Source organism: Octopus sinensis, linkage group LG8 (assembly GCF_006345805.1).
Source record: "Octopus sinensis linkage group LG8, ASM634580v1, whole genome shotgun sequence".
NCBI classification, from domain to species: Eukaryota; Metazoa; Mollusca; class Cephalopoda; order Octopoda; family Octopodidae; genus Octopus; species Octopus sinensis.
Window position 1 is genome coordinate 29,337,345 of NC_043004.1, and position 72,089 is coordinate 29,409,433.

At 36.1% G+C, this 72,089-nt stretch overlaps 1 protein-coding gene across 1 annotated transcript; it reads left to right on the forward strand.

The window, feature by feature from the left end:
• The first annotated feature begins 19,979 nt into the window (after positions 1-19,979).
• On the forward strand, positions 19,980-54,276 carry LOC115215065 (retinol dehydrogenase 7). Its single transcript, XM_029784212.2, has 5 exons — positions 19,980-20,146; positions 46,830-47,175; positions 47,412-47,673; positions 48,000-48,163; positions 54,026-54,276. Exons 2-5 carry the CDS (start codon positions 46,839-46,841, stop codon positions 54,256-54,258), a joined length of 996 nt encoding a protein of 331 aa, XP_029640072.1. The 5' UTR covers positions 19,980-20,146; positions 46,830-46,838; the 3' UTR covers positions 54,259-54,276.
• The last annotated feature ends 17,813 nt before the right edge of the window (positions 54,277-72,089 follow it).

Sequence of the window (72,089 nt, forward strand, 5' to 3'; positions counted from 1 at the left end):
CAAAGTGCGTATTTTCCCATCTCAGATGACAAATGAAAAAGGTAATATTGCCATTAATAAAGAAAATAATAATTTATTCATACTCTTAGAAGATAATTCAATTCCCTTTATCAAATCAAAATAAAATATCTAACCATGTTCGACATTGGTGGGTAGGACAGTGTCAACTTGTTTATTAGATGGAACATTGAAATCTCATCTTGAAAATCGATCGACTGTGACGTCAAAACATTCTGCCATCGTTAGAAGAAGTATAGGTTCATCGTATTTACCAAAGTAGAACCACATGAATCTCTGATATACAGCATTTCACACGAGCCGACATACATAAAAATGTATGTATATATGCATGCTCGCTCGACCTGCTAGAAAAACTGTCAAATATTTGCCAAAGTATATTACACCGTCTTCAAAAAGCAACGCTACATAGTGCAATATAGTGTTAGATTTGCAATACGGAAGACGAAGACAGGGTTGTCATGGCTGGAACGATCATAATCAGCTGAGTTCATGCTGACTTAGGAATAAACATCAAGATTGTATACTTACTTGCGCAAAAAATGCGATTGTTAAGAAATTACAGACAGGTATTTATATATACGTATATACATACGAAAACATACATACATACATACATATATACATACATACATACCAGGTGTCAAAGTGCATCCTTTGACCAAGCTAATAACATCATAAGACTTGGAAGGGAGCTCCTTGAGCAACACTATTTGTCTGATAACCTAGAATGCATACCCAAAGAAGTCGAACGACTCTAACGCCACATATGATCAGATGAATGGATGAGCTTATATGAGCGGAAGGCTATTCATGGATATGTTAATAGAAAGCTCCGTGATGATAGTAACATCGATCATCAAAGCAGTCTATCATGGACGAATAGCGGAATTACAACCCACCACTTTGAAGGGTATGCGTTTGCAATCCAGAAACAGGAAATATCAACCAGGTACCTGATGCATGAAAGGGACAGTGATGCAGGAAAAGCCGTAAAATGTGACAACTGATGCAAACTTTGTGGAGTTCACATTGAAGATATTACCCACATCATAAGCAGTTGTCCGAAAATGTAATCACGGTATTATCTACAAATTAGACATGACGTTGTAGCTAGGACACTCTATAATGAAATCCGTCGGAAGTATAATCCCGAGGACAAAGAAATAAGAACCCACAATATGGTAGAAGCCATTGCTACTCATAATAAAAAGGAATACTAGTGGAATGTATCAGTGAAGACCACAATAAAATGTAAGTACAGCAGACCTGATATAATGATTTAGGACAGAGAAGAGAAACTGTGCACAGTTCTGGAAATTAACTGCCCAGCAGACGTTAACATAAAACTGAAGATCAGTGAAAAAGAGAACACCTACGCTGAACTATTGAGAAATCTGCTGTTGCTCTATCCAGATTACAAGTTCAGGTTTATACCTATAACTGATGGGGCCCTGTGATATGTAAAACACTGCTTGAATACCAATCTTGAGAAATTAGGCTTCTCAAAGCCAGAAAGGAGAAAGATAATTCCAATCCATCACTGAAACTGTAAAAATCTATAAAACTTTCCAGAAATTTATCATTTAAATATATATGAGCATGTCTAGATATGTAACTATATGCATGAGAATTCATACATAAAACATACAAATCTGCACATACATACATACATACATACATACATACATACATACATACATACATACATACCCTGTTTTTGATGTTGAAATTCCAATGAAGGAACCTTGTATCTAGGTTAGAAACCAGTTCTTTCTCTATTAGCTAGAAATTTTGAAATAAACTGAATAATGACATACATACATACATACATACATACATACATACATACATACATACATACATACATACATATGTATATATATATATCAAACATACAGACATGCGATTTTGCATTTGTTGGCTGTCTTCTCGATACCAAATATGGTCAGCTTTTGCGCTCCTTTCCTTTTATGGTGTAGTGCCTCAACGACATGCGATGACAAAATCGTACGCCTGTTTGGAGAAAAGTGCAACACTCCGTCTCTCTGACACTTGATCGGAAGAGACAGCTGCATTGCCCGATGGAGAACCGTAACTGCCTCCTCTTTATATTACACCTTCAATGTACATTCATGTGTGTAGAAACTAAGGAAATTGCGATATGTCACTGTCGCTGTGGTATGTGGCATCCCGATTGCCACAACGTGAAGTCTTACAATCTGTTTGTAGTTTCAAGAAGTTCGAGTCTTGAATCGTTCTGGAAACAAAGAAAAAGATACATTATTTACATAATTTACAATTGACAGATACAATTGACATCTTGTTTGTTGTTAGCAGAAGGTTTCGGCTGATATTCCCTCCAGCCTTCATCAGGTGTCTTGGGGAAATTTCGAACCTGGGTTTTCATTCCTAAGGTATTTATCGATGTTGTTGTTGTTGTTGTTGTTGTTGTTGTTATAGCAACATTGAAAAATACCTTAGGAATATGAACCCAGGTTTGAAATTTCCCCAAGACACCTGATGAAGCCTGGAGGGTATATCAGCCGAAACGTTGTGTTAACAACAAACAAGATGAGGGCAAATATCCGTCAATTGTAAATAATTTAAATAATGTACATAATTCCTCATCTCTTAAATATTGAACTGTATTAAAGAAAAAGATGCGATGCAAAACATGCCTGTACATGAAGCCTTCTGGTTGCAAGCGTTTGTAATGGATACACCAAGCAGTATGAAAAGAAAGCCTAGAGAGCAAATATCCACTATGCAAAATAATACAAATAAAACGCCTAACAACAGAATAACATAAACATTGAAGTAACAAACATACATCACGTCTGTGTACATGAAAGCTACAAATAAATGCATATACTTACACAGAAACAGAGAATGACAGCAAAATAAAAAAAAATTGCTTGTAGTAGTACGGAGGGCAGAGTCAACAAGGTTCAGTGTTAAAAAAAAAATGAATTTTGGGGGCTTTCACGGTATTGATTCTATGCTGTAAATTACATTTATTGGAGTTTTGCAATAAAACTAGGCTACAAACGCCGTCATACATATTCGCTTTTATAATCATTTTCCACGATGATGCTTTTAGTTGTAATCAATGAACAAACTTTACTAATGATAGCAAACTTAATCAATGATATAAGCAAACTTATAAACTTATTAATCAATTCCGGCAGGCATTTTTCACAGATAATCAAATCTGTCACTGGCTTTCTAATGTATAAGAACACGTAGGTATCATAATGACTTGACGGGTTACTAATCAATTAAGACAGCTGTGTGAAAACAACGGTAATAGGGTAGTAAAATGGTACAAAGTCGTGTCCATTTATTAATTTCAAATTCAATGAATGATATGGCTGAATGTTCCATAAAGTGAGTGATTCTGTAATGACCATCAACGACCACTTGGGTAATGGAACAAGATTGGCAGTGAATGAACGAGCGGAATATTTCAGTATTGCAGATACCATTTCAAGAATCAATAACTGGAAACGTGTTTTCTGACTCAGCTATTCATTCAGCACGGTGATCAATATTCACGCAAATGACCACAACTTCAGTGACTTGTAATGATATATCACAATCGTTTGATGTGAGTCAGCCGTTTGCTGTTGGAATTTTAACTTCAGCTTATCTTCACGGCTTTACGTTGCACCGACACACACAAAAGGTAACTAGGAGCCTGCTGCTTCGTCTCTTGACTGGAAAGAAACGCCAGCCAAATTTCTTTTACATCAAACTATATCGTCTTAAATAATAAATACTGAAGGATCATATGTTTTTCATATCTAGATACCCCTAACCGAACCGTAAGATCTGTAAGATCATGACTGGAATGTCTATGATCATAGCTCTACCAAATCAAGAGTGAGCTATAGCTAACCAACAGCAATATATAAAAGCTAAACAGATATCTGCCATCATACCACCATACCTCCACCATTCATAAATAATTTCATCTATTTAGGTATTTTCACATATTAAATCAGAAATAACATACATCGGCGCTTTAATTATAACTAGCAGGTCACGTGGAAATTCTGCGGTGTAAGTCGGCATGTTTGAAAACATTATGTTCAAATTTGTACTTTTAGATATCATTGAAATGAAAGTAGAGGTATTGCTTATTTACCTTCTCTTAATGTTTAACTGTTATGATGTGCTTATATCTTAAGGAAATGAAAGATGAATCTAACAGCTGAAATTTATTTGTATACGAAAAAAAAAAATACAACACCTTTCGCTGTCAAACGATCACTAAGGCTCAGCCTCACCAATCGAGATTATTTTCATTTCTTTTCAGTTCAGATACCTATTTATTTGTATGTCTCTTAACATATCCCATTTTAAGCATCTCTGTCTAGCTAGTTTCCCTTCTGCCGATGTATGTATCAGTCTACTCTCATAACACAGATAAGCACTTAAACCTAAAATTTTAGAAAATCAATAATTACGGTGCTTCAGCATAGCCACAGTGTTCGGTCTATAACACGTAAAAGGTAAAATTTTAACATCCACAACTATTTTCTAACTAAAATTATTTCACTTGGATTTAACTCTCTATCGGTGTATCTTTTCATGCGTTTAAAGATCTTCATCACATTGTTTCATTATGTTTTTTGTCCTATACTTTTACAAGTGTAATAACTTGTCCTGTACTTTTCCAGGTTTATAATCTTAAGAATATGACTATTCATGCTCATATTTTTCCATGTAATCCATGATTTTTCCAGGCATTGCTGTTATAAGATAATTAATAATGTGTCAATTAATAATTTAAGATTTTGCCTTATAAAATACTGAAAGATAATATTTCAATTTTTCCATGTAAGTGGTGATAATATTTCAATTTTCTTCATGTTCAAATTTAAATATATGTTGAGATTGAATTATTTGATATTACCCATCCACACCAAATTAATGGCAGGGATTTTTACCATGTTGTTGGTTGCACCATGGCTCACCAAAAGTTACAAATAACAAGACTCCAAAACCACCAGTAACCTAATTTTGCAATATTAGGAGGTCACAGGAATTCATTCAACGAAAAAAAATTTCCAATGATTCCGGGATTGCCCCCCCCCCACCACCACCACCACCACCTCATTTTTTCCGAACCAAAATAAGGGATTTGCGGTATTTTAGGAGGTCAGGGTGCTTGATTCCACGCAAAATTTTTTTTTTTTTTTCATAGTGAAAATCGTGGTCAATATAGAAATTGACCATAATGTTGTTATTTAGCCTCAAATCAACCTTGATACTGCAAACGTATCATCAAAGACATTCCAGCCTTCAGCAAACCGTCTTTTTAGGAATAATATAGGACATTACGTACAATGGGCGTGTGATTTATGAAGGGGGATACATTAGCTGCTATTTTTAGCGTGTCGAGAAACCAGGTAGAGGCTCCTTCATTGGTTCGATTGCGTGATGAGATTTTTTTACACATATATGTAATATGTATATATATATCATCGGCAGAAGTTAGAGAGTAAGTCATAACCTGAGAGTTTCGTGTATTGGCACTTATCAAACACAAATTTGTCCATTGTCACTCTGTAACTTGTGACGAAATAACTTCTAAAATACAAAATTTTGTCAAAAACTTTAAGAGTAAACCCTGTTCTATGTGACACATTCTACCAGTATCGGAAGTTTGAAAGTATTCAGTTTTAGAAAATTAATTAAATAATCTGTGCGTCTAATTCAATAGATCCGAAATGGATGAAAGGCAAATTTGAACTCAGAACGTAAAGACAGACGAAATACTGCTTCTAAAATACAAAATTTTGTCAAAAACGTTAAGAATAAATTCTGTTCTATGTGACATATTCTACCAGTATCAGAAGTTTGAAAGTGTTTAGTTTTTAAAAAAAAATAATTAAATAATCCGTATGTTCAAAGTCGAGCCCGGCGAAATTTGAACTTAAAATATAACGACAGACGAAATAACACTATGCATTTCACCCGGAGAGTTAACGATTCTGACATTAAATGTCGTAACATTTTACCTCATAACTCTTTTTCTATTAATTTTTGTTCAATGCGACTAACGATTCTGAATTCCTCGTGCATTTTTCTATCATTTAAGCTTAAAAAAAGTATATTTTTAATTTAAAATTTAAAAAATTATGTTGCAATTTAGTTGAGAACTGAATTAGTGGTGAAACTTGGAAGCTGCTGCGATCGACGAAATGGTGAACTTAAAAATATATTCAACCACGCTAGTGGTTGAATAATTGTCATTATTATTATTATTATTATTATTATTATTATTATTATTATTATTATCATCATCATCATCATCATCATCATAGACGTCGCACAGTATCTAATATCGTGAGGTTGTTGATTGAAGATATTGTATCTACCGGAGGTTTGAACTGTTTGTCAAGCCACATCAAGGGCCTCAGACAGTCAGTACTTTACGCAATATGCGTGCAGTTCCAAATAATGCCGACTTTTTCAATACATCTTAGATTGTAGGATATTTCTAAGGTTTTCAGATGTTCTTTCAGATAGCTCCGATGACAATAGGGATAAGCTTTACGTTCGACTCTCGTAGCTGCCACATCTTAGTAATCTCAATTCTCAGGTCTCCATATTTATCATCTTTTTCCTTTTCTTTCTTGCTGATATGTTAATCTCCTGGCACTGCTACGTCAATTATTAGGTACTCTTGTTTGTTCCGCCTAAAGGTTACCATATCCGGTCTTATGTGCTCTAACACCTTGAAATCAAAGTTCCAGAGGATTTTTTGCCTTCCCTTTTTCGTCCATTACCTTTTTCTGGCGTATGTTGTTACCAAGCACCCGTTACCTCATATCCATACTTACGGCATAGTAGTTAGTGGAGGTTTTGGGCTACCTTGTCGTGTCTACGCTTTTACTCTTTCTGCGCAAGACTTTCACAAGCATTAACAATGTGAGTCAAGCTTTCGACCCTCTCCCCACACATTCTGTAGATGTGTTTTGTTCTCGTGCGGTATATATTCCTTTTCACTGAGTTGGTATTCAATTCCTGGTCCTGGACCGCAATTATTAGACTTTTAGGTATTCTTTTTTAGGTCACTCTTGTTGAGCCACCTTAATGATGCTTACTGGTCTTTTAATTTGTTGGCTTCTCGGTGGAACTGACCATGTAATTCCATACGGAGTAGGGTTTCTTCTCTCTCGTTGGCTGTTCTTGATTGAAATTCATCAGCACTGTCAAGTCCATTTTTGCTAACTCTTTCTGCACTAGCTGCATATTGTAGCAGTTGTTGTTTGCTGTTCACCAAATATTCTGCCATGTTTCTTCTTTCAATGTTTATGCAGTTCCGCATGCTAATCAACCTACGTCTACCCTTATCTCTCTTCATGTAGAGCCTGTGTACATTTTCCTTAGGGTGGATGGCACCATGCATTGTCATTGTCTTTCGGATAGTGCAATCGAGTTGCTTCATCTCCACTTGTGTCCATTTCAGGGTGGGGATACTCTAGCGGACTACAACAGCTCATATGTAGACGGCAGTCACAACGTTCCTTGAGTTGGGCTTTGATTTCAAGAGAAGTTTGAGGCGCTTGAAATATGCAGTGATGAAATTGTCTTCCATTTCTTTGTGCAAGCTATTGTCCAGCAATAGGATCTCAAGATACTTGTACCCATTATCATCCGGGTTTTCCATTCTCTCTCCGTTTGGCAATTCTATACCCCTAGAATTTACTCTTTTCCCCCGCTTTAAAGTAAGCACCATACATTTGGAGATATTGAATTCCATCCCTGTATCCTTGCTGCACATTTGCACAGTCTCAACCAACCTCTCCATTTCAAGATCTGTTTTTGCGAATAGATTTAATCATCTATGAACAGCAGGTGGTTGAGACGAAGTCCATCCTTTCTCGGCTCATAATGCAAGCTAATTTGTTGTAGGACTACAGAAAGTGGGATCAAGGCTATAACAAATAACAGAGGTGAACAAGAGTCACCTTGGAAAATACCTCTTTTGATTGTTACCTCGACTAAGTGTTGGTTGTTTCAGGAAAGACTCGTTTTCCAACTCGGCGTAATCCATCATCATCATCACCATCATTATCATCATCATCATCATCGTCGTCGTCGTCGTGTTGTTGTTGTTATTGAGTGAGAGAGCAGTGCATGCCATCAAAGTGACACTGGAGTAATATATACGAAACCCAATATACCCATCATGTCTACCCGTCTGATAAGGGTACACTAGGCACATGCATCACAACCATATGTGTGCAACATGGTGACCTCATATCAAGATAAACAGTGCATGATGTTGCAGGTGGGGCCCAGTTAGAATTTTCTTCTGGTCGAGTAACACATCCCGCTCAGAAGATCCCTGAATAAGGGTTGTTTAAGGATGTTGAACGAAACACCCATGTTTCCAGAGGTGAATTATTCAAACCCCACAAAAATCCCTCTCAAAACATGGTTATGATGCTCCCCCACTACTTCTGCTCGGGATCAGAAATGCACATATCATCAGCCACTAAGGGACATGTTCAACTAGTTAAGGTCAAACAACTGACAAGCAAATCTGTGGTATTGAGCAGAATATTTGCTGTAGCCCATCTTTTATACCAAGACAAAACAATGTACATGATATCACTTCCAATCAGTTAAGATCAAAAGCCATGAGAGCCACTGCCTGGTACTGCATTAGGGCATTTATCATTATTATTATTATTATTATTATTACTTTTTTTTTCTTCTTTCAAATTTGCTTCCATTTCTTGCCGAGTGTCTTCCCGACTCCTAGGGCAAAGAAGCTCATAGTATACATTGGTAGGCCATTAAACCAAACTCAATAGTTCGTTCATTTTTTTTTTTAAGTTAAATTAAAATACATGAGCAGCAACAGTTCTCACATCGACAATGCTTTTCTCAATACGTGTGATGTACCAGTTAAGACAATCTTTTGCACTTCTTGCAGGGATGGTAAGCCAGGGATCATTCTCATATAATTTTCGGTTCCCTTCTTGATCATTCCTAGTGCTCCTACGATCACTGGTATTGTAACCGCCTTGAGATGCCACATTTTCTCAATTTCAATGAGTAGGTCTTTATATTTTCTGAGCTTGTCAAACTCTTTCGCTGAGATATTATGATCACAGGGGATGCTCATGTCGATCAATAAGCAAACTTTATTGTTTTGGTCTTTCACAACAATATCTAGTTTATTGGCCTTGATGGTTCGGTCTGTATGTACTGGAAAGTCCCACAGAATGGTTACATTTTCTCCTTCAGTTACAGCCTCAGGGTGGTGATTATACCACTTGTCGGCAGTTTTGATATTGTAATGCCGACTTATTAGCCAGTGGAGATATTGGCCAACTCTGTCATGTCTTACTGGTGCTAAGACTTTACATTCAGAGATTAGGTGGTCCACTGTTTCAATCATGTCGTTGCAGAATCGGCATTTTGGGTTCGCTCCATTTTTCATCACATTGGCCTGGTAGTTCCGGGTTAATAGGCTTTGATCTTGAGCAACCAGGATGAAACCTTCGCTCTCTGCTTTTAGCCCTGAGCTCCGTAGCCACTGATGGGTTTGCTTCTGGTCAACATCAGCTTGTTTGCTGCGGGTCACATATTTGCCGTGCAGAGGTTTCTCCTCCCACCTATCAGCCAATTGCTCGTGCGCTTTTTTCATTGCCATCATTTTCACCTTCTTTGCAACAATAGTTGCCGTACTTCCCTCGGGTTGTTCAGTTTGGGTATCCTGCACGAGATCAATAGCAAATTTTTTGCTTTCCTTTATGATAGAATGAAGCTTCTTTCGTCTCTCGTGATTTTCCACGAGCTTTAGCATCCAGTCATTCGATATTTCGAGATATTTGGCCAGTCCAATTGTGGTTGTTTTGTAAGCTAGTTCAAATTGGATCAGGCCTCGACCTCCTTGGGCTCTGGGAAGGTAAAGGCGATCTACGTCTGCCTTTGGGTGGTGCATCCTATTACAACTCAGCAGCTTGCGTATTTTCCTATCTATATTCTTTACTTCACTCATATTCCAGTTCAACACATTGTAGCTATATGTAACAACTGGAACTGCTAAGGAATTTATAGCTAACACCTTGTTACGTGCATTTAGTTCAGATTTCAGGACTGCACGAACTCTCCTATAACATTCCTTCCTGATCTTCTCTTTCTTGCTTGCATGCTGAATACCAGAGCCTTCATTTATCCCTAAATATTTGTATGTTTGTTCTTGCTCAAGCTCTCTTATAACTGTGTCAACATCTAACACGACTGAATTTGTGGTCTTCACTTTCCCTTTCTGGAAAGTGGCCTTGGCACACTTCTCAAGTCCAAACTCCATTCCGATGTCATCGCTGAATGCTTTCACGGTGCGCAATAGGCCTTCAAGTTCATTATTGTCTTTACCATAAAGTTTTAAGTCATCCATATAAAATAGATGGCTTATTTTTTTATTGGCAATTTTATACCCATACTCTGTTCTGTTTAATTCACTTGTGAGGGGTATTAGGGCTATGCAGAATATTAAAGGTGAAAGTGAGTCACCTTGAAAAATTCCACAGTTGATGTTTATATTTTCTGAGGCAAGTACTCCATTAGAGTGGTATAATTGGAGATTCGTATTCCACAACGACATATTATGCTTCAGGAAGTTTGAAATCACAGGGGAAATTTTGAAGATGTCCAGCGATCTCAAGATCCATGGATGCGGTATACTGTCGAAGGCCTTTTTATAGTCAATCCATGCGGTGCTGAGATTTCTGCGCTTGTTGTGACAGTTCTCAAGGATCATACGATTGATTAGCAGTTGATCTTCGCATCCGTAAGAGCCTCGGTGGCACCCTTTTTGTTCAATGGGGAAAATATTGTTCTTCTCCATGAATGCATATGTTTTCTCCGCCAGGATAGATGTTAGGATTTTATACCTGGTGGATAGACAGGTTATAGGCCGATAGTTTTTTGGAAGGTTGGTTTCGTTATTCTTTGGGAGTAGGTAAGTAATGCCACTTGCTAACCATTCAGGTGTTTTCTTTGGGTCTCTCATAATTCCATTGAGCAGCTGAACTAGCTTACCGTGTGCGCATGGGAGCGATGCGAGCCAGAAATTCGGCACCCTATCTTTACCGGGGGATTTCCAATTATGAGCCTTCGTGAGTGCCTTTCTTAGGTCTGCTATTGTGATGTCTTCCCATGCTTGTTGTTGTAAATTTTGGTAGGATCCTTCAGTTTGTATAATCCAGTCTGCATTTATGTTGTACGTCTTCTTGTCACTCCAAATCCTTTTCCAAAAGTTTTGAACTTCTTCCATGGGAGAGGGGTCTTTAACGGTTACTTTCTCCTTCCCTATTTCTCTGTAGAATTTTTTGGCATTGGATGTGAACAGCTTATTTTGCTTGTAAAACTTGTTTCTCTTCTCAAATCTTCGTATTCTTTGGGCTTTTGCTTGGACTTTTTGTTTCAGCGTTTCTTTTATTGATATCAGTTCTTCTCTTGGTGAGGATCCAAATTTTCTCTTCATCTTTCTTCCTGTTCTGGATCTTACATCATTTCCACATATTATTTCATTTAATATTGATATTTCCCCTCTCATAAATTCAATCTCTTTTTCAATTTTACTTCTCCAGGTTTGATTTCTTCCCAGGTTTGTTTTCTTTGTTTTTTCGGGGGCATACAGCTGGTTTCAATTGCCCTAGCAGAAGCGTAAATAATTTCATTTAACTCAGTAAAATCAGGTTTTAATTCTCGTATTATTTCATTAGTTACATAGTTGCCAATTTGGATTTGTTTTTTATTTTGGTTTGTATTTGAGAGTTTATGAAGTGGTTCTCTATCATTCATACTGGTATGTCTTACAACTTCAAGCGTATTCAGGATTTTCTGCCTCATTTCTGCCATAGACTCTCTGTGTTCTTCAGCAAATGCGAGATCTTCAGTTACTGTTGTTTTTTCGTTTTCCTGGCTATCTTTAACAGGTACAATAGAATTTCTTGTATCTTCAGGTCTTTGCGTACTTTGGTCAGATGGCAGTCTTTCAATTAAGCCTCGTGGCGGGATATACTGTTCATCTGATTCTTCATTTCCTTTGTGTCTTATATTTATGTCATTTTCCGTTGCGTGCTTGATCGCGCTTATTTCACTGTCTGTGAGTCTGTTATTTCTAAGGATATCCCTCCTCACATTTGCTAATTTGTTCTCGTCCAAATAGGGCCTACTGTCTTGATTCCGTGTTCTCCATATACTGTAAGAGTTTGCGGTGTGTCTCTCTTGAGATGGCCTACCTAATGCATAGTAATAAGCGTATATTACTTCTTTATACTCTTCTCGGGTCCATTTGTTCCGCTTACATTTTTCTTTCTGTGGTGGTTGTGGTGGTGAACTTGGAGGGCTCGAGTTGGGGGATTTCCCGTTCAAGTGACCATCCATGTCCGTATTCGGAGAAGAGTTTGTGCCAGTTGATGACTTTTCGATCCCAGGCTGGCTCTTCCCTGGGGGACGCGCTTCCAGATTAACCATAGGACAAGCGATTTGGTATACTGATTTAGTTTTCCTTTTAGTTTCCAAAAACATTTTGGTGCTACGATAATGTTATCATTTTTTAGCTTTGATTGGCTCGTGGGGAGGCGGCCATCATTGCCGTTACAATTATAATCGTACCATTATAGCAGCCGTAGTCGGCTTATTATTGTTATTATCATCACCATTATTATCACTATCATCATTATCACCACCATTACCATCATCATTATCATCATCACCATCACCATCACCACCATCATTATCAATGATATTGTTTTATGTGTAGTCACAGCAGTATCTTATTATTGTTATTTTTGTTTTGTTTTGTTTTTTTTATCATTATCACCATCACAGTAGTGTCTGTCTGTCTCGTTGGCTGGCTTGGTGGTTGGCTGGCTGACTGTCTTCAACGCCAGAGTTCTTGCCTGTCAAATAATACTTTCATATTTGGTTAACAGTAGAGTGTTGGTTGAACTCTTTGAGTGTGTGTGTGTGTGTAGATAGATAGATAGTTTATCAGCACTATTACTATCATTATTATCATCATCACCAAAAGTGATATTTAAAAAAATTTTTTTTTTTTTTTTTTTTTTTTTTTAGGTGGGGTCCTATCGGTCAAAAAAAGTTCAGATGTTTACTACTATTAGGCTTAAGAAAAATTAAGGAAGGGCTGTTCTGTATTGTTTGTGAATAGAGAAGTTGTGTTCGACCAGAGAGAATCTTAGCATCATCATTTTTTTTTTCCATGTGCGTTTGTGTTATTGCAATAAAAAGTGTTTGTATATTTCGTGTAAGGTAATATTGTGGAGGTTGAAGTTGACTTTTCTAGAGATGTTTGTATGTCCAGTTAGAAGAACGGGTGTGTTTTTACAATAAAAAGTATATGTTTACATTTATATTTGAATATTCAGGGAGGAAGCAAAGAAAAGTCAGATTTTCATAGAAAGTTTTAGGGTTTTGTAAGTCCACAAAAAGAAAAGCGTGATGTTTTTAGAGAGAAGAAAAAAAAAAGAAAAAAAAGGATGTCTACAGAGGCAATTGTGGGTATCAAAGTTTTTAAAGCTGGTCGAATGTATGATTGAAAACTGTAGATATGTAACTTTGTAAATTTTCTTAACTTATTTTGAAGGGCTGTTCTGTATTATTTGTGAATAGAGAAGCTGCGTTCGACCAGAGAGAATCTTAGCATCATTATTTTTTCCATGTGCGTTTGTGTTATTGCAATAAAAAGTGTTTGTATATTTCGTGCAAGGTAATATTGTGGAGGTTGAAGTTGACCCCTCTAGAGATGTTTGTATGTCCAGTTAGAAGAACAGGTGTGTTTTTGCAATAAAAAGTATATGTTTACATTTATATTTGAATATTCTGGGAGGAAGCAAAGAAAAGTCAAATTTTCATAGAAAGTTTTAGGGTTTTGCAAGTCCACAAAAAGAAAAGCGTGATGTTTTTAGAGAGAAGAAAAAAAAGGGTGCTTACAGAGGCAGTTGTGGGTATTAAAGTTTTTAAAGCCGATCGGATGTATGTTTGAAAGCTGCAGATATGTAAATTTGTAAATTTCTTAACCCACTTTGAAGAGAATTTCAAATACTCACGAGGTATTGTAGATGTTCCAGTCTTTGAGAGTTATTTTTCCCCGTTGCTAAACTGGCCCATATTAGTGTTTCTATGGCTTTCGGCCACCGAACTGTCAGAGCAGTGAGGAACACGTCCAGCCGCTGTCAAGGCTGGCGCTCTTATTCTTATTCTTATTCTTATTCTTATTATTATTATTATTATTATTATTATTATTATTATCATCATCATCATTATTATTACTACTATTGTTATTACTATAACCATTATTATATAGACGGCGAGCTGGCAGAATCATTACACGCTGGACGAAATGCTGAGCGGTGTTTTGCCCGTCGCTACGTTATGAGTTCAAATTCCACCGAGATCGACTTTTCCTTTCATCATTTTGGGGTCAATAAATTAAGTATCAGTGAAACACTGTGAACGATGTAATCAACTCGTCCCCTCCCCCAAAATGTCAGGCCTTGTGCCTTTAGTAGAAAAGATTATTATTGTTGTTGTTGTTGTTGTTGTTTCAATTTTATGTGCAAGTATGAGTGTATACACAAATACACCACGTTAATAATGGGACCCTTGAGCAGGGGACAAGGAAGCTCCAGCGTTGTATCATTACAGTGATTTGCTTTTGTTCCTCTTTGTTTAGAATTCGAAGTTTGCCTCATTGGCTTAGCTTTTCATTCTTAGAGGGCAGATAAAATAAGTGCCAGACATACATTGGGTTTGATTCAGTTGACTATATATCCACTATAGAATATTTTTTGTTTCTCACTCTGACGTAAGAACTGTGTTTGTGTATGTGTGCGGGCGCGCGTGCTCATAAAATACTCCTACTACATTCCAAGTAGATCTAACCCAACTCATATTATTCATTCTTCAACTTCCCACGCAGCTTTGCACCAATTTAAGATTTTTGTTTGAGTATGCAATATACATAGCTATTTTGGATTATCTCTAAGAAAGTTCAACGACAATGTACATCACATTGAATCACAATAAAATCCACTTAATCTCCTTCTCCAGATTGCAAATTCCATTACAGCCTAGTTAGTCTTATCTAGTTAATACGTTACATATTGCAACTGTTTTCCGTTCAGATTAAAAAATAGAATCTACTGTCAGTAAAATGTTTCTATTCATTGAAGTTAGTCACAAGATAAATATTAAGGTATAATGTTCATTGCCATACATGCTTCTTCTTGTGTCCAAATAATTTCCGATCATCTTGTTATTATTATCATCGATTCAAGGAAGGAAAAGAGAGAAAAGGAACAAACAAAGAGGAGGAGTACAGTACCTGTTGCACTGCAATTCCATAACTATAACCCGGGCTAGTCTTTCATTTATATTGCTTTCTTTGTTTCGGTTTAAAATTTCAAATTGATAAAACTAAAACATTTCAAACGAAATCTAATATTCAAAGGTAAAAATGAAATAAGTTTCAGGACTTTAGGTATTTTCATTTTTTTCTTCTTTTTTCCTTTTCGAAATTTCATTTTTAAGTTATTAAAATTGTGAGTACTGAAGTAAATAAACTATAGAATATTACATCCTTTACAAAAAAAAATCTGAAATATAGCGTGATATCCACCATGAGATCTCGATAAGTAGTCTTCACAACACATCACATCATCAGATTTAATGAAGTAACCTTTACAACACAATGATGTCACATAAGGTCTTCACACATACTTTTCACAACATCGCTATAAACAACAATTATAAGTACAAATTCTGTCAAATAACCAAAATATATCGAAATTTTTATACTTTTGTTGTATTTTATATTGAAGATATGTTACATAATACATAAGTTTTGCCGTTATCCCCTCTATCTGAAAAAGGGAAAGCAACAAAAATAAACACTGTCTGAAGACTAATCGCTCTAGGATAAAGAAGTGGAAAGGATTAAATTGCTTTGAAGAATAATCAAATATGTTTCTTTGCGCTACAAGATGGAAAATTATTAATCGATTATTTCGGAGGATGGAGGGATCCTATAAGTGAAAAAATCAGCATGAAAATAAATTTACTTTACATTTTTGTTGTATTTGCTTCCAGATTATAGTTATGAAAGATTCCATCACGAAATATCTTTGGATATATGAAATGGTAGCCTTTGATATAACTGTTCAAGTCAGTCTTAATGTATTCATCTCTTATTCTTAATAGAAACTACTTTTAGATCAAGTCACTTGATCTCCAATACAAATTTGAAATATCTCTTCCATAAAACGGATCAGACGAGAATTAAGCTGGAGTGGATATATACATACAGGCGCGCGCGCGTGCGTGTTGTATACATATATATATATATATTTAAATATGTGGAGTGATGAATAATGTTTTCTTTTGTTTAATTTCAGATTACGCAATTTAAGGTGGCAGAGATGGAATGTGAGCTTTCATGCCTTTCCCAGTGGCCCCAAAGGTGAGAGTGAAATACAGTCACCCCAAATGAAGATTAAAATCACGACGGTTACCTTTTACTTTATAATGTTCCCTGTGGGTGGTGGATAATGTAGTCAATATGAAAAATAACTGCTAATGTAAATATAAGTATAAACGCAAAGGAGGAGAATTATAGAATGAACTACCTTCAGAACATGTCGGATTCATTGATATCAGAGTAACGAAAGGCAATGTCAACCCCGGGCAGATTTCTATCATTATTTATTCCTCAGTAATATTTCAGTATGTGATTAGAGTTCAATGTTCAATATTTCGACTGGAGACTGATAACGTTGCACAGTGTATAAAAGTTAAATTATAATTAATAAAATATTTCATGCACCACCAGTGAACATGCTACGACAGCATCTAAGCTCTCAACCAGTTGAATCTATAAATTTGATCTCGATTCCTCGGTGTAGATATTTTACTGCACTTAGGCTACTGAAGCAATTCGGAAAGACATGAATGTCCCAATTTTCCATTTCTATTACCCATTCTAAAATTGAAATACTGCACCTATGAAAAAAACGTTATAACTAGATATAAAGATATAAATTATGTTGTCAGTATTCACTTACCGTCTTGACAACATGATTAAGACACGATAATCGATAAAGATAACGTGACGACAGAGGTACTTTATTAAGAAAATAACCATCTGAAACTATTTTTAGTGGCTTGAAACAAAATATTGTTTTCTTGAAATAAAAATCACTGGATTCAATCATTTCTCAATAATTCTATTTCCTTCACAGAGGAAGTTTAGACTAATGGCTCAAGCGCGAGAGACAATCAGAATTTAGATTAAGAATTCAACTCTTGAGGACTATCAGTTTAGATTGACAATTCAAGCAGGGAGGATTAGAAGAGTTTATATTAACAGTTCAAGCCCAGAAGGCAATCAGAATTTAAATAAATGGTTTAAGCCCGGAAGATTATCAGAGTTTAGACTAACAGCTCATGTTCAGAAGACTATCAGGGATAGTCAAAATGTTAGAATTCAGGAAACAATATGAAAATAGAATTTAATTTAAATCTTCCGAATGAAAATAACCTTGTTTTATCTTTGATTATATTTCCCTATGAGGCGTTATGGTAAGGTCCTTTGTGAAGCATTATCGTAAAATCCACCTCGTGTATTTGTCATTGCAGTTTACGATAATCAATACAAAGTATTTCGCTATAGAGCTTATTGTCATTTTCACCAGTTCTTTAGCAATAGGATTTGTGAAGCTAACTATAAATTTAATAACATTTTGTCATTCCAATTTAGGTAGCACAAATCCCTTGAAATAGTTGTTGAGCAACCTACGATCAGTCTGACTGAGTAGACGTCTGCTGATAGTAGATAGTCAGTCGATCAATAAACGTTGCCGGATGTCTAACACTTCATATGTATCATGCCATCACCTAGATGAGGACTATATTGCATATACTTAATGTGCAATGATTTATTACATGAGGCGATGAATCTTCACTAAGACATGTTGCATTTTGTACACTGTACAGTCTATTTTTGTATAACTCTTATGTACTGTTTGTAAATAGAGCAGATATGATATGAATTGTTATTCTCGTCGGCGAGAAATAGTTCATGATCCTCTGTATTTAACTCTGGTTTTGTGCAATCCTGACTGAATTTGAATTTAGTACTGTTGATGATACTGCTATTTTTGGTTTGTGGTTTGTGTTTTGTTATGTTAATACAGTTAAGTAGGGAAGAACAAGCTCTTGAGATGATGGTGGAACAGTATTCTGGAGTTACTTTGTTTCGAGTTATTTTGTTTCTAAATGACTAATATTTCATCTTTTATTTCCTTTAGTTTTCTATTAAAGTCGGTAAGGATTAATCAGATTGTTTTGTATGTTCTTTGAGCTCTCTTTGTTCCGTCATTTTAACTTCATAGATATTGACATCGGCGACAACTATGATTGTCACACGCTGACGAGAGGTCAATACCTCGAAACTCGAGTCCGTGTGTATCATAAGTTGAAGACGGGAAGGATGACTTCCCTTTGCAAATACTGACAGGACACAGATAGTGTGTCTATGGCCAGCTGGAGGAGTGTGTCCTCCTGGGGCTAAAAACTACAGTAGCATCCACCCTTAGGGGTTAGCCATATTGAAATGGCAAAAATACGTCACTATATATATATATATATATATATATATATATATAAAACCCTATATATATATATATATATATATATATATATGTATTACACTTCACCAATTGACAACTGGTATTGGTTTATGTCCCCATAACTAAGCGGCACGACAAAAGAACCGATACAATAAGTACCAGTAAAAAAAAAAGTCAGTACTGGGGTCTGGGGTTGATTTGTTCGACTAAACCCTTCGAGGAGGTGCTCCAGCATGGCTACATGTTCTCTGTATAAAAACAGAATTTTCGAACTCCAGTCAGAAGCAAAGCAGTTGCGACATGGCCCTACGTCTTTCTATCTTAATTAACTTTTTAAAATAAGATAAATCTGTGAAAACGGGTAGCCTTTAAAACTAAACCATCTAAAAGACTTCTAGTGCATTTTCAGCTTTTTTTTCTATATTTCTACTTATTTGGAATATAATAACTTTGTTTTGTGTTGTGTGTGTGTGTGTGTGTGTGTGTGTGTGTGTGTGTATGTGTGTGTGTGTGTGTGTGTGGTGTGTGTGTGTGTGTGTGTGTGTGTGTGTGCGTGTGTGTGTGCGCGTGTGTGTGTGTGTGTGTGTGTGTGTGTGTGTGTGTGTGTGTGTGTGTGTGTGTGTGTGTGTGCTGGCGAATGTTATCGCTAATTGGCTATTTCCATTACTTTGAGGCATTGAAATTAGTACTATTGGACGATAGTTGGTAGGGTCAGAGGAGTTCCTTTTATTGTTTATGGGATACACTAACATGTTTTCAAAACTAAGAATATATACCAAAGAGAGAGAGAGAGATAGAGGGAGAGGGAGAGAGAGTTAAAGAGAAAGGGGGAGAGAGAAGCATGTGATGTATTTGTTAAGTACAGGATATGCAATATTAGAGAACAAGTGTTTGTTAACTGGTTGTTGTTATATATTTATTATAAACACAACGCAATGTTTATGACGGAATTCGAACTGGTTGCCGTCTACTGCTGACACCTACAACTCTGTGATATGTCATTTTATCAGAGCATAATATTCACTCCCATTCATTTTCCATTTACTTTCTATCTTTTATTTTTTCTTACTTTTCGCTTTTGTTTTGCTTTTGTTTGTTTTTTGTTTGTTTGTTTGTTTTTTGTTTTTGTGGGGTGGGAGTATTTTGTTTTCTTTTGTTTTCTTTTGGCTTTTTACTAGTTACAATCGTTTAGAGGGAAGAAATAGGCCAGTTGTTTACAATATTAGATTACAAGTTTTAATGCCTAAATATAAATTTAAGTGACCTCAAACTGAAATGTAACAGAGAAATTGATAGTAGTAATAGCAGTAACAGCATTAAAAGCAGTAGTGTTTCTTCAGAGACGTAGTAATAGTAGTAATAGTAGTAAGAGCATTAAAAGCAGTAGTGTTTCTTCCATCAGAGACGGAGGTGTCATACTATTTACATCTGTTTTCTCTCTGGTAAGACCTAATATTTTTAAATCTTTCATTTCGATTTCTCCTTATTTTTTCCTTCCTATTGTCTTGTTATCTTTATACTCCGTGTTTTATAAATGCAGAACACCGAAAATCAGTGGAGTGGTGGAGATGTACTACTTTATTACATTGTTTTATGTTCTGACTTCAAATACCGACCAGATCCATTTTAACTTTTTCCTTACTGGGTTTTATTCTTACTACTTCTCTTTTTTAAACATCATTTAAGTACTGGGTTTCATTATATTAACTATACAGTTCCCCCAAAATGTGTGTCCTTGTGCCGATGTTACGAAACATCATCATCATCATCATCATCATCATCATCATCATCTTATTATTATTATTATTATTATTATTATTATTATTATTATTATTAAGGCAGTGACCTAGAAGAGTTGTTAGCACACCGGGCGAAATGCTTAGCGGCATTTCGCCCGTCCTTACGTTTCTGAATTCAAATGCCGGTTGACTTTGCCTTTTATCCTTTTGGAGTTGAATTAAGTGCCAGTTAGGAACTGGGGTCGATGCAATAGGAGAAAGTTTTATGTTGGCTTTCGTAGAGGGTTATAGGTGAGCAAAAAAGGAAAACACTGGATTTTCATGAAAATCAACAGACTGGTTTATTCTGGAGAACTTTCGCGTATTATCATTATTTATCTTGTTGAAACGCAGCAACTTCCCTGCAGAATGTCCACAATTGGTAGACTACGGTAACGCTTTTCATTCCGATTTTGATAACTCTGCGGAAGAATGGAACAGTTCCAAGCAACACTGTTTTCTGTAGATGTTTTGCATTCACATTTACTCCTATCTTTTTATTCCGATATTTGAGCTTGTTACTTATAATACCCATGGCTACAATAACAATAGAGATCACACCTACCTTTAATGGCTACAGTCTTTTTTCCCTCTTCAAGTCATCATATCTCACCTGTTTCTTTTCATTTTCTTTTTTGTCACTGTCATCACCAGGGCATACTTCTATGATTAAACAGATGTTTTTCCTCTTAATTAATTACCTCAATATCATTACATCTTGCAGTATCTTTATTTTCTCATTCGTGCCCATTCCACGTCTTTACTCTCTCTAATCCATACTTATCACACAACTCCTTGTAACTCATTCTTGCAACTTTATTGTATTTTCTTTTGTATTACTTTGTGCTAGCTTCGTATACACATTTACAATATGCCAAACAGTTTCACCTTCATCAACTCACAATCTGCATTTGTTACTTTCAATTGTATTATCAATCCTGCATTTGGCGTAATTTGCCCTTAAGTGTTTGTTCTTGCGCACCTTCCATCGGCGTCTCATTTCAGCTCACCCCTCTCGTAATCTACCCGTACATATTTTTCATTCCATTTTCTTTCATTTTCATTATTCCTTTTTTCTCTTTGTTTTTGTATTATTTTGTCCCCCAAACAAGAGTCAGCCCTGTCTATGGCAAATATAAACAACTTCCACAGCTGATTAGCCCTCGCCCACCTTTGTGTCTGATTCGATACAGCCTGTCAATGTAGCTCTTCAGGAATAATGTGCCGTGCATTGTGAGTAGTTTTCTAAATTTTCTGTCTAACGACTGTAATTCTGCTTTCCTCCAAATGTTAATACATTTCAATATATAATTCAATAATTCAATTTGCCCATGTATTGATTACTTGAAACTTATTTCTTCCATTCAGTTTTAACTGCTGCACCAGTCAAAGTCTTTGGAGAAACTTTTTGATTCGTTTCTTTTCCATCACTGCATCACCTCCAATATGCTCAGATATTTATACTCAGCATCAGCCATCCTTTTCATTATTTCTTCTAATGAAAGTGACGAACAGGCAGAATCGCTTGCACACCAGGCTAAATGCTTGGCAGAATTTCGTCTGCCTTTATGTTCTGGGTTCAAATTCCAATGAGGTCAATGAGGTCAACTTTGTCTTTCTTCCTTTCGAAATCGATTAAATAAGTACCAGTTGAATACTGAGGTTGATGTAATCGATTTACACCCATCTCCTTAAAATTTCAAGCCTTGAACCTATGGCAGAAATGATTATTTCCTCTGATGGTAGTATACGTCACGAATATTACTCCACATTTTTTAAAATCAAATTCCATTTCGATGTCCTTGCTAAAACAATGATTAACTAAAGAACTAACTTCGGCTCCGTCCTTATTATACAGCTTTGAAATTATCCATAAATAATAAATGGTTGATATTTCGCTGTTTTCCTTTAAGCTTATATCCAGATGTTACTTTTCTCAGTATCAATGATAAAGGAATTATTCATAAAACAAAAAGTAAAGTAGATAAACTATCTCCTTGAAAAATCTCTCTCTTCATTCTTAATGTTTCTAGGTTTTATCCACATGATGTGAGCTCAGATTTTCAACTATTATACTTTTTTTTCTTTCTTTTTTTTTGTTTGAAGTATCCTTAAAACAGTCCTGTTCACTCAATAGTTGTCCACTCAGGAATCTCCCAATTTTCGTTGACCAGTGTATTAAGCTCATCTGTTATTCTTTTACGATAACCTGTCAGCTTCACTGCTCAATACTTTTGAACACCATCAGATCCAGCTGCTTTCTAGTTACTCATCATCCTATTTGTCTCATATTTTCTTTTTCTGTTGTGAACAAGAAACAGACTCCTTTAAATTTTGGTCCGAAATCCAAGTGATTTGACCTGGACCTCCAAGTGGACAAGAACTGGTTGGGGCGGGAGTGTCGAGTATGGTAGCCAATCTCAACTAGAAATGGACAGAGAGGAAATTGTCCCTGAAGGATCAGACTGGGTGGCCAATGTGTACATCGCTTCTGTCATCTACTACCGCCTGACTGCCATCCCTTGTCCTGTTTAACGACTGACCAAGCTGGAGCACTTGTTCTTCTGCTTTCTGTGTAAGGGACGTGTTCCGTTCTTCAGTTGACCCATCTGCTGTCAACAGCTGTTGAGTGGAGTTCTGGGCATGCTGTGACTAATGATACGCAGACATGCGTTGAGGCTGCGGCTTTCGGCAGCTTGTCTCACTGACGGAGCACTATTCCTGAATCAAGTGTAGACTGAGAAAGGGCGCTTGATACCTGGAGTGTCAACAAGCGCTCATAGCGCTCTGCCAGTGGGACAATGCGGTCGGTAGAAGTTCCGCATTGGAATTCTATAGGAGATTAGTAGCGAGTAAGAGCGACGTTGTCCTCAGCGTAACTCTGGGAGAACATTCGGGCCAGAGCCTGTGGATAATTTCCGGAAATCCCTGGCCTGGCAGTGTTACCGAGGAGCTCTACCGGTTCGAGTCAAGTTGTACAGGCACAGAAGCGTTGTTAGACGAACATGTTCGAGATGTGCCCAGTGTCTGGGCATTGCTGACTTGTAGAGGTCTGTCGAACAGCTGTTGAAAGAACTGAAAACAGATACTTTCCTCTAAAATTTATTGTTCGAATTTATATTGTTCAATGTTATTGCTTTTTTACTCTATACACGCACTATATGTAAATCTCCACTGCCCTTCGCATTCTATCGTCCTCTGTTTTTGTGTACGGCTCTTGTGGCCAATCAAGAAATAATTACTGTCATCATCATTATCATCATTATCATCCTTCATTTGCACATTGATGATCTTGTTGACACTGGATCGCTTAATTTACTTCGTATCAAGTTGTGTTATCTCAAATAAACAGTACATTCCACAGGATACTTGCTGTGACCAAAAGTAGTCGTAATACCGGGTTAGAATGGGCCGAAGTTAGAAGGATGGCCAACTTCACCCAAAAATAGACTGAGAAGAAGCCACACCTAAAAGGCTGAGCCGACGTAAAGAATAACATTGTCTCAGTGATAATTTACCAACCAGCTGTCATGCCTAGTCCCAGTCTTTCTGTTGAGGGGTGTCTGTTTCACTGGCCAAGTGGTTCATATGTTGCCAGTACCTTTTACAAGACAGGTTCGACATGCTGTAGTAGCTGATACACAAAAATGCGCTGAGGCTGCTCCACTTGTAGAGATTTCTGAACGGTGAAGTGAATAAATATGGTCTCCCTTGAAAGGCGAAGCACCTTTTTCTGCAGCTCTTCTCTTTGACGGAGCTACAGTCCTGAAGGTCAAGAACAAGCAAAAATTGAACGCATAGCATCTGGAATATCGTCAAGCGCTCAACGCCCTCTACCAGCCGGGCAATGCGATCAGCGAAACTTTCAGCTTAGCAATATATAGGAGATTAGTGGTGGATAAGAGTGATGATGTCCTCGGGAATCTGTAGGTCGCGACCAGAACGAAATAGCTGGTCTGTTTCGGAAGACTTTCAAGTTGGTAACTACTGTGAAGTGCTTCTAGAAATCTTTGGCCTGGCATTACCGGTTCGGGAAAAACCCAGCCAGCTCGAAACTACTGCCACGTGGAACTGACTGAGATGCACGAAACTATAATGTACATACTCGTGCAGTGTGCAAATATTGCTGAGTTGAAGTGTAATGTTGATAAGATGTTGTCGCATGTAGGACGAAGCCAGGTGTCGGCTGAATCTATTGTGAAAATGTCTTTATCGCCTTCCATTAATAAGGCTAAGCAGCAGTGTTCCTTTCTGTGTTACCTATGGTGAAAGAGGTTATGTGGTGAAGAAGTTCGAAAGGATTGAAGATGAGTGCGGTCCTCTTCGGTCAAAGCCTCGTCGACATTTTCAAGTTCCTCTTGAAAAGGGAATTGAGAGTAGAGAGACAAAAGCTTTTCTTCAGTAGGTGACTGTGGCAAATGAATTGGACTACTTTAATAAATTTCTTAGGTTGGAAACGAATTGAGTGAAGGCTTGTATCCTTGGTGATCAGAGTGGTTTTAGACGTGTGGGCACAAAACTGATGCTCTTCTGTATCAAAAGAAATGTATCATCCATTTATTCATATATTTTGCATATGTATACTTTTCATCTCATTATTCCATCCCCCTTTTATCCTTCACTCGATGTTATGGAAATCCCTCTTACAAACTGTAACCTATCTATGTAATGTTTCCCTCACTAGACGCCCCTGTGGCATATAAAGGAAATCATTATTATCATCGTTATCATTATCATTGTCGTTATTATTTAAGGCGACGAGCTGGCAGAATCGTTAGCACGCCGGGCAAAATGTTTAGGACATTTCGTCTATCTTTACGTCCTGAGTTCGAATTCCACCGAGGTCAACTTTCCCTTTCAACCTTTCGGGGTCAATGAAATAAGTACCAGTTACGCACTAGAGTCTGTATAAGAGACTAGCCCCTCCTCGCAAATTTCAGGCCTTGTTCCTTTAATAGAAAGGATTGTCATTGTCGTTATTATCAACATTATATTTTTCAACTGTTTTATACGTATCTACCAGATACTGATATATGCACATTATTATCATTTGGGAATATACAACTGACTGTTTATTACTAGAGCAGTTTCGCTTTGACCTGGTTAGTAGTTTATTGTATCTGGTGTCTATGAGTTTATTGTACCTGGTGTTTTATTTCGTGAATAGAATATGCTCAGTGCAAGTCGCATTATTTTGTTAGACGATGGTGTGGTTCGTATGTCTTACGTGACAGGTGTTAATTATTTTAGTGTTTACGGACAAGTGGAGTATGTGATGCAAGGGTTGTCTTACATTGAATTTCTAGTATCAGTTTTTTATTGGGTGTTTTGTCGTGTTCTTTTATTTGGTTGTTGTCGACTATACAAAAGGGGTGGCGGACATAGGGTACGGCGCATATCTACTTCTCAATGTCTGGGTTTTGTATGTGCAGAATTTCTAATAGAGACATTTGTTACTGACACACCTTATCTATACACAGATATTTAACTAAATATTCATTAAAATGATATAACGTAGATTAATTTATAGTTACTGCACTATTTTCCTCTTCTTTATTTTACAAACGTGGATGCGTGCGTGCGTGCGTGCGTGCGTGCGTGCGTGCGTGCGTGCGTGCGTGTGTGCGTGCGTGTGTGTGTGTGTGTGTGTGTGTGTGTGTGTGTGTGTGTTTGTGTGTGGAGGGAGGGAGAGATAGAGTTTACTATGCAAAAAGAGTGGTTCAGTGTTCTGGTTAAATACCTGTAAATTTGGAAGTCTGGATAATGCGGATGACCGCTAGGTGGCTTTTGTAGGAAGACAAATTTAATTTGAAATCATGTGAGCGGTGTTGATATGCATGAGTTCCATTTTGCACACTGCTATGAAATGCCGTGAGAGGAGGAAATGAAATGGCTCTTGTATTTTATTGTTCATTGTTACTGTAAAATCATATTGCTCAACAAATATTCTTTACTTGTGGGACACGTGGATATTTCACGGAATTAATGGTAAACTTACGGGGATGTTACTGGAAACTTTATCCAAAAAACCTGAAAGCGTAACTTGTGTTTGTATCAAATGATAATTGATCATCCTTAGAATACGATGATTACTTAATGCACTTTATATATACACTTTATACACTTTATGCACAATTTTATGCACTTAATATGCAGCACTCTTCCTCTTTCTCTCTTACTCTTTGCCTTGCACTCTTTTTCTCTCTCCTTTTTCTTTTGTTCTTCGCCTTTCATTTCAACTAATTTCGTGAAAGCGTAACAGACGGGTTAAGTAACGGACAAAAAAACTTACTTCAAAAAGAAAATTATATATTTCACTCACCAGCATCTCTCCCTCCCAATACTCCCATCCCCCTTCAACTAATCACCTTGAAGCGTTACGGACGGGCTAAGTAACGGAGTGACAAGCAGAATTATTATAAGGTAATTTCATACATTAATACACTGAAATATAAAATTTACCACTAGAAATATCAGTTTATATTCGATTGTGTAACAACGCACAAAGAAAAAGAAACACGAAATACTGACGGAAAAAAATCATGCTGTTGCATGAACCGTAACCTTCTGCCAGTATGTAAAACCTGTCTGCCGTGAGGTTTGTTTCATTTGATGTGACAATTATTCTTCTATTGTTCTGTATCCCAATGAAGTCATCACCTTCCTATTAACACTCGATCATCCTATTATTGATGTACAAGCACGGCTGAGCAGAATCCGGTTCACAGTGCTTTGCAAAACCGGTTTATCTTTTATCTTTTACTTGTTTCAATCATTAGACTGCGATTATGTTGGGGCACCGCCTTGAAATTTTAGTCAAATAAATCGACCCCAATGCTTATTTTCTTTTTTAAACCTGGTATTTATTCTATCGGTTACTCTGCCGAACCGCTAAGTTATGGGCACCGGTTGTCAAGCGGTGATGGAGGACAAACACAGACACAAAGACACACATAGATATACATACATATATACGACGTGTTTCTTTCAGTTTACGTCAACCAAATCCATTCACAGGGCTTTGGTCGGCCCGAGGCTATAGTAGAAGACACTTGCCCAAGATGCCACGCAGTAGGACTGGACCCGGAACATTGTGGTTGGGAAGCAAGCTTCTTACCACACAGCCACTCCTGCGCCTGAAAATCCTTTTGTTAACTTTGGTGACAGGTATTTGTGATTTCGCTGTAGCAAAATTTGCCACATTTATTTCCGAGGTTAACACTTTTGCCATAATTTTTACGGAAAGTATTTACGCCGTAAACTTTTTTACTGTCGGGTATTTTAGTCACATTACTTAAAATGCACAAAAATGTACCATTTAAAAAAAAAAAACTTATACAGATTAAATACTTTTGTTCTTTAAACAGCTTTATCATGATTAGATATTTTTCTTGTTTTAATTCGAAGTCTGTTTGTGAGAAACAGTGGACTTTGTTTGTTTGTTTAAGAAAGAAATAACAATGATAACGCAGAATAGCTAATAATTTCTGTTAATAATTCAGTTAGATCAACCTTTTTCTACGTTTTGCTGCCTTTTGTCTTTACATTTGATGAACAAGCTTCTTTGTTTCTATCAATTTGTACGAGGCAGTGCTGAAACTTTTCTAGCTTTAAGAGTGATGCAAAAGGCCTGGTTGGAGGCTCAAACTTCCGAGTTCTTTTACAGGGCTTAGGGAAAAAAATGTGAAGGACCTCTGCAATAATTGTGCGAATCTGTGAGGGCAATATGCTGAATAAAATCATAATTAACTGACCTTCCTGAAATTTCTTTTAACCAAAGCCAGGGAATTTTCAGCAACCCTTCGTAATTTCAATAAGTAAGGTACTTTTTTAAATATTCAATAGTTTCTTTAATGTTTTAAAAGGTAAGTGTAGGAAATGTACGAGTACTTATATATAACTATCTATATATTAATACTTAGGCGTATGTGTGTGTGTGTGTGTGCGTGTGTGTGTGTGTGTGTGTGTGTGTGTGTGTGTGTGTGTGTGTGTGTGTGTGTATGTTCCCACTTCTCTTTCTCTCGCTTTGCGTTTGTCCCACGATACTTATATGCTATCGCCTCTGTATGTTTGTGACTCTTCGAAGTATTGATTTTGTCCACCTCTCTGTTTACCTCCTTTCACCCCACAATACTCACACTTATCATCGTAGCTATATTTATATACAGTTTAGTTCTTTGACGTATTGCCCCTATTCATCTCACAACTTCACTCCATCCTCGTAACTATATCTCTATATGTAGTAAATTAGAATATTGTGCCTATATACCTTCTACTCCAACTTTCTGATCTTTCTTCTTTCAGGCTTGCTTAGTTTCTTACTATCTGCCTCTATTCAACTTTCTTAGACAGATTTCTCTATTGACTCATTATTTTAATTGCATTTTTAAAATTTTCTTTCGTGTCCTCATTTTCACACGAGCAACAAGAGCGACAAGATACTATTTTCTCACTTCTCACACCAAATAAATTTTATTATTATTATTCTGAACTTTATATTTATTCAGTGATATTTACCGGCGCAGACTATGACCTACTTCTAAGAAATCCCAAATGCCGCTTGATAATTATTAACGTAATAGGTAATAATAACATGGAAAAATGCTCATTTTTTAAAGTGAAATTAGAGTAGAAGCACTGGTATTTATATTTCTTAATAATTCATTATTATCGAGGTTAAATTAATTAGACTTTCCGTAGTATTAGGCTTAATGTACAAGGTTAATTATAGTATTGCTTTCATAATTGGACACATTCATTCTTCACATACTTTTGCAATAATTTAGTAATTTCTTTCATTTAATAGCATATATCGTAATTATGACATGTATTCGACCCTAGATTGTAGGAATTTTGTCATTTCTGTTGACTGCCATGCATGCATTCAAACAACTGAGACGTTTTGACTTCAAGCCAATGAAAAGTTGAAGTGGATGCATGGTTCAGCAGAAGAGTTATTTAATTATTACACGGTGATGGTAGAACATTCAAAAATGTTATTATGCAATAACAATGTCTTCTTTATTTATATCATTGATTTGCTGCTCTTAAAACTATACACTCTATTTCTTTTTATTATATAAAACACTTTTGTTTTTGTATCAATTTATTTGCCTGTTTCCGTATAGATTATTTTAAAGTTTAATTTTAAATATATTAATTGCTATAAAGCAGTCCACACTTCATTATATATGTTTGTATCTTAACAACAACACAGCCAAGTCCATTCAATAAGGAAAATATACGATTCAATAACAAAAAAAATTTCGTAATTTATTTGATATACAACTTTCCTATATCGCCGACATTTTTGAATAGTTATCGATATTTTACTGCTGAATTGAGAAATTTTTTAATACAAAACTTTTGGTTAGGTTTAGGCACTTATCCAGCACTATGTATAAGTATGAAGTCTGTTAATTGTATGTTGTGAAGCTGTGAACACGTAAAGTGGGATTGCATACCGATAATGCAGAATTTGAAGATGCCTCGGGAAGAGAGAATGTAATATATGTGTCATTAATAATGGTAATAAACATGTGTTTTAAATGATAAATGAATTGCTGAGACTGCTGTATATTAAGCGAACATTAGCAATGATGATTGATATAGATTTTGGGTGAGAAAACCATTATAGAAATTTATCTTTGTAACAACATTGCCGAATGGTTTAATCTGAATATAGAGAACTATTTGTTTTAAAGCTCGCGACATGTAATTCACTGCAGGATAACTTCATAATTAACACACATAAAGACATCGATTCAAGCACTCGCACGTGTGCATGAAAGTCTTCCGTTTGCAGCTCAGAAGACATTCAAAGTACCCGCCTCCTCCTCGGTTCCACAAGCGAGTACTGAAGAAGTACTTATCCCAGCAACAGCTAAGAAGCACTACTCCCATTGTCTCATAAACTCTCACTACACTCTCTTCTGCTAGAAACTACACATATACTCCTGCCAGAGTACGCATACATTATTTTGTAAATATATTAGAGAATATATCTTCTTTGTTTTGACAAAGAACTATTCTTGAAATATAGAGCTTCTTTCTTTCGCTCACAATGTCACAAATGCGGTACTTTTGCTTTGCTGTTCTTTATTTTATTGCAATTCTATTTTATCGACCTTTGACACATACCTCACAAAGTAGCTGTTCGATACTATAGTTATTAGATAATGGTTTTTCAGTTTTTCATCTGAATTCGTACAAAATGTAAGTTTTAGGTAGTGGGTCCTAAATGCCGTTATAAATTTCTTTTCTTGTATTTAAGATCGCTTAATTACCAATTTAACAATAGTTAACTACTAGAACAGCAACTAACGTTAAATTACTTCCTCTCAGGCAAAAGTTTAGCATTCTCTTGATTCAATCTGTTCATTAGCTATTTTTCAAAGAAATGAAGGCGAACGTTGTCACTTCATTTTGCCTGCTTCTCTATTCTTTCATATTTTGTTTGCCTAAGTTCAATCTGTCGAAGGTTTTTCCATCAGCTCTGATTAATAATTAAAATGTAGTTGCTTCGTGATAGTTTCCACACACTCACCCCCTTCTTCTACTCGTCTTCCTTTTTCGCACTTGTGTTCGATAGCAAGATAATTAGGGCTTATTTCGATGTAAAGAAATTATGCATATGAAATTCAATATAGCATGGAATATTATCAAAATTTATTTTCATCAATTCTTTTAGTAATGCCTAACGTCCTCCCATACATCTTTTACAGTAAAGGTCCATGCTTCTTTATTTATCTTTTAGTAAGGTTACCTCATATATATATATATATATATATATATATATATATATATATATATATATATATATATGAGAGGAATATTATTCCAAACTTACAGCGAAAAATTCAATTTAGAAATACTAAATCAAATTTCTTTCACAAAATATAACATATATATATATATGTATATAACAAAATAGAATGAAAACTACAGAAGACTCGTATTATATGGTTAAAGAATATATTTAAATCATCATGTTAGGGAAATGTTATAAAATTTTGTAATGACATTGTTTTTGGAAAAATAACCCGTTTCATATTTTCTTTCCAAATTTCTTTTGATTTTATATGTTATGATATACAGGGTGCACCATAAAGAAATCCTGATTATTTAAATAAGTCATTAAAAATTTCAAGGCGACTGGAAAGGTGCAAGAAAATGGCAGAGGAGAATCAGAAAACTAGTGACAATGTCTTTGTCTATTCGGACGAAAAGATATTCACTGTGGAGGCCGTAGTGAACACCTTGAATGAGAGAATTTTGGCCACGAAGTCGGATGCTGTTTTCGAAGGCGTCCGTAAGGTATTTCGCTGAATGAAACCCACCGGAATGATGGTTTGGGCGGCAGTGTCATCCGACGGTGGAATATCTCCTTTGATGTTCATTAAAGAGGGGACGAAAGTCAATTCGGCAATTTACGTGAAAATGTTAGAGGATAATGTTTTGCTATGGGTGACCGAAGCATTTGGAGATAATTAGGTGCTCATGCAAGACGTCGCTCCTTTTCATACGTCCAAAGGGACACAGCAGTGGTGCAGGAGCTATTTCAGCAGATTCTAGGACAAAAATGTGTGCACCCTCTCCAGCTCAGACGTCAACCCTAAAGAGTTCGCTATTTGGTCCAGTCTAGAAAGTGGTGATTCAAGAGTTTCCTGCAAAAATATCACTACTCTGAAGAAAGCCTTAGTCGTGTCATGAGATTGTTTAAGTGAAGTCATCCAGAGTTCGTGTGCCTCTGTTCTCGACTGTTTTCGGGCGATTGTGAAGACTAAAGGCGGACATGTTGAATGAAACGTATCTTAATGTTACATGACCATATTTAATAAAATCTTAAAGAACTATGTTTTTACGTCCTTTACTAAACATTATGACTAAAAATCAACCGGGAATTCTTTACGGCGAACCCTGTACAGACTAAATCGCAAGGATAATAATACATCCCGTCCTTATTAAGAGAAGACGGGGCTGATAATTTGTATATAAAATTATAGAGTCGTTGATGGTCGTGTCAATGCCATTCGATGTCTCTATGGGAAAAATATTTCACGACAGCCCAGTCGATATAGCTTTGTATGAATATCCTTAAGAAATACAGATTATCACAGTCACTCCGAGTTATGAAAAACAGACATTGGCCTCTCGTTTTTGAACTGTAGTATAAAAGAATAGAGAAAATTCCATTTATCACCAAAATCATTTCTATAACCCTCCAAAACAGTTGGCTTTTAATATAGTATTTCAAGCTATATCAACAGCTAATATACAATTTTACCGTTAAAATCAATTTTAGCGAAAGGAATTAATATTGTATGAGCAAGTCTACATAGTTCCTGTGTTAGACAGAAAAAAAGTTTAATATAGAATTCGGTGTAGTTTTATGTTTATGCATATATTTGCGATAATGAAACAATCAATATATATTCTTCTATATACTTTGCAGCCACTATTTCTATAGAAATACTTTCTTTAGGAGATACTTGAGTTATCGTAGAACTTCTCTACATAATGTTGACTTCTGACAAAATGTGGGGAACAAATCAATAACGAAAAGGAATTTCGTAGCAACTAAATTAGATTGGCAGGTGCTATTACATAGACAGTAATTGATTACAAATTTATAACGGGGAAATAATTTGAATTATACGCATTGCAATATAACAATCGCTTGAACAAGGATTATGTTACGACAATCATTTCAATATAGCAATCATTACAATAAAACAATCATTACAATATAAATATCATTATAATATAACAGCCATTAGAAAATAACAATCATGGGAATATAAAAATCGCTGGAAAAAAACAATTGTTTAAATATAACAATCATTGCAATATAACAATCTTTAAAATTTAAATCACTCGAATATAACAATCAATATAACAATCATTATAATATAACCATCACTGGAATATAACAATTATGAGAATATAATAACCATTACAAATGGCAATCATCATAATATAACAATCATTACAATATAATAAACGTTGTAAGATGTAGATGTTTTAGCCTCAATTATGAATATACAACGTACCATTAAAAGTTAGTATTACACATAAATGGAGAGAGGGAGAGAGAGAGAGAGAGAGAGAGAGAGAGAGAGTAATTAGAACTTGAGTCAGTTCTGACGATGATAATCCTTGTTGCTTGATCACTGAATTATCTACTAATGGAATCATAGTGTGCGCGGTTGAGTATTCCACTGTTTCATGTGTATCGTGGAGAACCGGCATGATGCAATCTACGACAAAACTTGCTAACACATTCCAGATGGGTTTCTATACAGCTGCTGTCTGTTTTTATGTAGTATATCTGGGTTCATTTGTCAGATGAAGTCTAAATATGCATCAAATCAAACCTACTAAAACGCTTCAGCTTACCAATGCAAGTGAATTAATCACTTGCCATTTGTACCGCATGTTTTCATCAGTAAACTGTACCTCTTTGTAGAGCGTATTCACAGCTCAGTACCTATTTACTTTGAAATGTCCTATATCAAAGAGGTTGGGCATCTCAAAGCTCAATGAGATAGGCCGCCTATATTAAAAGTTCTCTTATAGACTTTGACTTCTGTACAAATGTTAAAATGTTAAAAATATGTCCGATAACATCTAATCGTATTACTGTTCCTTAAAGCTGACTTAATGGGTTATACAACTGTTCTTTAAAAGTAACTTAACGGAATATAATATATGATTGTTTCTTACAGATGAGTTAATACATTGTACTGTGTAAATATTCTTTACGGGTGCCCTAATCGACTGAACTGTTCCAGTTTCTTATAAATGTATAAATACTAACATTGTTCATACAAAGGACAATAAAGACGACTAAACAGTATATTTAGTATCGATATTCACTTTACTAGAAAATAAGGAATCTGATCCTTATAGTACAGGTAGCATCTTAGATGCAACAGTTAGCAAAACATTACAGAAAACTTGACACATCAAACATTTATTCATTATTCATGCAAATGTTCATTATACATTTAACAATTCAGATAACTACTCATTATGCAAAAGTTAACTATTAGGGCAGTTGTCCATATACTACTGCTAACTCAAACAGTTTTTCATTATACAGCTGTTATCAACTCAGACTGATGTTTATTATACTACTATATATAGTATATATGTGTGTGTGTCTATACATGCACAAACATATACACGTACATACACTTAAACAACACACGTATTTTCACGATATATTTATATATTGGTATTGGTATTGGCATCCTTTCTGTCTCGGGAGACAATGGAGTTGCGCATGAAGTAGTCTAGTCCGGCTTTTATATTTCATGTCCTGATACATTTCCTGCTGTGGCTGTGTAGTCCTATCCCGGACAAACACTCCCTCTGGCAGGTACCGCAAATGTAGCGAAGACTGTTCCTGGCTGGTTGTAGTGCCATAGTCTCTTGTTTACGTCTCTTCCTTTCTTTCCATTTCTCCTCTCTCTCTCTCTCTCTGTCACTCCTTTGTATTCCCTCTTTTACGGTACGTCGCCATTCTCCACGGTTGCCGGCAACTGCCTCCCAACCGCTAATATATATTTATAGAAAATATAGAAAATATTAAAAAACACAATAATTAAAACAAAATATAATTGAAATAAATACGTGAAAGTTTTTCTACTTAAGTTAATTTGGTTGCTCCACGATCCCGTTCCCTGAATCTTAACTGTGCAACCGAAACCGCAATTGAGAATTTTTTGAGATATTTGGTATTGTAAAATACAATCTTTTTGAGGATATTTCTTTTTAAACTCGATATAATATTTTAATTTTACTAGTAATCTATCTTTTACGTGTAATCTATGATCGGAACCTATTTGGTTTTGTGTCATCCTAACCTTTTGCGAGAGTCTCTGACGCCAGAGAAGGGTAATTTTATCTGGTGACTGTTTGATTTCCGAACAACGGTGAATTATAGTTTGTCTTCGTTTTCACATTTTCTTCGTCATGTTCTCGGGGAGAAATCTAAAAGAAATTGATCCTCACCAATTTTCATAGTTTTATGTCAAGTCATAATTTCAGTGATTTATTTCTTTTCTTTGCTCCTTTCATATTTTCACCGAAGGTTTGAGAATTTTCATCTGTAAACTTTACCTTATTGCATGATGAAAGTGCTGTAAGTACAGGCAGGTGCTGTTGGGGCTTGAGGTATTTGCTTATCTATTTGTCGTATGCTTTGGAAATATAAACAAACAACATCAATTGTGTGGGAGTTTTTTTCAAATTAAGTCAGTGAAATATCACATTTGAATGCTATGAAAGATGTAGTTATAGTTGATTGATTAAGTGGTTAGTTAATTGGTCGGTTGGGTGTTTCGTTAAACAGTTGGTTAGTTGGTTACTTGCTAACTTGGGTAATTGGTTGCTTGGTTGACTGGTTGGTTGGCTGGTTGACTGGCTGGTTGGTTGGTTGGTTGGTTGGTTGGCTGGTTGGTTGGTTGGTTGGTTGGTTGGTTGGTTGGTTGGTTGGTTGGTTGACTGGCTGACTGGTTGATTGGTTGGTTGATTGGTTGACTGGCTGGTTGATTGGTTGGTTGGTTGGTTGGTTGGTTGGTTGGTTGGCTGGTTGGTTGGCTGGCTGATTGGTTGATTGGTTGGTTGATCGGTTGACTGGTTGGTTGGTTGGTTGGTTGGTTGGTTTGTCGGCTGGCTGATTGGTTGATTGGTTGGCTGGTTGGTTGACTGACTGGCTGGTTGATTGGTTGGTTGATTGGTTGACTGGCTGGTTGGTTGGTTGGTTGGTTGGTTGGTTGGTTGGTTGGTTGGTTGGTTGGTTGGTTGGTTGGTTGGTTGACTGGCTGGTTGGTTGGTTGGTTGGTTGGTTGGTTGGTTGGTTGGTTGGCTGGTTGGCTGGTTGGTTGGCTGGTTGGTTGGTTGGTTGGTTGGTTGGTTGGTTGGTTGGTTGGTTGGTCAGAAGGTCGGTCGGTCGATTAAACCACAATGATGTAAGATTTAGAAATATATTTCCTAACTCTACACTGTAAAATTGACAATAAAAGTATGGCAGTTGGAATATTGATTCTCAAAATGTCAGATTGGCTGCAGATTTTACGGAGACATCGCAACAACAACATTAATTTATGCAATATCTGATAATATAGTAACTAACAAAACCAATAATGGAAGCAATATAAATCGCCAGCGATAGAAAATTTAGAATAATTAAAACCGTAGTCGACTGCGGTAGCAGCGGCGTCGACTGCTGGGACAGCGTGGTTAGTGGTGAGGACGACAAAGATATAGCGCAAGCAAAAGAAAAAATCATATTCAAAATAATGATGACGGTAATAATTATATTGAAATGGATGATGATGAGGGGGAGGAAGAGGAGGAGGACACGTTTGATGATGATGACGGTTCAGAAGATGATTGATATTCAAGTTCGTCATCGTCATCATCATCATCACCATCTTCATCAACATTGTCGTCGTCATCATCATCATCATCATCATAAAAAGAACTGGTGTCAAAATATTACTTGAATTACACATACTGACATCCTAAATGAAAATGCTATTGTTTATATATATATATATGTGTGTGTGTGTGTGTGTGTGTGTGTGTGTGCTGGTATACAATAAATATGTGTGTCCGTGTTTAATTATACTATGCAATATGTATAGACGTATTAATGGATATACGAGTAAATGTTTATAAAAGCAATGACAGATCATAAAAGGGTTACCAGTTGTACGCTCCTAGTATCCTTTTAGATAGCTCGATCAGGTGGGAATATACAGGATAACAGACAGAAAATTTCGGAGTAAATTCAAATTTGAGGAAAAGCAGAGATAATTACAACAAATTCTTTTTGGATGGGTTTCATTTTGTTCATGACTGAACTGGCTGAAGGGTGAGAAAAGTTGCTTCACAATCATGTGCTTATGTGTTCAATCCATCAACGCGGCACCTCCTACTGATGTATTCCGCAATAAACGTTCGTGTAATTCGGTAAATAAAAGCCATGTGTGTGTGTGTGTGTGTGTGTGTGTGTGTGTGTGTGTGAAAATTATTTAGTTTCTTCTATATATGACTGGACTAGAATAGTGAGTGATGTAGTGTTTCTCTGTAAGACGAAGTTGCAGAACTTTCATTCATTGCTAAATGATTGTGTCTTTTTTGTTATTCATGTGATTGCTTCTTCGTCTTTTGATTCTTAAATATACTTTAAAAGGTCTATAACCTTCTCAACGTTGTGACTGCGGAATGAACTGTAGTGCAGATATAGGTGGCTTTTGAAGAATGATCTGTTTGTACCTTGTGGTCTGTTGGTACATTGCAGATAGAAACATCACCATGTGAAGGCGCATTGTAAACAAATGTCGCTTTTTAGACATGGTATACAATGCCTTTTAGGGGACGGACTTTCGTTTTTACTTCGGCGATTGAATATCGGCATCTTTCGATATATGCTTGCAATATTTTTTGCCTTCTGATGCTTAATGTCATTTCATGTTTTTCATGCAGTCATAACTTACTTTTCAGCGTTTCTAGCAAAATTTGTGGTTGTTCGAAAATGTCTTCCCCTTAGAAACAGAAAAATGTGTTGTAACACTAAACTTTTGACAAATGTTGTATGGTGGGTTATAGCATATAACATTTCTCGTCCGGTTAGTTTCATAGCAGTTGCTACTTGTTTTCCCTAAGTAGTTGATTCTTCCTTGATAAACCCTCACTGTTGTACTCTACGCCTTTATTAAACGTGGATTTGTTGCTGGTGGGGTAGTGTATTTATCGTCTTTCTGGTGCTGAGGATACACGTTTTTAACATCCGTTGGGAGGAGACAGCCTAAATGTAGATATAAAACGGGATGCTACTAATTTCCTTATTTTTCAAGGTTAGAAGATTACTTTATATTTAATCATTTAATGGTTCTCTACAAGACATTGTGTGACCATCATCGCAGCACTGCTTTCGTATCTGGAACAGGTGCAGCCGTTTACACCCAATAATTTTGACCATTAACTTCTTTGAAGACCCAACGCATATCTGTACTAGTTATGCGCAGGTGATGGAATGTTTACCATTATACATTCGCCGCCTCAGTAATAATAATAATAATAATAATAATAATAATAATAATAATAATGCCCTGATGCAGTACCAGGCAGTGGCTCTCATGGCTTCTGATCTTAACTGATCGGAAGTGTTATCATGTACATTGTTTTGTCTTGATGGGCTACAGCAAATATTCTGCTCAACACCACAGATTTGCTTGTCAGTTGTTTGACCTTAACCAGTTGAGCATGTCCCTTAGTGGCTGACGATATGTGCATCTCTGATCACGAGCAGAAGTAGTTGGGGGAACATCATAGCCATGTGTTGAGAGGGATTCTTTGGGGTTTGACTAATTCACCTCTGGAAACATGGGTGGTTCTTTCAACATCCTTAAACAACCCTTATTCAGGGACCTTTTGAGCGGGATGGGCTACTCAACCTGAAGAAAATTCTAACTGGGCCCCACCTGCAAGGTCATGTGCTGTTTATCTTGATATGGGATCACCATGTCGCGCACTTATGGTTGTGATGCATGTGCCTTGTGTACCCTTATCAGACGGGTAGTCATGATGGGTATACTGGGCTTTCGTATATTTTACCCCAGTGTCACTTTGATGGCATACACTGCTCTCTCACTCAATAATAATAATAATAATAATAATAATAATAATAACAACAACAACAACAACAACAACAACAGCAGCAGCAGCAGCAGCAACAACAACAACAACAACAACAACAACAACAACAACAACAACAACAACAACAACAACAACAACAATAATAATAATAACTGAGATTGGTTCGTGTACATGGTTATACATTTTTTATAATTGATATGAATATTTATGAAACGTATCTACTTCTCCGTGAATGAGATTGTGTAAAGATGAAAACATAATATACGCGCGGAATTTTCTTGTGTATAAATGTATGTGTTCTCATGATTGTATGAACATTATGATGTACGTGCGCATGTGTGTGTGTGTGTGTGTGTGTGTGTGTGTGTGTGTGTGTGTGTGCGTGTGTGTTTTACATGTTTTCTGGTAAAGATATACGCCTGCAAAACAGTATCTTTACATCTACCCTTTAGATGACCAGGTGAAGAAATTCCGAAAGTGTGTGTATACATGTGTGGAGAGAGAGAAAGAAAGAGAGAAAGAAGATAGACGGGGTACAGAGAGAATAGTGAATGAAAGATAGGAAGAGAAAAATAGCAAGACATAGGGGGAAAATGGTAATACAGTGAAAGTGATAGAAAGTTATTGAAGTGAGATTGATTCGTTAGATTAAATTCTCGCTTTAATTTATGAGCTGTAATGTGAAAAAGGTTGGGTGTGAGATGTTACATATTTGCAATAGCTACAGCTCTTGTAGAAACAAGCAGATGATGTATATACATGCGTGTTTATTAACCGAAAATCGAACTAGAGCTATGCTACCAATCCCAAGATAACTTTAGAGATAAAAACTATAAAAATAGACAACAAACTTCGAGGCATATACTAGAACTGATGTAATAAACAACGATACGAACCAACGAAAAAGTTACTTAACAGGAAATTTAAACAAGTTTCCACACCATCTGAAAATAAAACACAACGATGAAATTGTAATATGTAATAGTAGGAGCAAAATGGCCGTTATTGAAATATGAATATATTACAAAATCAATAATATATTATATGACTATTGTAAATTTATCAAAATTATGAAAGATAACACTGCGCGATTAAAATTAAACTCACCAAATTAATTACTGAAGCAAACGCACATATATCAGTTATTAATTTTCAATACAATCTAGTGAATTGTAAGTAACCCTCTCCTAACAATAATATCTCCCTCATCAATACAATAACATTCACGAACGTTAAACAGCAAGACAGAATAATTAAACTATATACAGTGGAGATATTTAATATATACACCTAATATAACATAAGAGGGATCAGCCATCTGAATGTGGCTAGGGTCAGGGCGGGGTGGTGGGGGTGTTACTGATGCATTTAGCCCCAGGCAAACATCGACGTCACCAGAAGAGCTGACACCATCTCGGTGTCAAGAAAATCATAAGTATAGTAAGAAACATCACAGCAAAATCGATCCCGCTGGTCCGTATAATTTGTGTTACCCTGTACTGCTTAGGAGACAGCCTCTTCATCTTGTTGGAGAGAGTAGCAGTGAGTTCTTCACTCGGGTCTATTTTAACAACATTGTAAATGGTCAACGTTGAAAACATGACTTTTTAAACATCAACTACCAGTGGATACCATTAGATGTATCCGGTATATCGATGATGTGTTCATTGAGATACAATACCCAGTATCTACATATCTATATTATGCTTTAATGATAGAATTGATTAACGTGTTATCAAATACCCATGAAATAATTCACATGTAACAAGCAATTGATAATAAGAAGAAGAATAAAACATTATAATATTACAAAAACCCCATAATTAAAATCTTCTTCAACTTGAAACCACAAACCTGACAACTACAAGATTATTTCAGATAATTAATGCAACATACACATTTCAATAAAAACATGGAAGTTATAAACTTCAAAACTGAAAGTGTTACATACGTCTCTCTATTTTTATTAAATTTTTACAAGTTATTTCATGTAATTTTACGTATCAGTCATCAATGTAATATATTTGGAAGATAAACTGGGCAATATTTCCACAAATATAAACAGAAGTACACACACACAAACATATTATATTATATTACATTATATTATGTTACATTGTATTGCTGGAGGCACAATGGCCCAGTGGTTAGGGCAGCGGACTCGCGGTCATAGGATCGCGATTTCGATTCCCAGACCGGGCGTTGTGAGTGTTTATTGAGCGAAAACACTTAAAGCTCCACGACGCTCCGGCAGGGGATGGTGGTGATCCCTGCTGTACTCTTTCACCACAACTTTCTCTCACTCTTACTTCCTGTTTCTGTTGTACCTGTATTTCAAAGGACCGGCCTTGTCACTCTCTGTGTCACGCTGAATATCTCCGAGAACTACGTTAAGGTTACACGTGTCTGTGGAGTGCTCAGCCACTTACACGTTAATTTCACGAGCAGGCTGTTCCGTTGATTCGGATCAACCGGAACCGTCGTCGTCGTAACCGACGGAGTGCTTCCACTCCACATTGTATTGCATTGTATGGCCTAGTGGTTAGGGTATTACGCTCATGATCGACAGATCGTCGGTTTCATTCTCGGACTGGGTAGCGCGTTGTGTGGGGACACTTCATTTCACATTACTTTAGTGTTGTGTGGTAACCAGCAAAACGAAGAACAGACTCTCCGTTTCCTCTGCGTCTCATAAAAGGAGACTAAAAGAGTTTGAGGTAGGATTTGCACTCCAACCTCGCAAGATACTCACCAGCAACGACTAGGAGGGTTGTCGCCAGAGTAGTGCAAAGGTGTCATCTGCCAGGAGTAGGGAATCACCCAACAAGTGGTGGATGTAGTGATGTGCTGTTAGAGCGCATGCCCCCATACTACTACTACTGCTACTGCTGTTATCACTGCTACTGCTGCTGCTGCTGCTACTACTACTACTACTACTACTGCTACACACACGCACACACTCATACACACACACACACACATATATATATGTATGTATGTATGTATATGATATATATTGTAAGCTTAGATATCCGTTGTAGGTGAATATACCTTTTTGTGTACTACCCACAAGGGGCTAAACACAGAGGGGACAAACAAGGACAGACAAACGGATTAAGTCTATTACATCGACCACAGGATGAAAGGCAAAGTCGACCTCGGCGGGATTTGAACTCAGAACGTAACGGCAGACGAAATACGGCTACGCACTTCACCCGGCGTGCTAACGGTTCTGCCAGCTCACCACCTTGTAGGTGAATATACCTTGGTATCATGTACCGCCCTCTTGCTGTTTAAGTGCTTATATAGTCTCAAACAGGGGCAGAGAACCTCTTGCCCAGCCCATGCATCACCCTAATGCAATAGCTTTAGTGAGAAGGAGCTGCACCTCCACTAGGCAGGCACTCATTTCCAGCTGAGTGAACAGGAGCAAATTGAAATGATTTATCTTGCTCAAAGACTCAACACGTCGTCTGGTTCAGGAATCACCCCACCACCTTATGACTGTGTGCCCGACATCATAACCAAGAGTCAACGCGTCGTGATTTATACATATATATTGTGTGTATGTATGCATGCAGGTACAGATATGTGTATGTGTGTGTTTGTGTGTGTGTGTTTGTGTGTGTGTGTGTATGTGTGTGTACACAAAAATAATACTGAGTCGATAGATGGAAGAACAAGAAGTTTGTGTGAAGTTGCAAATACAGAAAATTCGTCGTTACGACAAACGACAGAAAAGATTATATTTGAGCCAAGTGTGTCGACTAGAACGGTAGCTGTAAGTGGTGTACTTTCTACTAACCAGCTGGCTTAAGTTGTGTCATATCCACTGCTGTCGCTGTCGCATTCTGTTGCCGTTGTTGAGTGTTGTAAGTTTGTGCAGCCGTTATCTTGGCCGTCTTACGGTCACTGATCAGCTTGTGAGTAAACAAACTATATATAGCAACTGCCAAAAGGTGTCAAGGATAACAAAAACTGGTAAAGGCGTTCCTGGCCATACTAGCTACTGATAAAAGGCTAGTTCTTCACGTCAATGGGTTAGTCGTTTGCAGGCGTCATTAAACCTTGACAGTATCCCGTTTATTGTTATTTACTTATATCTAAATATGAAGACAATAACTCGGGTTCGATTCCGAGGCAGTGAGATGGTGTTTGGGACTTTGCAAAATATTCCTACTACACACACACGCACATGCGCTCGCGAACACACACACACACACACACATACAAACATAAGTGTGTATAATATTAAAAAAAAAATAGTGTCCGATAAATTTATTATTGCTGTGCATAACAGATATGAAATAATTCTTTATTTCTTTGAGAATTTCCAGAAGGTTTACTGTATACTATCAAATGTAAAGTTACAGAGAAATAAGTGATTTCTGTTTACATCACAATATTCAGTAACCCTCAAATATGCTCTGTTACCGCTTCATCGAAGTTTACAGACTCAGACAGAGAGACAACGAGCCTCAAATGTCTTCGTCTTAGAAAAACAAACATAATAGAGGGAAACGAACCCAACTGTATAGTGACTCGGTTAACTGCGACGTTAAGTTTTACTCCATAACACATGTTGTTTATTGTTTAGTAATAGTTCGGTCGATCAACCTATAATATAAAATATTCCTGCTATAGGCTGTGAACTGTCTTCCTTTATTTAAGACAGTAGGTCGTGATTTAAAGGATAGTTGGCTGCTATTTCTAGCAGATCAAGTGACCGTGTAAAGACTCTACCATTGCTTCTGGATTCAAAGCAATAAAGATATTTTCATTATAATCTCACATCTTGTGCCTTGTTGATACGAGTCCATGACATTCTACATCATCCGGTTGTACTGTTTGCTTGGATTCCTGAGATTTTCTGTCGCCTTCCAGTTTTGTAGTTCATCATATTCGGCAGGTCAGAGGGGTTGCAGTTTATGTCGTCACAAACTTGCTTGCTATAGGTCTTGGTTTGTCATCTCCTGGAAGCTTTTTCTTGTGTAGGCTTCCACAAAAGAACTTCACTAACAATTTCATCTTTAGCTCTCCAGCAATGCCCGTCAAATCTGACTCTACGCTTTTTGATATCTGATACTGAACGACGGTTCACATACAATCGCTCATTGGTCAAACAATTTCTCCAAATGACATTCAAAACCACATTTAGCAAGCAAGTGTAGGCACCATCCAATTTTCTTTCCAATTTTATATATATATATAGTTAATCCAAACATGAACAAAGAGAAAACTAAACAACGCGAGGATGTGGAATAAGTACAGTGTTATTGGACGCTGAGGAAAGGAAAGAAAGAAGGAGGATTTCACGTTTCGAGCGGAGATCTTCGTCAGAAATATAGAAAATGTCCAAAGAAGGGAAGACAGAGAAAGAAAATCGCCAACGATTCACACGCGGTCACTTGTGTGTATATATAAGAATATGGGTGTGTGTATACATGTATGGGAGAATTAAATGCGTGAGAATATGTGTTTAAACGTATCTATACACGTTTAACTTATATATATATACATATTTAAATATGTATATATATATATATATATATATATATATATATATATATATATATATATATATATATATATATATACATACATATATATATATGCAGGGTGTGTATTTATACAGAGTGCATCATGATTTTGAGGTCTCCTTCTTCTAACTTCTTTTTTACCTTACTTTTCAAATAAATAATGTCAGCCGTCAGGTTGACTCAGCAAATAAAAAGACACGCAGTAATCGTTGCCTTAAAAGGCACGGCTAAGTGATACAGAAATAGCTCTGTATCATTTGACCTGTATTTTGAAATGTATTAACTAAGGTAGATTTTGCGTTTAGAATGTATTTCCTATTACATATTACGTAATAATATGAAATGAATATATGTTTTCAAAATATCAGTATGACTTCATTTTAATAAAATTGTTATTTGCACCGTATACAGTAAGATCTGGAACGAATATTTGCATATTTATTCTTAATACATCGAGGCAGATTCAGAGGCAAAATATGCTAGTAGCTGTCAAAAAAGAAAAGATGCCTTTTATAACGATAGTGTGTTCAACACACTCGGCTCATTGGCGTACAGAATGCTGGTACTCTGGTGTTTGACATGTGTCTCATCACTCAGAAGTACGCCGGACCTCCGAGTTTAGCCAAGCCACTGGCCTTTGTTTATACTTTCAATGTTTGCTGATCGGTAGTTATATCTGCTAATCGATATAAAAAATCGTTATTCGCATCGCGTACAGAGAGATCTTGAACGAATAGTTGTATTTTTCTTCTTAATACGTCTAGGTGGGTTCAACATGCGTGTGTGTGTGCGCACGCACGTGTAAAAACAATAATAAAAAGAAGATGCACTATTTCCTTTATATTGCAGTTAATTCAAAAAGCACGTTATTACAATAAAATCATTTCCAAATACGTTATTATATATTCCAAAATATATATTCAAAATGCATTGCTTCAATCATATCATTTCAAGGTTACGTATTCCAAACTACATTTTTCTCATTCACATCATTTCAAAACATAGTATTACACACTCCAAAGTACATAATTACAAAACTAAATCATTATTCCAAAGTATATAACTACAAACCGGTTTCACTTCTCATAGCTGATACTAATTACGATATTAATTACGATGTGTAATGGCTGCTTACTAGTCTTAATATAGTGCGTCTACTTGTAGTGACCTTGTTATAGACTCACTAGGTAACAAGGTAGGTAGTATTACATACGTCACGACACAAATTACGTTAGTATGTACATGTGCTTCTACTATTCAAGAAAATATGAGAAAACATATTCTATAAATTTTGTTAAATGAATTAAAAATCAATGCCAATAACTGGTTAACGATTTTAAATTGGTTTATAGAGTGGTAACGTAATGCTAGATGATTTTGGATCCGACACTCTGACGATTCTGCGTACCAGCAGGTACATTCTTCGAAAGCCAAATCATCTCTCTACTGATTCACACCACTAAATACGAAACTAGACCAATCCTTCCTCTGTATGAACGTATTATTTAAAATATATCATGCTACTTGTTAACGGTTTCCTGTTATATCATTGTGTACTGGAGTGATAAATATTAATTATTCATTTCCATCAAAATAACAGCTCGCAAAATCGAACTTGTCTATTTTTTCTGGGCTTTTTTTTTTTCAGATAGAATCTTACGATTATCTCGTTAGTGTGGCGATTATCTTCTTATAAAAGCCTCCAGATAATTCCCACAATCTATGAGATAATGTCGGCTGCTGTGCAATTGGCATTCTTAAAATAGAATGATTTAATAACTTTGTTAAAAAAGAATGTTATTTTTATATGAACATTGTTTAACTTTAAATTAAATATGACAATTGCAGATCTGTTATCTAATTTAGACAAGAATAGCCGAAAGACATTTTTCTAACTACATCTTCCACTTGGTTTTCCAAAAGCCAACTTATTTCAGAAGTTAATGCTTTGAAGTTTTTTCACATAGCTAATCTTTTCGCTATAGTAGTCCATTAACTGATTATTTTTATTTCTGAAAATAAGAATGAAACTAATCAGTTAATCTTTTCTTCCGGCAATTAGGTTTGATTTTTGTATCGACATTTACACCTCCTTTACCACTTTGGGTTTCATAAATTTTTTATTTAATTTTCAGCAAAAGAAAATGTTTTGTACAACATGCGAAATACTTTCGGGTGCATTGATTGTGATAACTGCCTATCTGCTCTTCCAATGGTTTCTTCGGACACTTAAAGTTGGAGATTTCAATCAGAAATATGTGTTAGTCACTGGTTGTGATACAGGTTTCGGTAATATGCTGGCCAAACAACTGGATGAACTTGGTTTTAATGTATTTGCTGCTTGCCTAACTAAAGAAGGGGTCGCAGATCTCCGTGGCTGCTGCACACAAAAGCTAGAAGCATTTTTGATGAATGTTACTAAGAAAGAAGAAATTGAAAAGGCTGAAAAATTGGTCAGATCTAGACTTCCAGATGATAAAGGTAACATAGAACTTCCAACTAAGTAATTTTGTCATTGCTTTCGCTTTTAGTTTTTATAATTTCTGTTTTAAATGCGCATCTCTATCAATGTGTATATGTATTTCTGTGTGTATGTATGGGTTTGTGTGTATGTGTGTGTATTTATTGAATATTTTTGCGTGCTCGTGTGTGTGTGTGTGTGCGTTCATGTATATGTGTGTTTTCCGTGTTATCAATAGTTATTATCTTCACTTCAGGTTTGTGGGCTTTGGTTAACAATGCTGGCGTCTTGGGTACATTTTTGTTCCCAGAATGTATGACTCGGAAACATTATGATGAAGTTATGGATGTAAACATATATGGAACGATAGGTGTTACAACAGCCTTTTTGCCTTTACTCCGCGTGTCAAGGGGAAGAATTGTGAACGTATCTAGTATCTTCGGAAAAGTTACACCTTCTACATGCATACCATACTGTATATCAAAACATGCAGTTGAATCTTATTCAAACGGCCTCAGGTAAATAAATAAGATTTTCATCTATCTCCTTGGAATTTTTATAGATTTATTTTCGTAAAAATGTATTATATATTTTATCCCGAAAAATAAATGCTTGCAATTTTAGATATTCGAATCACGTATTGTAATTGAATTACTTTCTCTATATCATCGATAAAGCATTAATAAATTCTCTCCTTTACACTAATGCAAGTAGTGTAGATTACTTTTGTATCTCTAAAATAGCAAGAATAGGAATATAGCAACACAGAAAAACTTAACAATAACTTTGCAAACAAAAAATAACATTTGATGCGTAAAACATTTAAAACATCTTCTTTATCCAGATGTGCTTTAATAATACAGAATGTAACTGTGCATATAATACAACCAGGAGGCTTTGCGACCAATTTGACGTCATTTGAAACAATCGAAAGGAGAGCAATCCGAGATTTTGAAGCTTCTCCCATTGAGGTTCAACAATACTATGGTAAAAAAGCCTTTGATCACTGTAAGTACACTGCTGGATTATATTTCATATACGTAGTGCAAGAATCTATGACAGTATCAAGAAAATTTTCGTTTTGTTAGCTTCGATTGAGTTTATATCCAGTGATTAGACAGATCTGCTTAATTGTCTACTTTTAAAAAGTAATTATTGGTCACCATTGTTAACGATTTAGGATAAGTGATATCAAACATTCGATTCAAATGGTGCGGACCAGTTTCAAAGCATAATATTCTGATCGTTAATGACCTTCATTCAAAATATAGATCGGTTGATGACACTCTAAATTTGTTTCATCGGGTTATCCTTTGAATGAACCAAAAATGTAGCATGCAGCAACGCGTGAATTACTGAACTTTCCCGGAAAACACACAACTACAGAAGAAAAACCGATTCAGCGATACTCTTCCTTCAACAATAGATAACGATCCAAAACGTCATAGGATCGAATGTCGCTTAAATAATATATAAATCACAAGAAACAGGTAATCTCCTAAAATGAATACCGTTTGTAAAATAACAATAAATTCATTCAATGTTACGAGACATTACTAAATAGATTACAGTTTAAACATACTTAATGAGCTTTAACTGTGATCTTTACCTTTCTATGCTTATTGCAATACCAGCCTTTGAAATGTAACATATCCAAAATGAAATATATTGAAAAATGCTATATGTTTAAGAATCTATTTAGTTTCTGTTGAAATCGTTGAAATAACGAGCCAAATTTAAAGACGGTGTATATCAGATTTGGTGGAGAAAAGGAGAAGAGAAATGATGATTACTCTCTTGTTCACAGAGTACTCTTTTTAAATCTGGACATTCAGCTAATTGAGAAGCTTTCCAGCGCCGAGTAAGTTTACTTGCGTTATTGTTCCGGCTCTCTTAGCTCTGGTTTTATATCCTAGCAATGTTAGCTTTAACTTTATTCCTTCGGAGTCGATAAATAAATGCCAGTCAAATACTGAAGTCGATTGCTCCTCTCCTTTTTTTCTCACAGAATTTCATGTAGGGCCAAGAAATCATCTTTCCCATCACAGCCCTACCAGTCGTATCCCCACCACCAACGTGGAGGCGCAATGGCCCAATGGTTAGGGCAGCGGACTCGCGGTCGGAGGATCGCGGTTTCGATTCCCAAACCGGGCGTTGTGTGTGTTTATTGAGCGAAAACACCTAAAGCTCCACGAGTCTCCGGCAGGGGGTGGTGGCGACCCCTGTTGTACTCTTTCGCCCCAACTTTCTCTCACTCTTTCTTCCTATTTCTTGTCCCCGACTTCCTACGCAACTTCTGAGCCTGGATGCGCATTCATCCATCCGTCGATGCTCTCGGTGCGGGGGTTGGTCTGCTTTCTCTTCTGTGGGTCTTACGAATAGCAAAGGACTACGTTTCGGACTTCTCCCATCTTGCGAGCTCCTAGACGAAGACCGTTCGCTCAACACCAACAGCAACAGCAACAACCAACAACAATACTGTTTTTGATTTAGGACAACCAATAACTAACATTACTATGTAACTAAACTGATTATTCTAAGTCTGTTCATCTTCCCTTTTCTCCTCTTCTTTTTTTTATTTCTAACTTATTCTTTTTATTTATATTTCTCTTTATCTTTTATTTCTCTTTTTTACTTCTCTCTTCTTTTTCTAAAGTGTCACTTGATTCATTCATTCTACCCTACCTCTCTTTCATTGGCTCATTTATTCCTTCGACTTCCTTCACTTTTTCTTTCCTTTCTTTACTTTTTCCTCATTTACTTTGTTTCTGTGTATCTTACTTTATACACACACACACACACACACACACATATATATATATATATATATATATATATATATATATATATATATATATATATATATATATATGTATGTATATATACACACACAAACACATTTATATTGATATGTGTATGTATGCATGTATATATATATATATATATATATATATATATATATATATATATATATATATATATATATATATATATGTATGTATATATACACACACAAACACATTTATATTGATATGTGTATGTATGCATGTATATATATATATATATATATATATATATATATATATATATATACTTATATATTTAAACATATACTAGCACACACATTTTCACATTCGCACAAAAACACAAAGTGTGCGTGTGTCCTTGTGTCTATATTCAATATATTCTTGCTGGGTATTTCCCCCACTCCTATACTTTATAATCAATTTTCTCATAGTAAAGCGAACATTTCACTGAATCATTATAGCTATGTTGGTTCTCATCTACCAACAACACTTAATCTAGATTTACGCTTGATGGAGAAAAGTAAATCCATAAGACATTGAAGTAAATTGTATTGATGTCTACATCCGCAACTTAGGGTCCGTAAGTAATAGACTGGAGCAGTGGTTTGGTGGTTGTGTAATATTGATGTCTCTATGGATGGATGTAGATATAAACAAATAGATGTTCAGCGAATGAATCGAAATTTCTGCGTTCAAAGCGCTTATCATTTTTATTTTGTCATTGGGTTGCATAATTTCTCTCACTTTATATATATATATATATATATATATATATATATATATATATATATATATATATATATATATATATATACATATAGTTAATCCAAACATGAAAGCACAAAAAAAAACACAACAACGCGAGGACGTGGAACAAATATAGTAATATTGGACGCTCAGGAAAGAAGGAAAGAAGGAGGGTCTACGTTTCGAGCGGAGCTCTTCGTCGGAAACATAGGAGAAGGAAAGATCCAGAGAAGGGAAAACAGAGGAAAAAAATCGCCAACGATACACACACGGTCACATTTTATATATATATATATATATATATATATATATATATGTGTGTGTGTGTGTGTGTGTGGGTGTATGTGCATATATATATATATATATATATATATATATATATATATATATATACATATATGGAATGGACTAAGCGGAATAGGAGCGTACAAGAGGATGGAAAGTGTCGCTGAAGAGGTCACAGATGTGTGACGAAAGATTTCGGACAATAGACATGAGTTAAACTAAAAACAGTAATAAACGAGTGACGAACGAATATATATTGTGCATGCGTTTATTTGGGGAAAAAATGACCCTCCCGAAATAAGACAATATGTGAATTTTCCCTATATATATATATATATATATATATATATATATATATATATATATATAAAATGAGGGAAGATATTGATATTAATAAATTAAAACCAGTGGCTTAACATATTTAAAAAATCCAAAGATTAAAAATTATATTACACACAAAATTAAGAGGAAGACTACAAAAGTGGACTCCTAATATGCTAAATGTAGACGTCAAATCGCCTTACCACGAATGTTCTGAACAAAAATTTCAGCAAAACGCCTGGATGTAAAAATGAGCTAGGGAAATGAAAATATACCAAATAAAAAACAATTACCTACGTACCAATGGTTTCACTTGTTAAAATTTACGAATATAAATATCTGCAGGCTCATCGGCGTAGTCTGTCGCTTTCAAAACACAATTTCCAGAACTAGACAAAACTCTATATTTGGCATATTAGGTGTCCACTTTGATGGTCATTCCTCTAAATTTTGTATATAATATTTTTTATAAATATGCTAAGCCACTGGTTTTAATTGATTAATATCGATTTCTATCCTCATTATTTAATTTTTAAATAACAATATTCTCTAACCGGTAAATTAGCTGCAGAAATTTATTAACTGCAGAGTTATTTCCGGCCTATATATAGTAGTAGTAGTAGTAGTAGTAGTAGTAGTAGTAGTAGTAGTAGTAGTAGTAGTAGTAGTAGTAAAGCAGAGATGGCAGAATCGTTAGTACCCTGGCTAAATATTTAGCGGCGTTTCGTCAGTCTTTACGTTCTGAGTTCAAACTCTACCGAGGTCGACTTTGCCTTTCATCCTTTCGGGATCGTTAAAATAAGTGCCAGTGAAACACGGAGGTCGATGTAATCGGCTAGTCCCCTCCCACAAAATTTCAGGTCTTGTGCCTTTACTAGAAAAGGCATGATGTATGTGCGTATGTGTGTGCGTATGTGTGTGTGTGTGTGTGTGTGTGTGTGTGTGTGTGTGTGTGTGTGTTTGTGTGTGTACGTGATTGTAATTTATGCACGTCCACAAATTAGCACGCATGTCGCTTCAATTTTAGGAGGACATTCGTCAACAACCTATCTGGGTTTTGTCAACTTATTTTCTTTCCGAGGCACCCGCGGATAGCGGCAAAATTCTATTTTCAGCCATAGCTTTTAGCCATGAAAAATATCAGCCATAGCTTTTTGACGGCGTCTAACAAAAGAGAAATAAGATAAAGAGAAGTGGAAGAAGGAGGCAGAGAGTTTCACGGGAAAGACAAAGTGAGAGAGGGAGAGAGAGAGAGTAAGTGATGACGTTCATAAAAAATAAAATGTGAAATGTTTGGGGGTTTTTTCGCCCAAATTTGACGTCGATATTACTTAGATTGGTTTGAAATAAAGAACTTGATTAGCTTAATAATCGTAACTTGATCCCGGGCAAGGCCGGGTTATACTGCTACTCATTATTATTATTGATTTATTGTTTAAGTGTATGGCATTGTGTTGCATATTTACGAACGTTATAAATGGCATGACTGTAAGCAAGCGACGTAAGATATATTTCTGTGTTTTTATTTTCTATCCATTATTTTGATTTTCTTGATTTCTCTTTCTAGAAATAATTACTAAGAAGCATATATGTGTAACCGTATAGGAGGTTACGTATGTATATACGTGAACTCACGTATGGGTGTGTGGGTGTGTGAGTGTATACGTGTGCGTTTGTGTGTGTGTATGTTTGTGTGTGTGTGCGTCTGTGTGTTTGTGTGTGTGGAACAATGCAGATTACATTGTAGGTGGTTGTATAAGGAAATCCTTGGTGGTGAGTGAGTAAACATACACGCTAACCTGTCGTTTCCTATAATTTCTCTGAAATACATTAAAGCCGGACGATAATGAATTAACTCTAAATAAAAATTTATCCTAGTCTTAAGATGGGACATACGGTTTATTGGGGGGTGGGAAGGAGTCTATTTGGGTTTTAAAACGGTTGACATGTGCTGAAATTGACAGTCACAACCTAATTATTAACTTTAATCGTGCTTTTCTTTTTCTTCTTCCCTTTAGTTTCTAGTCGTTCTAATTCTTCCTTATAATCTGGCCGTTAGATAGCATAGAAGTTTATAGTCAAACAAGCCCTCTTTGTATTATTATTTTTTATTATTTTGATCTCATGTGTCTATTTTTTATCGATGTGTTTTGTATTTTAATTGTACATGTATCTTGTCTCTCACTGAATCTATGGTTTTAGTTTTGGATGTAAACTGCTAAAATGACGCATCACTCTGGTTATACATTATTAAAGTGAGTAAAATGGTGAAAATATATTAACGAGGAACTTGTTTCAACAGTCACTTCTTGAAGAGGTGCGTTCTTCACCTAGGATGTAAGATGACTGCACAACATCTCACCTATGAACTACAGTGCGAGAATGCGTCGAAACAATTGTAGTGGTTTTGAATAAAGAATCTCGTCAATTCCATTTTATACCATTTATCTATTTATATAAACTATATGGGTACTGTGGAATTCCTGAAATATATCCAATAGCATGTGCATTTCCACTGTATCATGACGTTAGGTAGCCAATAACTGTGGACGAGCTTTACACACCATTCTACAAGGTTCTTACCCAAATCTCACTTAACTATATATTGGTGTGTTTGTGTGTGTTTGTGTGTGTATTGTTCATTAGATATTAAGTCTTCCTCCGCATTCTGTTACTATAACGTTTAAATTACCTCTTTCAATATTTGTAGTTATCTCAGTTCTGCGAGATATCACCGGATACCTTGATACAAACCTTCAGCGAGTCGTCTCTTGCCATATCCACGCCATCACAGCCAGATACCCAAAGTATAGATATACACCTGGTTTTGATGCACAATTTCTTATACCACTGTTACGAATGCTCCCTGTTTGGCTCTCGGATCGGATTTCAATATTCAAACCGGAACCACCTGCTGGACTTAAAACTGTTAAAACACAATAAAACAAACATTTTCAAACATTTTATTTTATTCTTCAACTTTTTAATAATTCTTGCACGAAGATATTTCATTTTTAACATAATTTTTTTAATTTTCTAAATAAAGTTCATGTCTTAACTTCATGTTTCAGTGTTATATGTCATATATAAATAAATGTCTGCAGACAGTTAAGATGCGTAGAACCGAAAGAGACGATGAAATGACGTACAACTCATTTTAATATTCAAAGGAACACCAATTTACAATATTTTTTGCTCACTTTTAAAATATACCTGCCAAAAAGGTTTGGGTTTCCATTACTAAGACTACGCCCAGGTTTTATCATTCTACAATATGAGTGTGGTCTGAAAGGTTCATATGCTGACTATGAAGGAATGATGCATGAGCTATGAAATCTTGCATGCATTAATTTCATCCTTTCTTATTAATAATTGTGTTGTTTTTTCCAGCTAAACTGACATCTAACTGTTCAAAGTAGACTTCAAAAGTAACTAGTAGCGACTTTTCTTGAAAATCGACAAAATTTGGCATTGTAATGTTATCAAGTACTTGCAGAGAAAGGATTTATCCCCCAACGACGTTCATGTTGACCTGGCTGCTACATTAGGGTATGACGCATAAGGTCTGGACATCCTGCAACTGCCACCACCAAGGAAAACATTGATCATGTTCACCACATGGTGATGGATGACAGGCGATTTACTATAAATCAAATAACCAATGCTGTTAGCATATCTTGTGAGAGAGATGAGTATATTCTGTACAATGAACTTGTCATGACGAAGGTTTCTGCCCTTTGGGTGCCACGTCTTCTAACCCCTGATCAAAAGCGCACCAGGCTGATCACATCACAGGAATATCTGATATTGTTTCAGGCAGATCCAGCTGGTTTCCTTCAGCATTTCCGAATCCAGGATGAATGTTGAATTCATCACATTGAGCCTGAGATCAAGAGATAATACATGCAGTGAAAACAGTCCTCCTCCCCTGCTCCAAAGAACACCAAGGTCGCTTCGTCTAAGATATACAAGAAATTTAATATTGAGATTTTTTGTTCTTGTTTTAATTTGATTTGCTTGAACATTTTTGTGCTTTTTGGGGGAGTGGAGTCATAAAAACAACTCTCCTTTGAAGTTATAAGTTATTACCTCGTCGTAGAGTCTGGGTGCAACGCTTAGCACTCACTCAGCTGTATCCTTCTTATAATGGGGATTCGGTGTCTGGTCGTGTATCGCGACGCTGTTTTCATAAGTGGGAGTGTGAAAAACCACAGTGAGACATGCACAAATACAACTACACATACATATGTACTCAAATTGTATAGATAGATCAACACAAACGTGCGCACGTGCACGCACATAGGATCCTACCTATGAACAGATATATGGAGGACAGGTGTAGAAAATTGACTACTTTGAAGTAATTTACAGTAATTTAATTGGAAGTGCTTTGTTCATTGCCTATAGTGAAGTAATTAAAGAATCATTTGACTTTACTTTAAAACAAAAGTTTATGATGTTTTTTCTGACTTGTATTCAGTTTGGTTCCAAGTGAATAAGGAGAATATTAGTGATAGGTATCCTTTATATACAGCACTTTTTATTTTTTTAACATGATAGTTTGACTCTAAGTCAAACAGATGAGTAATTCAAAGTAAAGCTTAGTAAGTGTAGCAACCATGGTATTATAGGTACGGATTTTTAAACCCCAAAACGATATTTACGAGGTTTCTATTCTGTATTTTCAGATTTGTCTTTCAATTATTATTACTAATTCATCAGTTGAATAATTCATATTACATCGCCAGTCGAGCCCTAAATAGGCTCTACAACAAACAAGCTATATATTTAACTTGACTTTTATCTCACCGTGTGTATTTGTGTTTCCCTAATCATTGCAATACTAATAATCAGGTGTAGAATTCAATATGCAGTTCTTCAGAACGAAGAGTTAGTCGAGTATAGAGTGGTAAAAAGAAATTGAGAAAGGAATACACAGTTATATTATGGACCTCATGAGCTTACAGTTAAGCTAATAAAGTTCATAAGATATTTGTTTGTTTCTTTGTCATTCACATTTCCTTATATATACAAGGGGTGACTGAGTGGAGGCGCAGGAGTGGCTGTTTGGTAAGTAGCTTGCTTACCAACCACATGATTCTGGGTTCAATCCCACTGCGTAGCTCTTTGGACAAGTGTCTTCTACTATAGCCTCTGGCCGACCAGAGACTTGTGAGTGGATTTGGTAGACGCGAATTGTGTGTGTGTTTGTGTGTATGTGTGTGTGCATATGTTTGTGTGTCTGTGTTTGTCCCCCAGCATCGCTTGACAACCGATGCTGATGTGGTTACGTCCCCGTAACTTAGCGGTTCGGCAAAAGAGTCCGATAAAATAAGTGCTACGCTTACAAAGAATAAGTCCTATGGTCGATTTGTTCGACTAAAGGCGGTGTTCCAGCATGGTTGCAGTCAAATTTCTGAAACAAGTAAAAGAATAAAAGAATAAAAGAATATGGTGGTTGTATATTCCTTATGCAGAGTCTGACCACCTCTTGTACATACACATTAGGCCCATCATGGCGTCTGAAGTGAGATTTTTTAAACCAGACAATGTATTGAAAAGACACCCACATATATTGCATATCCAATTTGGAACACCAAAAGATGCAGTTAAGTTTTAATCTTTGAGGCTTCCGTTAGATTTTCAGGCCTTATGGCATACATGACATTGAATGGTGTGCACAGATATATAGGCAGAATGGTTAGCTTCATGGCAAATACTGGGTTAAACTAAACGCAAAAGAAATAGACAAAGCAAAACCCCAACAATGGTTGAGAAGTTCAGGACTCAAAGCAGAGCCTGAAGGATTTTTAATTGCAGCACAAGACCAAAGCACCCACCACCACCAGAAATTACCAAAAACATATAATGAAAGGAAACATAACAAGTAACTGCAGAATATGTGGAGATGGACAAGAAACAATAAACCATATTGTCTCTAGCTGCCCAGTCCTGACTAAGAAGGAATATATTCACAGACACGACAGAGTAGAGATCTATATACACTGGAAGCTATGCCAACACTATCCAATAATAGAAAGACTATGGTATAGGCACATGCTGGAAAAGGTCACAGAAAATCAGAAAGCAACCATACTATGGGATATGCCAATACACACAGATAAAGAAATTAAGGCAAATAGGCCGGATATAGTTGTCAGAGATCACCAAGAAAAAAATGCTTTCTAATCGATATATCAATACCAACAGATGACAACGTTTCTCTAAAAGAAATGGAGAAACTTTCAAAATACAAAGACCTGGAAATAGAGGCAACTCGAATGTGGAGTCAAAAAACAGAAAGAATTCCTAACATAGTAGGCGCATTAGGTATCGTAAAAAAATGTTCAGACGAACGCATATCAAAAACACCGAGACTAACAAGTATATATAACATACAGAAGATAGTACTACTAGGCACCGCACACATCCTACGTAAAACACTTTCAATACAGTCACAATAAAAGCATCACAACAAAACACAACAAAACACAGCATATACCCAAGATATACAGATCTGCGCTCGGTAGTGCAGTGAAAGCACGTGATTAAAATAAGACTACTGAATAATATAAGACTACTGAATAATAATAATAATAATAATAATAATAATAATAATAATAATAATAATAATAATAATAATAATAATAATAATAATAATAATAATAATAATAATGATAATGATAATGATAATAATAATAATAATAATAATAATAATAATAATAATAATAATAATAATAATAATAATAGGGCTTACTAACGATTGTCAAACAATACAGTGATGACATCAGAATGCAATTTGGCCTCGATAGTGTGCAAAAGCTACCTTTATCAAAGGAAAAATGACAGAAACATCTAACGTTAACCTTGACCAGCAGAATGTCATTAAATAATTAGACCCAGCGGAGAGCTACAGGTACCTAGGGGTAATTGAAGGGGACGGAATAAGGCATTCAGAGATGAAGGAAAGGATCAGGAGCGAATGTTATCGCAGAGTAAGAGCAATACTCAAGACAGAACTGAATGCGAGAAACAGGATCGAAGCGATCAATGCTTTAGCTATACCAGCCGTGACTTACAGTTTCAATATCGTTAACTGGTCAATTACTGAAATATGTAATCTTGACAGAAAAATACGAAAACTGTTGACAATGCATAGAATGCACCACCCTAAGGCAGATACAGAACGACTTTATCTGCCAAGAAAAGAGGGAGGCCGTGGACTCTTACAACTGGCAATAACAATGAAGATTGCTACAATTGGCCTAGACACCTACCTGAAAAACTCTGAGGACTGGATGTTAAAACTTGTCTCAAAACATGAAAACAAGAAAGCTTCATACTCAGTAATAAAACAGGCAAAGGAATATCTAAGTGAATTCCAAATACAACAAATTTCGGAACTAGAGATAGACATACAAGAAACAAGCACAGAAAAAGCTAAGCGCATGAAAACCCGTGCTAAAACTGCGGCCTTAGATATTCTGAATGATAAATGCAAGAAAAACCTCTCTATGGCAAATACTCAAAGAGAGTGAATAATGCAGATGTTGACAAAGCCCTGACGCATCAATGGCTAATGGCCTCTGGCTTAAAATCTGAAACAGATGGATTTATCATAGCAGCTCAAGATCAATGCCTACCAACAAGAAACTTCCAGGACAACATATTAAAGAACGGCAGTAGCCCAACATGTCGTGTATGTCAACAACAAAATGAAACCATTGATCATGTTGTCTCCAAGTGCAGTCTTCTAGCGCCTACAGAGTATCTCAACGGGCATGATAGAGCTGCACAATATATTCACTGGGTAATTTGCAAAAACCTGGATTTGCCCCATGAAAAAAACTGGTGGGAACACAAACCACCTCCAGTGCTTGAAAATGACCACATCTCTGGAACTTCACCACTCAAACTGACAGAAAGATCGATGCAAATAGGCCAGACATCATATTGAAAGACTTCAGACAAAGAACATGCCTCCTCATTGATATGACTGTCCCAATCGATATGAACGTATCTGTCCAGACCTACCAAAAACTGAGCAAATATAAAGAAATAGAAATCAGCAAAATGTGGAACCTGTTGTCAGAGGAACCTGTTGTCAGAGGTGCCCTGGTAATGATAGCGAAAGGGGCTGATTGCTACCTAACTCAGATACAAGGAAACCCCAAAATGGCAGAAATTCAAAAGATAATGCTCATATCCTACGCAAAATACTTTCTATGTAATCTCAAGGTTTAAAACAAACATTTTTTTAGACATTCACTAGTACAACACCCAAAAAAACAAATACATGGCACTCTAGGCATAAAAACAACGTGAACTTCCAACCTGTTGTCTCTTGAGGTCTCTAGGTGAGACTTGGAGCCAACTTGTACAAATATAAAGCAAAAGTCAAACATAGAATAATAATAATAATAATGATATTATAATTATTATTATTATTATTATTATTATTATTATTATTATTATTATTATTATTATTATTATAGCTATAATAATAATAATAATAATAATAATAATAATAATAAGTACGATTATAATTGTAACGGCAATGATGGCCGTCTCCCCACGAGCCAATCAAAGCTAAAAAATGATAACATTATCGTAGCACCAAAATGTTTTTGGAAACTAAAAGGAAAACTAAATCAGTATACCAAATCGCTTGTCCTATGGTTAATCTGGAAGCGCGTCCCCCAGGGAAGAGCCAGCCTGGGATCGAAAAGTCATCAACTGGCACATCTCTTCTCCGAATACGGACATGGATGGTCACTTGAACGGGAAATCCCCCAACTCGAGCCCTCCAAGTTCACCACCACAACCACCACAGAAAGAAAAATGTAAGCGGAACAAATGGACCCGAGAAGAGTATAAAGAAGTAATATACGCTTATTACTATGCATTAGGTAGGCCATCTCAAGAGAGACACACCGCAAACTCCTACAGTATATGGAGAGAACGAACTATTGAGTTTGGTTTAATGGCCTACCAATGTATACTATGAGTTTCTTTGCCCTAGGGGTCGGGAAGACACTCGGCAAGAAATGGAAGCAAATTTGAAAGAAGAAAAAAAAAATAATAATAATAATAATAAAGCTGAAATGAAGACCAAGTAACCAAGTATATATCGTGTGTGGTTAATTGACAAATATATATGACAGTCCCCAAATATAACAATACATAGATGTATATATACATGTATACACACACAAACACATTCACACACATACACACACACACACACACACACACACACACACACACATATATATATATATATATATATATATATATATATAAGTAATAATATAGGGTGAAATTAATTAATTTGGAATAATCATTAATTTCACCAAGTAGATTTCGGCATGTAAAAGCCTCATTCGAGGAAAGTTTAAGTAATACTAAGTAATTAAGGGTTTAGCAACGATTTGCCTCACCACACACCGAATTTAGAAATAGCAGTGAAAGAGTTATAGCTATTCTTTCTACTAAAAGGGAGATCTCAGTAAAACCGCAGCACTTGAAAGGCAAACACAGACAGGCAAGAGAGAAGGAAATGACGGCAATCTATCATACAATTTTAAGTCACCTACGAAATCCAATGAATCTTTATACATTTATACAGTTAGGAAATTTTACAAATACACTTTTTCAAGGAGAAATGTTAAACCTATTATAATGGGTAATACTCTCTTGCCTGTCTGTGTTTGCCTTTCAAGTGCTGCGATTTTACTGAGATCTCCCTTTTAGTAGAAAGAATAGCTATAACTCTTTGACTGCTATTTCTAAATTCGGTGTGTGGTGAGGCAAATCGTTGCTAAACCCTTAATTACTTAGTATATATATATATATATATATATATATATATATATATATATATATATTGTATGTATGTATACATACATGTATATATATATATGTGTGTGTGTATTTATATATGTGTATATATGTATGTATATATATATATATATATATATATATATATATATATATATATATATATATATATATATATATAATATATATAAATATACATATATACATATATTTGTATGTATGTATATACAAAATATAACCCATTCCAATCTATTTAACATTCACATGTTGACTGGTGATACAGTATGGGCAGATTTTCGAAATCCAATGAATCTTTATACATTTATACAGTTAGGAAATTTTACAAATACACTTTTTCAAGGAGAAATGTTAAACCTATTATAATGGGTAATACTACATGTGCTTTTCATATTTTTTATGTTGTGATATAACTCTTTGGAATAACAAGGTTTGCGGCTGAAGAGAGCTTTAAACCATCTTTTATATCAATAATACACTGATGTAATAATAGATTGTTTATAAAGCTTGAAACACGTGTACCGCGATATCCTTTGTGTTCTGTTTTTAATTTTATTTTATATATATATGTGTGTGTGTGTGTGTGTGTGTGTGTGTGTGTGTGTGTGTGTGTGTGTGTGTGTGTGTGTGTGTGTGTGTATTGCCTTTTGTAGAGAATTCTGAAAAAGTTAGCTGCGATAGATCAACATTTTAGTAGAAATATGTAAATAAAATCAATTAGCCTACAACTATCTTCCATAAACAATTAGTTTTGTGTCTAATCAATATAATCTAGTTAATGAATTGCCTAAAAATCTATTTGTTCTTGTAAAGTAATATTTCTCAAATATGCTAATATGTTTTATAAAAAGGCAAACATGATACAGACTAACTGAAGATAACTACTTCGGTATCAGCTTAGAGTGACGGAACACAACATAGATTGTTTTGTCTGATTTTTTTTTCCAGAAATGTAAAGAAAGTATTGAGAAATAATGCAAAATCGAAATGATACATTAATGAAGCAATAGACTATTTTGAAAAAGTATAACGGTAACCTGTAATTAAAGTTTTAAAACGTTTGTCTGGGAAGGCTTCAGGCTCTATAGCAGGAAATCTATGTTCGTCATTAATTTTAGTTACTGACATAATTTTCGATTATTTCACAGCAGAAAATCAATATTTCATAGTAATAGAGGTCGGGAATTTAGCAGAAACAGCCAACCGCCCCGACTAAATGATTCTTACTTCAAATCCTACTTGGTTCGTGAAAAGACATCGAAATATATTGAACACAGGTATGACTCTGTGTCCAGAAATTTGTATTATATAGAATTAGCGCTTTGTGAAAGTTCTTTGTATCATTTTAGCTTCATTTTCGCAAAACTTTCTCCGTGAAATTTGGTGGCAGATCTAATTCCTACATAATCTATCTATATTATTTCCAGTCCCTGTATTATCAAACTATATATATTTCCAATTGTTACAATATATGTCTACTTCAGTGCTTAATTGATAAATAGTAATGATATTCAGATGTTGATTTTTTTTCTTCTCCAACGAAAAAATCGATAATATTTAACAAAATCAACCAATTTTGATTGCTTTAATTGACTTTACTGGTACAGAGACAGGCGCTAAAGTACGCATTCATAAATTAATCACTTTGTCGATAATTTGTCCAAATGCGATTCTTTTAAGTCATTTTAGAAGCATTTCACTGGGAACTATCTCAGTTTTCATAAATTTAATAGGTTTGCAGACAAAATTCATTTCGCATAGTAAAGTGACCAAACACAAGGTGATAAGACAACCAAACTGTTTCTTCTTAGATGGAGTCACATTAATTTTCTCATTGGACTGGATTCTCTCCTTTGCTCCCTCTGTAAATTAGTTAATCTATCTGGAACCCATTCCTGTTGACTAATATCCATAAACCACTCCGCAGTCATCCTAAAAAAAGATTCAAGCATATCAAAACGAAAACAACATATTTAGAAGCTGACTTGGCCACAAATGGAACGCCATATGAACAATGGGATGATCTAGAATAACATATCGGTGAAACACTCGGTCAGTGTCATGTGTCCTGCTGTTTATAAGATGTTCTACGAACCCACTTTCGTGGATTGCGCTGTTGAAAGAATCAAAGCATTCCATTTGCGACCATTCTACTCTTTTTTCAACATTTGACTCGTAAAATGAGTGAACAGATAGAAGCTCCCTTGTTTGTTTATCATACTACTGTAAACTAGTATCGAACACAAAGACCTGTAAAATGAAAGACAAGAGAGACTAGTTTTAATACAAAGCTAAAAACTAAGTGTGTAATTGTTGATCACCTCCCTAAAACGTTAATCAACTCTCTAAACCCATAATCATCTCCCTAAGTAGTTAATCAGTTCCCAAAGCCATTAGTCAGCTCCCTAAACCCTTAATCAAATCTCTAAACCCTTAATCAGTTTCCTAAACAATCTATCAATTCCCTAAACCATTAACCAGATCCATAAATCTCTAATCACCTCCCTAGACCGTTAATCAGTTCCCTAAGCGATTAATTCAATTGCCTAAACCGTTAATAAATTCCCTAAATCATTAATCAGTTTCCTAAACGATTGATCAGCTCCCTAAACAGTTAATCATTTCGCTAAGCCTCAAGCATTAGCTAGTTTCTTAAACCTTTAATTAGTTTCCTAAATCGTTAATCAGCTCCCTAAACTGTTAATCGACTCCCTAAACTTTAATCAGCTCTGTAAATGTTATCTCAACCTAAATACAGGATCCAACAGTACCCCATAACTGATATTAGCGACTTAGTAACGTCTCTCTTCCTTTGGAAACAATCATTAAATATTTCCAGTCTTCAACTATAGAAGGACACTGATCTAACAAACTAAGATGCTCGAAAACAGATGACAGCTCTAAAATGTTCCTTGGAAACGCCTTTTTCCTGCTTAATCAAAGGAAGAATGGCCGCACCGATGACCTTTATCAGAGTAGGAGAAAACAGGTGAAAGGGAGTAATGAATGCGTCCTCACTGGAAAACTGACTCGAAGGTTTGCAACAGAACAGACTCCACTAAAAAGACTAAAGCAGCGGGTGGTGGTGTAAAACAAGGGTGACGAACAGGTATACCACTCCACGACAGAAACAACTTCCTCTGACTGGAAGTTCGTGGCTTTAGTGGCAGGCACTTGCCCAAGGATCGAACCTAAAAGCCTGGAATTGCGAAGCGAGTTTATTATTAACTATAAAGAAGTGGATCCCCGATGAGAATTCAGATGTTCGAACTGAATCACCCACTATTAAATCAATGACTAAGTGGCTGAAATTTAAACAGAAACGTGTACACTCAATGTAATTCTCAAGCAGAATCAGCGTAACACAGGGTATTTCGAAGCTGTACTCGTTGAATTACGAGTACAAAACCACTTGACGGGCTTCTGTTTCACTCACAAGGTAATGACCACCCTAAAGTAATTTTAAATGACATTTGCCCCCAAATGCCTGGCAGTGGGATCGAAGTTGATATTTCATGGTTACGAAGCGATCCTCTTAAGCATTCACCCATACTACACCTACAAACTACCGACTACTTATTTAATAAATCTAAGAGGGAATAATTTCGTCATTTAGTTATGATCGAATATATTAACAGCTACAAGCCGAAAATATAGAATAAGTAACGCCCTGGTTTTGTTGCTATTAGAGATATGTGTATCCAGACTGGAACAGTAGCTAAACGTACAAGAATCGATATATTTAGGGGAAACATTGGAGACAATGTTAAGATTTAAACGTCTTTTCGCTGAAATATATGAGAAACTATGAGCTAATTGTGGTTACCCTTAAACAATGAAACATTTTTACTCTTCTTTCTTTTATTATAACTGGAAGTGTGACGTTTTAAGGTATTTCAGATCAATCTATTGATATCCACCCCCTTCTACATTATGAAGTACATTGATCTGATTACTACCGAAATTATCTCAGTGACCTGGTCAATGTGCTATCTACAAATTACGTCATCGGCATCGATTTTCTTACCCTCTCTACGGGGTTTTGACAGAAAATTAATGCACGCATATTATCAGTAGCTAGCACTGTATTGGTATAATTAATGGTAGGAGTTAGAAATACTATATCGCTATAGTAGTAGTTGATAGTACTGTAGTGACAATACAGATATTAATAGTAGTAGCTAGTATACGTAACTGTTGTAGTCAGTTGCACTGTACTAGTATAGTTAGTTATAGTAGCCAGAGGCAATGTACTCATATAGTTAATTGTTGTACTTAATAGTATTGCAAATATAATAGTAGTTAGTAGTAGTGTACTGCTTGTGCAGTTAGTAGTAATAGTTAGTATGGTTGGTAGAGTTAGTAGCGGTGTAGTAATATAGTTAGTAATACGGTACTAATGCAGTTAGTAGAAGTAGTACTATACGGTTCTAGTCAACAGCACTGTATTAATTTAGTCAGTACCTCTGTACGAATATAGTTAGTGGTAGTAGTCAGAAGTATTATACGTAGGTGTTAATAGTTAGTAGTACTGTATTGGTATTTTTAGTTGTACAGTAGTGGTATAGTTAATAATACTGTACTGATATAGTTACTAATAGCTAGTTAGTAGAGTGCTAATTTAGTCAGTACCAGTGTCCGATCGTAGTTAGTTGTTGTAGTTAGAAGCGCGTACTGGTGCAGTTAGTGTTAAAATTTAGTAGTACTGTACTGGTATTTTAGTTGCACAGTAATGGTATAGTTAACAGTTCTGTACTGATAGATTTAGCAGTGCTCTACAGATAGAGCTAATACTAATTAAAAGTACTGTACTAATATTGTTAGTAATAGTACTTATCAGTACTAGTTAGTACTACTAGTAAGCAATATTTCAGTCTTATAGTTAGCATTCATTACTAGTTATTAGTACCCGTTAGCTGTGTTGTTGATACAGGATGCGGTAGAACAAACACCCGAGCATATTATCAAGTGAAGTAAAACGGGTGGCAACGATGTCTTAATATAACTAATTAATGTTTTGATTTTCTAGTTTCTGTTACCATCATGGTTTGGATCGGCGCACACTGTACGCTTGCTATTGAAACGATTGTCAATCTGGAAAATATGGGAAATTTTTTGTTTGAGTTTTGTTGGGTTCTTTTTTTTTTTTTTTTGCCCCTCTCTGTGCATGTTAGTAGTTGTAGTAGTTAAATCAAATTTGGTCTCTTTAGTTGATTTTATGTGAATGATATTGATACGTGATGCACTGGGAAAGACACACTCAGTAGTAGTAGTAGTAGTAGTAGTAGTAGTAGTAGTAGTAGTAGTAGTAGTAGTAGTAGTAGCAGCAGCAGCAGTAGTAGTAGTAGCAGCAGCAGCAGAAGCAGTTGTGGGGCTTGTGGTTGCGATGGCGGTTTTTGTGTGGTGGTGGTGCTGCTGGTGGATGTGAAGGCGCATGACTCAGTGGTTAGAGCATCGAGCTTACGATCGTGAGGTTGTGAGCTCGAATCCTGGACCGGGCTGTGTGTTGTGTTCTTGAGCAAGACACTTTATTTCATGTTGCTTCAGTTCACTCAGCTATAGAAATGAGTTGCGACGTCACAGGTGCCAAGCTGTATCGGCCCCTTTGCCTTTCCCTTGGATAACACTGGTGGCGTGGAGAGAGGAAGCCGGTATGCATGGGCAACTGCTGGTCTTCTATAAACAACCTTGCCCGGACTTGTGCCTGGGAGGCTAACTTTCTAGGTGCAATCCCATGGTCAGTCATGACCGAAGGGGGTCTCAGCAGGTGGTGGTTGTGGTGGCAATTACTGCTGTTGATTCACCCGTATTACCAACTATTTTTCCACCTACTAATAATCAGATGATCGAACAACAGAGTTCGAAATAGAATTATAACATGTTCAGATATGTATTATAACGCAGGGAAGTAATGTTTAACATTATTTGTTAAAAAGTAAGTCAATGTGAGCAATATAATATATTTCTTTATTACCCACAAGGAGCTAAACATAGAGGGGACAAACAAGGACAGACAAAGGTATTAAGTCGATTACATCGACCCCAGTGCGTAACTGGTACTTAATTTATCGACCCCGAAACGATGAAAGGCAAAGTCGACCTCGGTGGAATTTGAACTCAGAACGTAACGGCAGACGAAATACAGCTACGCATTTCGCCCGGCGTGCTAACGTTTCTGCCAGCTCACCGCTTTATATGTGAGCAATATAATAGCTGAGCTTTTCTTGTTGTTGTTGCTTCTGTTGTCGCCGTCGTCGTTGTTGTTATTTATCAGCCTTTAAACGGCCTTCATTAAAGAGACGTGACTATCTCGTCTTTTTTTTAAGGCTATTACCTAATGTGATCTATCCCTATTTTGCATGGGAGGTTTGGAAGGAGACTTGGCCACTATTTCTAGCAAAACTAGCGAACCTGTTACACACACACACATATGTATGTTCGTGAGTGTGTGTATACTATAGTAACACATTAAATGCTACAGTAATGTAGTACACGTGCATACACACACACACACACACACACACACACACACACACACACACACACACACACATATATATATATATATATATATATATATATATATATATATATATATATATATATATATATATATATAGTAAAATAAAGATTCAGATAGAATCATGTACTTGAAAAGATATGCACCAGGTACGGTTGGATAAGCTTGTAGTTCCAGCCTATTGTTGGTAACCATCAAATAGTATATTCTGGTTGTGTACTCAGAGAAAACCAACCCCATGAGTATTTAACACCTAGGGGCTGGTCCAAAGCACGCGTTACGTTGAATTGCACGTTGTTGGTATACTTTAGGGTATCTGACAAGTCTTAAATCCCCTTGGTGTATAATAATCAAATGAATGATAACAGGCGATGGATAATTGTCAGCTCATTACAGCTGTTTCTAACGCATCTTTTCAGTAGAAGAATGAGAACATTACTCCATTACAAAAAAAAACCGTAATCATCAGATGAAACGTAATTTTACAAACAAAAGAATACCCCCAAAATATAGCAGGGACATGACTGAAGTCTGACGAGGCCAACTACTAAATAGTTGAGAATAGCAAACTGTCAAGGTATTGATCGCTCTCGACAGGTCGAGTCTGTGGCAGTGGAGAACTCCGGCGTTATTGGTCCCCAGACCATGTCTCTGCTCACTGCGATCGAGGTGGAGGTGGCTGTTCACAAGTGTGACCCTCCTGAGTCAGAGTGGCTGGTCCAGCACATCTGCCTCGCCATCCCCCGGGGCAACGCCATTTCCTTTTGTCTGCTGGAGCCATGAGAAATGATTCTATATTGTAAGGGGCAAGGTTTTTTTCAAAATTAATTCAAAGAAAACAAAAGTAATTTAGAAAGAAAGAAAAACACCGAACCAGATCCCCCCCCCCTTAGGAGTCAATACAAATATTACTAGCCAAGTGGCGAGTACTTCTAACTAGAATAATCGCATGTTTTTCTATGTAAGAAATGTTTTAAGTTCTGAATCAGTTTTATCTATAAAGATAGCTAATATTCTGACGATCTTCAAAGCGGGTGTAAATGTTCCCAAGGGAAGTTTCTGAGATGCCCTCATCCAAAACAACTTCGAAAAGTGCAACACTGGCAACTGAGAACATTTCCTAAAGATCTATTTATTGCAGTGACATCAAGCTTTTGTTTTTTCAGTTGGAAATTAAACCTCTTATTTTTTCTGATAATCTATATACATATAAAAGATAGTTTGTGTGTGTGTGTGTGTGTGTGTGTGTGTGTGTGTGTGTGTGTGTGTGTGTGTGTGTGTTGTGTGTGTGTGTCTTCCTTATGCATTCGAAAACTTTGTTGCAGAGTTTGACGTATGGGGTATCAAAAGATTCAGTAATTTTTCGGGTACCAAATAAACTTTATCTTCATTTACATATTTTCTACGTTATCTCAACAACCAGCTATATTTATTTGAAAGACACTGCTCTACAACGACCAGGTTTCATTAGAAAGTGAAAATAGTTTCACACTTTTAATTTTAACCAAAATTACAAAGTGATGCATTACGTACGTGACAATGTGTGAATAATGAAAGTAATGTTGCTCCGAATTAGTCACATTTGTACTATAATAAAGAAAGCTGCTTATCATCTATATATATATATATATATATATATATATATATATATATATATATTAAAGAGAGTTTGTCCGTCACTCACTCTCTTTCTATTTCTCTCTCTCTCTCACACACACACACACACACACATACACATTCATATAAAAGATGTATGCTTATGTATTTATGTACAGTATATGAAAGATAATGTGTGTGTGAAAGAGAGAGAGCGACAAACAGACAGACTGACAGAGAGAAAGTGCGTGAGTGCCACTTACACACATACACGAAAATACATACATGACAACATATACCTTCATGCGCTCACTTTATTTCTCTCTTTCTCTCCTCTCTCTCTCTCTCTCTCCCTCTCTCTCTCATGCACACGCACAAATACACACACATACGTCTATTTCATATACACGTACATACATCTTTCACTCTCTCCTCTCTTTCACTTTCTGCTCTCACTTCAAAGCAAATGTCACCTATTCACTTTCTCCTCTCTTTCAATTTCTGCTAAAGAAATAAAAAAAATTTACGGAAATTAGTGAACAATCATATGATCCTATATGATCGACCTTATGATCGAGTTGATAACTTTGCTGTTTCAAATGAAAGAATGCAATAAGATAACTTCCTTTGGCACATACACGCACGCACACATACACACACACACACACACACACACACACACACACAAACATACACACTAGCTAAAACTTCTGTACGAATTGTGCTATTTCTTGCAAGCGCAAAATTACAGCTCAAATCCAATTGAAATCACCTTTTTCCATTCTGTAATTCGTATTTGTGATTAGCGTATTTAAAAACCTGATCTTCGATATAAACATAAAAGGGGGTTTTTCCAGAAATCCTGACCTTAACCTGTTGTTTCTAGCATGTCTGAGGTGACATTTGTGCCCCATCCATTTTTTCCCTAAATTTCTTCCGATTCCTATGTTTTCGATACAGGAAATTGTGATTTCACCTGAAAAACATGTTCTCAATTTTTTTTATTTTATCCCTCCCACCCCAATTTCTTCATGCTTTTACTTTTTTCCAAATTTTTTTCTTGGTAATCCACGGAGAAAAAAATAGAGAGTACGAATCTTTAAGAATTTTCTTCATCCTTCTTTTCTTAAAGAAACACTAAAATCTTCTTCCCAAACATCCATCCATCACCTCACCTTTTTCAAAAAGCTACAAACTCCTATGGTTTCACTTTTAGCTTTTTGGAAAGCGGTGACGTTTCTTCAGAGATAATGTTGTTTACCTGTTGTTTCTAGCAGTCGGGTTTTCTTGGTGGTTGTCTGGTATCTTTTGCGTCTGCTATTTCAGTACAATTCTACGTATAGGTGAAACCTCAGACGAAAGTGAAACATTGGGAGTTTTTAGCTTTTCGAAAGCAGTTAGGTGATGGGTGGACAAGGTGGGAGAAAGGACATTGAGTGTTTCTTTAAGAAAAGTTAAACTTTAAAAAAAAAATACGTATTTCCCAGATTCGTAATCTCTGTATTTTGCGACGTGGATAAAAACAAATTCGAAAAAGTTACAATTTAAGAAACTGCGGTGGGGACGGGGGTGGATTTAAAATTTTGAAAACGTGATTTCTTGGCAAAATCGTATTAAACTCTTTTTATGCGATGAAACAATACATAGTCTGTGATCCTTCTTAAGAACCAGAAAGTACTTTCATGCAAACCAATGCAAATTGTATCCTCCCCAACTTCACTTTTAAACTAACAATAATTTCCATTATGGCAGTAATCCAGTTCACTATATATCAGCTGTGCCGAGTCTGCTCATAAGAAAGGAACAAATAATATGTGGCTGTAAGTCATAACACCTGGGCAACGGCGGGATGCATTGTTAGTATAATATAAATTGAAACTGGTCATGAGTCATAACAATTCTTCCGACGTAAACTTTCCCTCACTATAAAACCTCTCTCTCTCTCTCTCTCTCTCTCTCTCTCTCTCCCTCTCTCTCTCTCTCTCTCTTCCACAAACTTTTCTAAATTAGTTAACAATGGGATAGTAACTTAATGCGAGCTGCAGACTCTTCAGAGAGTGACAAATGAAAATAAGAAAACAAAAACTAAAAGGGAAAAAGGAAAGAGAATTCAGTGACAATGCTCTTCTCAATACGTGTGAGGTACCAGTTAAGACAATGTTTTGAACTTACTCCATGGATGGTAAGCCAGGGATAATCCTCAGTTCCTTTTTTTATCATTCCAAGTGCTCCTACAATCACTGGTATTGTAACTGTCTTCAGGCGTCACATTTTTTCGATTCCAATCCTTTGTATTTTCTGAGCTTATCAGATTTTTTTGCCGGGATATTATGATCACAAAGCAGGCTCATGTCAATCAAACAGATTTGATTGTTTTGATTTTTTCACGCTATCTGGTTAATTAGCTTTGATGGTTCGGTCTGTATGTACTGGAAAGTCCTAAAGAATCGTTACATTTTCTCCCTCAGTTGCAGCCTCAGAGTGGTACTTGTACCATTTGTAAAGTTTTGATTGTATAATGCCGACATATTATCCAGTGTAGATATTGGCCAACTCTGCCATGTCTCGATTTATTTTCTACTGATGCTAAAACTTTACACCCACACATTAGGCGGCCCACTGTTTCAATCTCACCGTTGCAGTATCGGCACTTTGGGTCTACTCCATTTTTCATCACATTGGCTTGGTAGTTCCGGATCAATATGCTCTGATCTTGAGCAGTTAAGATAGAGCCTTCGCTCTCTACCTTTAGCCCTGAGCTCTATAGCCACTGATGGATGTGCTTCTGGTCTACATCAGC

What these genes read in the sequence shown, in the direction of transcription:
- LOC115215065 (XM_029784212.2), top strand. Translation starts at nt 46,839, where the DNA reads ATGTTTTGTACAACATGCGAAATACTTTCGGGTGCATTGATTGTGATA. An exon ending in TAGACTTCCAGATGATAAAG is followed by an intron (nt 47,176 to 47,411) that starts GTAACATAGAAC and finishes TCTTCACTTCAG; the next exon opens with GTTTGTGGGCTTTGGTTAAC. An exon ending in TAAAAAAGCCTTTGATCACT is followed by an intron (nt 48,164 to 54,025) that starts GTAAGTACACTG and finishes CAATATTTGTAG; the next exon opens with TTATCTCAGTTCTGCGAGAT.